This window comes from Haliotis asinina, chromosome 11, assembly GCF_037392515.1.
Source record: "Haliotis asinina isolate JCU_RB_2024 chromosome 11, JCU_Hal_asi_v2, whole genome shotgun sequence".
Lineage (NCBI taxonomy): Eukaryota > Metazoa > Mollusca > Gastropoda > Lepetellida > Haliotidae > Haliotis > Haliotis asinina.
In genome coordinates, this window is record NC_090290.1 from 12,302,063 (window position 1) to 12,365,414 (window position 63,352).

Sequence of the window (63,352 nt, forward strand, 5' to 3'; positions counted from 1 at the left end):
GCAAATCTAAACGATTCCTGTAGTCTCCTTTCTATACCCATGTTATGTTATAACATTCCCCCTGAACTGTCAATCTGCCCTGTCGTTGTTTGTAATAATTGCTTGTGATGTAATAGTGAGTGAGGTATAATTTAACGTCACATCGGCAATATTTCAGCCATATCGTGACGAGAACAAACATTATTATAAAGAATATGTATATATTATAAAACCCTCGAATTTAAAACTAGCATATGAAGCAGCACAATTTGGACAATACATAATATAAAAATAGGCTATAGATCACCAACAGTTGAAGGTAGATCACCATACAAGGGACCAAGGGGACTTACATGAATTTTGCTATTTGCATGGACCCTAGCTGGATTTACACCATCCCCTCAGCCGCTGGCGATTGAAGGCAAACGTAACCGAATTTTATAATGACAAAACTACTACGTTTAAAGTATAATTACAGTTGACTTAAAATATGTTTTATTAGATAATGTCGGGTTACAATCTTAAGAGACCCTTCTTGGTCACCCCCACTCCATCAATCTCCACAATATATGATATAGCGATCCCGAGGGTCGAATATGGTACACTTGATTTGAATACAGGTTTTGTAGTTCTTAAATATAGAACAAATAACAGGCAGGTGGGCGAATTTAGGGGCGCGCCTTGAGAGACAAGAAGTATGTTTTAACAAGCCAGAGCGTCTATTTGACCACTTCAGCGTTTATAATTAGACAACGTGATCCGAGTGGTTTAACCCTATTTATACCATGGCTAAGCATCTAAACACACCTATGCGTCAACAGCACTGGAGTGATGATCGGGTTTTAAAAACTGAAGAATTCGACGTTTAACTGTGACAACCGCGTGAGTCGTCACTGCCTCGGGCGACCGAAGTATGGGGAATATGGATCAAACACAGATTGTATAGCTAATTTCACTTCATTACTGATGGTTTTAGAGATAAGTTACGTCATAAAAACGCATTTGCTCGAGTAACAACGCCCTTCCACTCTTGACGTGTATTGCTTACGTCATCCAGGCGCCATTTTTATGCCGTGACGTAAGTTCTTGCTACGGTTAGAAGAGACTATGAATGATCATTAGTATAATAGTAGTGACGTTGTACAATAGTTGTGTATTTCAGACGTCATTTGTTATCAGTGATAACAACTCATTTCCGTTTAGACCCGGGATAAAACAACTATGAATATACAATTGTGAACAGTCTTATGTAGGTAAACCCCATAAATCACCATCAGAGGCAAAGAGTTCAAAACACCAATCGTTACATCAGACAGTATATAAGCATTCTCGAACCATACCGGCAACTGCCCTCATTCCAAAATCAGTGATCATAAAAGAAACGTGTCACTTAACAAACAGGATTCAGATGTAAGACAAATTCTGTGAAAAAGTTGTTGTCCGCAATATGTGTCGTTTTCATACACTTTGGCAGCCAGAATTACGACAACGGCAGAGGAATGACGACCATGATGCTCACATCGAAGTCTGGGGAGATAGATAGTGATCCATCACAATGCGTTCAGTGACTAGTTTTGCATATATAACATATACCTATTTTTAAATAAATTCCAATCATCAAAGGATTGTAAAGACCTAGACTGTCACAGATGATGTCTCAAACAAGCATACAAATCAGAAACTATTTACCACTGCAGTCAATACAATATTAATAATTTTGATAATCGCTAGGATGCAGTGAAGGCAGATCACAATAGTGATCATGGAGATTTAAATAATTTATGTTACCTGCATGGACCCAAGATGGATTCACACCATCCCTTCAGCCGCTGGTGTGGACCCTTGTCGAAAACAAACAAATCTGGGAACTACACTTTTGCATCCGTTCATACAGCATTGTTTAATCGCAAAAGTTCTTTTTTCTTGTCACTCAAGTTTCAAGCCAATTCGTACAATCATTTCCCAGAAATAGTTTAATGGAACTATGCTTCAGCAGCATGAAACCTATGGACAAAACCTATGTTACACGACCACCTTCAGTGGAACAATGGTGTTTGTGGAATTTGCGATTATCAAAGAGTAGCTCCTCGTCCAGAGATGAAGTAGTATAAGTCACCTAGGTCAGTGTGAAATCATGGAAAGGACAATGAGTTGACCCGGATAATGATGAAACATCTTCCGTCTCCTCAAAGACTGGTTGTTGGTGAAGAAGGATACCTTTGTGATGTAAGTAGTCCTTGTACCGGGAAGTGTCTTGCTGCGAGTCAGTGTTCTTACACAAGAGGCAAGAGAGCATTCTTGTTAAATCCACAGGGCACCTGTTCACCTCTTGCCAGTTGTATAGTATTGATGTGCCATGGTATTAGAGTGAAATGTCAGTGACCTTGTCCTTTCTGTGCTGTTTGTTTACGTTGAAACATCTGTGAAGTGGCATTCCTTCTGTTCAGGTGACTCTAGACTGGGTGTCGTGTTCAATGTACAGTATGCCTATACAAATCTCTCTCTCTCTCTCTCTCTCTCTCTCTCTTTCTTTCTCTCTCACACATACACACACACACATATCATATAGGTACAAAATAATATTTTTAATTTTGTTGGATATTTATTATATTGGATATTTATACAACGCACATATCCACACTCTGGTACATGCTCAAGGCGATGGTATTGTGTCCATCGATCACTGAATGCCACCGTGTTATTGCGGCTTCCAAATCCATACGATTTACATCTACATTTACAGATATCAGCATCGACTATATGTACACTGTACTGGCATTCAACACTTACATAATGATTAATTTTGAAATTGAATAACATTATAATTAAAATATAGGTATCGCAAAAGTCAAAACTACTCAGTGGTATCTTATGCATGTACGTAGTATCTTCAATATTGAATGAATGAGACTTTTAACATAAATTTACACTCTAAACATAGTACTGGTCATCATGTGTTGACAAGTCTTTAGCTTTACAAAAGGACAAAGGTAATATTTTAAACGCGTTTCTGGAATGACTGATGATTTCATAAATAATAATCAAGTCCGACATCAAGTGGTTCCAATGATTGACCGTCGGACTGAAATATCGGTGGGGCAATGTAAAGGTCACATACAGCACGTGCCACGTTTTCCCACTCCTTCCCCATCGCCTGATTGTGACCATGAGGACATTTAATTGCGGCATGACGTAGAACGGTACCGTTCCAGGTACTAACACGTCATTATTGATTGAACGTATAATAAATATTGTGATTAGGTCATCAGTGTTTTTAATTGAATTGATTTTGAGGGGTTCGGACATTCCGACGTTCGCAGTCTGCTCCCATGTCAAGTGAGGTGTTACACTTTTAGCAAAGAAGACTAAATACGCTGGAATTCACTCAAGCATTTGTCATTGTGGAGAATATACATTTCTACATCAAACCTTTTACACTGGTTGGACGGTTGCATTACTTCTAAACGTGTTCTTTATCTGGGTTGAACTCTGGTGTGAAAATCCGTGTGAGAGATCTGGAGAAGGATTCCGAATCGGTCTGCTTGTTGCGACAATAACAACACCATCAACATCAGGAATCTCTTCAATTTGTTGAAAACACTGACGCAAAAACATTTAAAACTGCGGAGCACTAAAAAGGCAAATCAATACAGAACACAGAAACCTAGCACCGATGTTTATTGTATACATGACTGTGGCATTTTACGGTAGTTTCAACCTATTCTACGACACCTGACGGCTCGTTGCTTTTCCGATGATTGTACTTGTCAGTCCCACAGTCGCTGCAAAACATTACTTTCTGTTCCGCCCAGCCGTATGCACTGGCCTCCTTTTCATTTTCAAAGTAAAAATCATATTTTCAGAGCGTTATGTTGGACCGCTACCAGCTCAGAACGTGCAAAGGGAGAAAGTCTGTGCTGAACGAAGGGCTAGTAAAATGGATTCCACAGAAGGGGCTTTGTGTCGAATGGTGTCATCACAGCCTTCCGGTTGACTAATATCTACCGTATGTTTGTTCCTTGGTTGGTCAAAGTTCCCGGACGGTTATTCTGACTCCACTTATACTCGGAACTTTGTGTAACAGTAACGAACACTTTGTGTAACGCAACGATGTGAGTGAGTGGGTGAGTTTAGTTTTACGCCGCACTCCGCAGTATTCCAGATATAAATCGTAAATAATCGAGCCAGGACCTGACAATCCAGTGACAACAACACAATCTGCACAATTGGAAACCGATGACATGTGTCAACCAAGTCAGCTAGTCTGACCACCCGATCCCGTTAGTCGCCTCTTACAACAAACATAGTCACATGTTATGGCAGGCATGGATTTCTGAAGGCCTATTCTATCCCGGGACCTAGGCAACGATGTACGTTGGGAGACAGAATCCTTTCTATATTCGTAGCATCACTTTCAGAGTCAAGGTTGAATTGAACATACGATTCGGATTGTATCACGTGCATTTGTTTACGAATTACCATCAGATACTCATAACAGCAGGCGAGAGTACCCCGCCTTACTGATTGCACCCCATTAATGAAAGCAATGACTAGTCAATAGTTCATCTGACAGAACAATCACGCAAATATACAACAGGAAAACAGGGCATTGAATCGGCATGATTTCGGTCAAATAGTTTCAATATATTGACTTTGGAGTGAGCATGGGGTCGGTTGGGAAAAGGCTCAGTGTACAGATGGCTGACTGACTGGTTACATTAAGCATGCAAGACTGATAAAATCAGATGTGAAAGGGACCATGGCGTGAGGTACGATCATCAGGTCCTTTCTGGAGAACGCTCTCCGTGGCCCGTCTTTAAAGTAGTTCCAGATGGGTAGGCCGTCTTTGATGTCGACAATGTCAATGTTGTAAATTTTCATGGACCATATCGGATCGGTGGCGCGTTTTCTGCTGTCTCCCTCATATTCACCTTGCTGTTACAAGTATTTAAGGCTGACATGGTCCGGTAATGATTTCTCTGTTTTACTATGACGTGTTGATGATGAATCAACAGAATTCATTTTGATGGCTTTGGCGGATCTCTTGCCCACAAGTCTGTTGACTTTTTTCTTGATGGCATCCAGCACTCTCGACAAGGGTGCAACCTATTCCGTGCCTCTGTTTTCGGGATCGATTAAATCCTGTGAGTACTGGTGTCAATAGAGGCGTTTGGTTAAAGTGTGGTTGAATCCCTCAACGATGGGATGCGACGAGTTCATCCTACGCCTCATCTCACCATGACATCATACTTGGCCAACAGCTGTGACTCCCATGAACTCCAGGATCGACTTGCAATACACCAGACCAGGTCAAGGGACTGTGTTTTTAGATCCATTCCAAAGCTTTGGCGGCTTCGTTTGAATCTTTGGTCATCAGCTGTTCGGCGTCCTGGTATTGATTGTTGACGTCAACGACAGTCAGGGTGTAATAGGTAGGTTTTGCGCCTCACCCTGTCATGTGGGAGGAACAGGAGGTCAGCCAAGCTGAGTAAACGCAGTTCAGCTTCGAGGTGTGGAATTTTATTCTCGAGACATACCCATGTGACGGGAGGTAGACTTGCCAGATGGTTTTGGGTTTTGAGCCAGGTTTGGGCTTTCTCTTTCAAAGACTCGAACAGCTTTGGCGAGGCAGACAGTTGTCGAGAACACTCAGGTTTTCTCATTATGAAGTCGCACCTCGACAAACCGTTAGGAGATCGAATTTGCCAGGCCAATTATGAGCTGTGCATTAATCTCGATCAGGTGAATTACGTAGACCAAGGTCGTCGTTCGAAATGCACCGTACACTGTTTTGTTCACCAACAATGACAAATGGACATTAGTGCCATTTCAAATCAACTGGATGATCAACATCATGCTCGGTTCTCCCTCAAGGAAAACAAGCATCACTACCTAAAGAAAATCGTAAACAAGGGGACGCTGTTCTTGGGTTAGGTCCTGACACAAAGACGCAGCATGATCATCGCACCACTAGCACGTAAAACAGCCCACAGGATATTGAAAAAAAACCCCATGAAACTAATCGCGGAGGTGCAGATGGTGTTGGAATTCGATGGGGATAGTGAAGGATTTCATGTGCCCAGGCAGGAAAATGCACTTACAAAACAATGTGTACAATGTGTACTTTAAAAATAGTATTACAAATTATTGAATCACATCAGTCAACTTTGGTCAAGCAAAGTTACCAATTACCAACAGGATTTTTTAAATTCAAATTATTGCATCAAATTGCACACCATGCTCAGTATAGAAGTCTATCATGTAAGTACTTCTCCAACACAATGACTTTTAGATGGATTGTACATAAAATGGGATGACAGACACAAGCACCAACGTTGTCATATCATCATAAGACCGGAATCGACACCCTAGCCAGCCTCGATGGTGTGCATGTTAAGAAAACAAAGTCGTCCATTCACGTCCAGATCATTTATTTTATCAGCCTCAAATACATCAGTCAGAGATTAACGGAAAGACAATAAAAATTATGTTGTAAAAGTCTATACAGGATGGAACTCCATGCCTACAGGTTATAGACAGTGTGGCGACAACATTGGAAACCATATGCGGTTTTAAATTGGGCCCTTGGGAAGGACCTGAGCTGAAACCACCATTGTCTATACTACTTGACGACTGCAAAAAACTTTCCTTATTAATATTTTGGAAAAAGGGGGGAAGATTTTGTCCTATGCTTGTGAAATTTATAGTTGAAGTTGTAATTCCACTGATGTATTTGTAGAGATTTGAGGGCAGTGGTCGTAGAATGAATGAATGAATGAATGAATGAATGAATGAATGAATGAATGAATGTCTTTATTTTCTAAAACACATGTTCGAAGATTGCTTAAATATAATATCATTCAGTTATTATTAGTGATATATGATATGTGATATTTACAGAGCACAGACAATCACGACAACCATTCTGGGTCCATTACGTTATGGCGATGGTAGGAAATCTTTATCCTAAATTTCAAATAACATAAACACTATGAATAAAATGTATGCTTGGGCGGAATGAAAGTTTTGAAAGTTACGTACCCTCCCCGGAGGACTATACGTCTACGATGAAGCCACTAAAGATCTTAGTTGCCAATTTATACCACCATTTACAAATTATATTGTTCAAAATTTATCTCATAATTATATTATATTTTTTTTCTACAAAGGGAGTATTAAATGATACTGTACACTATTAAAATGTTTTTTGCACTGAAATATTTACTATTTTGTGGTGAAAAAACACAGTACAATCAAGAAGAACATGCTTGACCATAATTCTCTCGTCACAAGGGATACAGAATGGAAGATCTTCATGTCTTGACACCTTCGCAAGATGACCTCCTCAAATCTGGACTGACAACCCAAGTAGGTGTAACCAGTGTAGGGTTTTATTTCATGTATTTCTTTTATACCAACTTGGGTGTCTCACTTCTTTTGCATAAGATCACGGATATAAGATCTAATTGCAGCTTTATAATCTGAGCATGGAATAAGAAGCTGTGTCACAGATTTGTTGAGAGCTGCCTTAGCACCAAGATCGGCCATCGAATTTTGAACGGACTATAAAGTTGGCCATAAATTCAGGCAAACGACATCGCAAAATGAAGTCATGTAATTCTCTTGAAACGCCATATTTCCAGGTTGTGTCATATTCAAGATAAAAATACGATCAAAATACACAACATGTTGTTTATTAATCAGCGTTTTTTTAACAAATGATTCCAAACGCAATAAGTGATCGACAGTACTTCTGTTTTTGACGGAAACCACATTGTACAGCGTCTGTGGAAAACGGTAAGCTTGATTCCGTCCCATATCAGCAATGATTCCTGGTCACGATACTTATTCCAGAAAAATAATTTTGATATTCTATTGGGTAGTTTCAAACTGTTCTCTGACATCTGTTCAGAGCGATATTCTGGACCGCTGCTAGCTCAGATCGTGCGAGGGGAAATAATCCGTGTGAACGAAGGGCTAGTAAAATGGATGTCCTCAGGAAAGGGTTTGCCCTGATTGGTTTTCTCGATGTCAGTGCTCCATGTACCTACCGTGGATTATAAGTACTGTTCAGTCGCTTGCAGCAAATCTAACCTTTGATAACTAACAATTTAACTGCTGAAAGATTGTTCAAACATCTAGTGAGTCTTATGACTCTCTTTACACCCAGAGAAGAAAGAGGCTTCACTGTGCCTCAAAACTTTTGAAATGCAAACAACAAAGCTTTGAACTGGTCTTTTGTTGTTGAACATGAAAAAAGATCAGCCGGTCTTGCGGTAATCCTATGTTTTCATTTTAGGTGGGTGTATTCCTACATCTGGATTTGTATATATGCTATAAACATGCGCTTCTTCCTCCACATTACCAATATTTTTGACATAGACATGTACAAATCGTAGCCACAAGGGGACCCCAGTTTCGGTTTACGCCACGTTTAGTAATAACCCAGCAATACCACGGCTGGGGACACCAAAATGGGTTTGACCCATAATACCCATGTGGGCAATTGATTTTAAGTCGACGACGCAACGCTAGGCTACCCCAACGCATCTCTGGTAATAGAAACATAGCAAATTGTGTATAGCTTGCATAAAAGTAGAAGCGGCTCATTGGCCAAGTCAGCTTTACTGACCGTCAAGTTTCATCTCGGTCCAAGCAAGTGAGTGTATGTTGAAAAATTAGCATTACACTGTGTTTGACCTTTACACCGATAGGATCGAGGGTTCGAGGGATGGTCATGGGGATTTATCAAGCCCAACAGGGGTCACCATTCAAGTGCACTGACAACATTCGTTGTTTTCACTGGAGACAACCAGCATTCTAAGAACACAAAGCTAATGACGGCTGTTAACTAAAATACACGTTGTTCATAATGCTGATCAGTCTGCTGTTACGCCTGTCCCAGGATCAATGACAAACAGCTCTTCGTCCAGCGAAACTAACATCACACTGACCAAGATACTTTATAGATTAATCTCCATTCATTTTTAAAATCCGAGATTAAATCTAAAATTAATCCATAAAATATCTTGGTCATCTATAACAAATTCTAAATGCCGCTAAAAGATAACATTACATTGTTAACGTAAAAATTACAATGAAGGTTGATTTTTCCAATAACAGGTGGCATATGATGCAGGTGTTGCAATGATAATGATGCAAAGCATTTGATCCTTGACATGTTACTTTCTAAACACACTTGTGATGTGTTCCCTCAAGGAATACTGTGTATGCATCAGGTTGTCTCGGTATTTTCCCCTGTACAGGGGATCAGAAGGACGCCACACGTCCTCGGGGAGAAGAGCCATTTGGATACTCTGAAATATAAACACAAAAGTCATATCGATTGTGCCAAGGAGTTCAATATTTCCCTCTTGTGTGGACATCTGTCTTTAAATTCATTCATTCATCTCATCCCAAATGTCTGAAAGGAAAGCCGAGTCGAATAGACTTTGCTTCAGTCTATCACCGGTTTGGTTATGAAAACACGTGAATATTTACAGGGGGTGTTCCTCTTTTGCCAGTCGGAATATGTTCATATAAGGAACGAGAGGATGAGGAGGCATGGTCGACACTCACACATAGCCTGGTGTGGGAGAGTGGGGGTGACTGAGGAGAATCCGACCATTTACAGTACAACATGCAACATGATAGGGATCTAATCTACTGACTGACTGTCCATGCACACAAGAAGAAATTACCAAAAAGACCCCCCCCCCCCCCCCCCCCCCAAAAAAAAAAAAAAAAAAAAAAAGACAAGCAAACAAACAAACAAACCCCCATCCGCTCCCCCCTCCACCACCCCCACTAAAACAAGGTAACAAAAAAAAAAACACAACAAAAAAACAAAAAACAAAAATAAAACAAACAAGAAAACCAACCAAACAAACAAAAAAACCCACACAAGAACAAAAGGACAGACAACGCGAAACAAATAAACACCCCACCCACCAGATTTAACCAGACTATCACCAGACATAACATAAACCTCACTTTTCTACAACAAGGATCATATAAATAGGCAATGAGATGATGGTGTCCAACAGTGCTATCATCAGACTTAACACTAACCTCTCTGAAAGTATGTGAAGCCAAATGCTTCTTTACAGCAAGGATCATATAAATTGGCAATGGGATGATAGACACAGAGGCGATGAACCAGCCGATGATGCTAGCGTAGCCGGGGAAGGTGTACTTGCCGTAGGTCGGCGGTTGGTAGCGAAGGAGTGTCAGAATGAAAGCAGTCTGAAACATTCATAGGTAGCTTCATTTTACAAGACTGTACCATCGATATTTTGAAGCTCTTTTGAAGACTTGCTCTATTAACAACATTCACTCAGTTACAAGGACTGCAGAAAACAACATTCAAACATTTTCAAGGAGTACTGCTGAGAACAGCACTTTAACTCTTACAAGGAGCACTGCTGAGAACAACATTTAAACTCTTACAAGGGGCACCGCTGAAAACACATTCAAACACTCCCAAAGGGCACTGCTGAGCTCGATTACAATCAAATACTTACAAGGAGGACTGCCGGTATGACGAAAGCCCAAAGGATCTTTACGACAATAGGAAGTGGCTTTCCGAGCATCATCTCAACATCCTTGCTCATCTGCTTTACACCTGCAATATCACTTCATTTAGTGCACACACACATAGGGTGTACTGCAAACCATTTAAACAATGATTAAATGATTTCTTCAGTTTCACGTGAAATTACAACTAGATATATAATGTGCTGATCTAAATACTATCCTAGCTGTTAGACGCGACGCCATTACTACCTTTACCTTAGGTAACAAAAACCAGAAAATGTACAAAATAAAATAAAATGTTGCAGATACATATCGTAAGGCTTCAAACTACTATTTGCAGTTTGTGTTAAGTGTATCAGAGATAGTAATGCCCAAGGTGTGAAGGTGATGTGATACACATCTCACCGTAGATATAGACCACCGTCACACATTCCAGTGTGCAGAACAGAAAGACTGATAAAGCACTAATATACCAGTCCAGGAGCTGGAAGATATATGGGCCTCCCTGTAACCGCAATGGAAAAACATCATTATCCTCCTCCTCCTCCTCCTCCTCCTCATCATCATCATCATCATCAACAACAACAACAACAGCAAGAACAGGCAACGGTAACGATGGTGATGATGGTGTCATTAAAATCCAAGTGAGTGAGTGAGTTAAAACGTAACGTCACACCGGTAATATCATATTGCAGCCATATAGTGACGAGAAATGCTGTAGATGCACAAACATACAAGTTATTAAAGAACCAATCATCGACGGACTGTAAAATAACTAGAGTATCACAAAAAGCGTTAAAAACAGCTAGAATGTATTTTGGAAAGCAGAAAACTATGTTGGACAATATTACGTAAACACTGGCTTTTGACCACTAACAAATGAAGGTACATCACCATGCTAGGGTCCATGGTGACTTACAGTGCTTCTTCTACCTCCATGGTCCCTAGCTGGATTAACATCCAAGCATCTTTTTAGTAAGAAATATTATTTCAACCAGCCAACCAACCAGTCCTTTGATGGCATGATAAAATTTTTATAAAAATTGCATACAGTTTGTTTCACATGGAACCTCAGCCAAGGACCAAACGTAAATCCTACCTGAGTGCAGAGTAAGATTCCCGCAAGAAAGAATATCACACATACACCAGCGGTTACAAGCCAGCGCCTTCGAGACAGGGCTCTCGGGTATTTGTCTATAAGGGCTGTTGTTACGACCTCCACGTTCATAAACTGAAAGCAAAGAATCTACATTGATATTCCTCCTATCTGTTGTGATGAGTGAGGGAGTACGGTTTTACGATGTACTGGCAAAATCTCGGCCGGGACTCCCGAAATGGGCTAAACACCCTTTGGGTAATGGAACACCTCTTAAGCACCATGAACGAAGGACTTAACGACTAGGCTACCCAACCGCTACCTCTGTGATGAGGAAATGGTGCAAGACAAACTATAATGACACCATTACACTGTCTGCAAATGTGTCATCTCCCTCCTATCTCGGCCAAATTATTATATCTTAATAATATAATACAATAGTAATAATAAGCTTAACGTTCGTGGCCGTCCTTTAGGATGGCTATTGTAGTCTTGTTTACTCCATTTCTTCTTTGAATGTGTGTGATGCTCTCCTCGCATGGTACATATGAAGTGGACATTTTCATCTTGGAACACTTTCCTTTTTGCAGCTATTAGTAAGACTTAATGTACGTAACTACTTGACTAGTATTTGCATGTATTCATGTCGTGGCAACAGTGCCAACACCGATCATCATCACGGTGTGCTCCTTTAAACAAATGCTTATGAAGGGCAAAGGACTATGCCTTTAACAGTGGTTTCTTATCATTTTGGAAATTAGGTCTTTCCTTGAATAAGCGTTTTACATGCAGAACCTTCCCGTCTTGTTTCATACTCACGTAATGTACTCATCTGTAAATGGCAAACTGAAGATGCCCACCTGTGAATCCAGGCCCACGGCCAAAAGCATCAGGAAGAACATGAAGGACCACAACTGAGGCACTGGAAGTTGCGCTAGAGCTTCTGGGTAAGCCACAAAACCTAGCCCTGGACCTTCATCGCAATAGAATAACGTAACTGTATTTAACATTTCATCTCTTATTGTCCGTCTGGCTATTTTTCTCGTTGAATGAGTACATAGAGAATGTTACAGCGTTTCATCAGTTTAGCACGTCTGTATATATAGTATAAGTATGGGACATCAGAAGCTGATAACGGCATTTCATTCCATGAAAACATGTCCAGTTGTACAAGAACAAAATCAAGCATAATGACAATAAACTTTTAAAATTACAAATGCAATGTCATCACTATTTTCACCATTTCCATGTTTCTCGTCACTGTTTTCTAAACCATATGACCGAACTTAAGTATTTAAATGGTTCACACATGGAGGTGGTTACAGCTTGGCATTTAAAGTTGTAGTGAAGCAGTTGAAGCGGGTGTTATTCATGGACATCAGGATGACGCACCTTTTACATCCACTAGACGTTGCTCTCACTTTAAACCTGAGTAGATGAAAACTACACCCAAAATACACAGAGCACCGTACTCACCGCTGGAGACTACATTCGAAATATGGACGCCAGTCTTCTCTGACATAACTCCAAGGATGCCAAAGGTCACCATCCCGGCAAATATGCTTGTAGCTTCAGATATCGTGCTCACTATGACGGCGTCCCTATCAGAAACAGACACAACCGATCTTGTGAGCAATAATCTGGCGGAAGCTAGTTCAAGTTTCCCAGGGATTTATTATTTGTCCTTTACTTTCGCCGCTTTATACTCGAATACACATATCTTCCTGATAAACGCAAGGGGCAAATTCAAAGTAAACTTTGACAAATGCTCACGACAAGGACCTTTACGTGATCCAATGATATGGTCACGTGACACATGCCTCAGTATCATGATTGGAATATCAATCCGCCTGTCTCTTTGTTTTAAGTATGAGTTACGAAAAAAGGTGCATCTGAAAAAACACCGAACATTACTTACCGAGAGATATGTGTCTACTAAACTGGACTGAACCCGCATTAGTTTCATCACGTAGGTTTGACATGTTACACTGAGGAGGAACATGTCCTTATCAATAAAATGGCTTGTACACTCAACCCATCACAGCCAGGGGCCACTGATGGTAGATACGCAATTCCTTGCAATAAGGAAAGACCTGTTGTCAAAACAGTCGGAATCGTAAACTTGTCTGTCAGTTTGGAAGAGAAACAAACACCTTACTCCAACAGGCAAAAAACATTATATATATAACACATGAGGGGCTTTGGAATTCACGATACATGTGTGCATTTCCTCTTAACGTAAACTAAATCGAAGGTTTGAGTATGAGAAGAAATATTAGACAAGCAATCCGGTGATTATCATGAACATCGATCAACGCAGGTCAACGAGTCGTAGTCACCTGTTACGACAAGCATGAATTGCTGAGGACCAATTCTGATCAGGATCCGGATCTTAATTCTGTCTTACAATCTCTCAAGATGTGAATCGGCGTGTAATGATGAAATAAAAACGTGTTTAAAAAAAGGAATAAAAAACCGTCTAATCCGGATCAGCATGGGCACTGTATGCCGAACGGGTATAGAGGCAATAGACGAAGGATCAGACTGAGGAGACACCTAATGTCTCCGCGACCATTACTTACTTGTGACACGGCTCGTGGAACTTGTTATAACTGGAAGCGGTGCCAATAGTTCCCCAGCCTAGTCCCAGAGAATACATCACTTGCAGAAACGCCTCAAGCCACACCTTGTCATAATTATTATAATCATTACACCGACCTCTTGGTCATAATTAAATGCTCACTATACAGTTTTTGAGTTACTCATTTGTCGCCCCTATGCCAATCCGTGTACAAACATTTATGTTCGTGTGAATTATACGTTTAAGGAACGCTTTACTATCGGTCAAATGTGACTTGACCAAATGCATGGGGATAACAGGAAAACCTACTCCTGGCTTTGTTTTACACAACCATGCTATAAAGCTTTACACCCCTGAGGACTCAATAACACGATTCTTCATTTGGATTCTACCTCCAGACTCTACCCTTGGGATTCCTCCACAGAATTCTTCCCCTAGGTTTCTACCTCCAGACTCTACCCTTGGGATTCCTCCACAGAATTCTTCCCCTAGGTTTCTACCTCCAGACTCAACCCCTGGGATTCCTCCACAGAATTCTTCCCCTAGGTTTCTACCTCCAGACTCTACCCTTGGGATTCCTCCACAGAATTCTTCCCCTTGGATTCTACCTCCAGACTCTACCCTTGGGATTCATCCACAGAATTCTTCCCCTAGGTTTCTACCTCCAGACTCTACCCTTGGGATTCCTCCACAGAATTCTTCCCCTAGGTTTCTACCTCCAGACTCTACCCTTGGGATTCATCCACAGAATTCTTCCCCTAGGTTTCTACCTCCAGACTCTACCCTTGGGATTCCTCCACAGAATTCTTCCCCTAGGTTTCTACCTCCAGACTCTACCCTTGGGATTCATCCACAGAATTCTTCCCCTTGGATTCTACCTCCAGACTCTACCCTTGGGATTCCTCCACAGAATTCTTCCCCTTGGATTCTACCTCCAGACTCTACCCTTGGGATTCATCCACAGAATTCTTCCCCTAGGTTTCTACCTCCAGACTCTACCCTTGGGATTCATCCACAGAATTCTTCCCCTAGGTTTCTACCTCCAGAATCTACCCTTGGGATTCATCCACAGAATTCTTCCCCTAGGTTTCTACCTCCAGACTCTACCCTTGGGATTCATCCACAGAATTCTTCCCCTAGGTTTCTACCTCCAGACTCTACCCTTGGGATTCATCCACAGAATTCTTCCCCTAGGTTTCTACCTCCAGACTCTACCCTTGGGATTCATCCACAGAATTCTTCCCCTAGGTTTCAACCTCCAGACTCTACCCTTGGGATTCATCCACAGAATTCTTCCCCTTGGATTCTACCTCCAGATTCTACCCTTGGGATTCATCCACAGAATTCTTCCCCTAGGTTTCTACCTCCAGACTCTACCCTTGGGATTCATCCACAGAATTCTTCCCCTAGGTTTCTACCTCCAGACTCTACCCTTGGGATTCATCCACAGAATTCTTCCCCTAGGTTTCTACCTCCAGACTCTACCCTTGGGATTCATCCACAGAATTCTTCCCCTAGGATTCTACCTCCAGACTCTACCCTTGGGATTCATCCACAGAATTCTTCCCCTAGGTTTCTACCTCCAGACTCTACCCTTGGGATTCCTCCACAGAATTCTTCCCCTAGGTTTCTACCTCCAGACTCTACCCTTGGGATTCATCCACAGAATTCTTCCCCTTGGATTCTACCTCCAGACTCTACCCTTGGGATTCATCCACAGAATTCTTCCCCTGGGATTCTACCTCCAGATTCCAACCTTGGGATTCATCCACAGAATTCTTCCCCTAGGTTTCTACCTCCAGACTCTACCCTTGGGATTCATCCACAGAATTCTTCCCCTAGGTTTCTACCTCCAGACTCTACCCTTGGGATTCATCCACAGAATCCTTCCCCTAGGTTTCTACCTCCAGACTCTACCCTTGGGATTCATCCACAGAATTCTTCCCCTTGGATTCTACCTCCAGACTCTACCCTTGGGATTCATCCACAGAATTCTTCCCCTAGGTTTCTACCTCCAGACTCTACCCTTGGGATTCATCCACAGAATTCTTCCCCTAGGTTTCTACCTCCAGACTCTACCCTTGGGATTCATCCACAGAATTCTTCCCCTAGGTTTCTACCTCCAGACTCTACCCTTGGGATTCATCCACAGAATTCTTCCCCTAGGTTTCTACCTCCAGACTCTACCCTTGGGATTCATCCACAGAATTCTTCCCCTAGGTTTCTACCTCCAGACTCTACCCTTGGGATTCATCCACAGAATTCTTCCCCTAGGTTTCTACCTCCAGACTCTACCCTTGGGATTCATCCACAGAATTCTTCCCCTAGGTTTCCACCTCCAGACTCTACCCTTGGGATTCCTCCACAGAATTCTTCCCCTAGGTTTCTACCTCCAGACTCTACCCTTGGGATTCCTCCACAGAATCCTTCCCCTAGGTTTCTACCTCCAGACTCTACCCTTGGGATTCATCCACAGAATTCTTCCCCTTGGATTCTACCTCCAGACTCTACCCTTGGGATTCCTCCACAGAATTCTTCCCCTAGGTTTCTACCTCCAGACTCTACCCTTGGGATTCATCCACAGAATTCTTCCCCTAGGTTTCTACCTCCAGACTCTACCCTTGGGATTCATCCACAGAATTCTTCCCCTAGGTTTCTACCTCCAGACTCTACCCTTGGGATTCCTCCACAGAATTCTTCCCCTAGGTTTCTACCTCCAGACTCTACCCTTGGGATTCATCCACAGAATTCTTCCCCTTGGATTCTACCTCCAGACTCTACCCTTGGGATTCATCCACAGAATTCTTCCCCTGGGATTCTACCTCCAGATTCTACCCTTGGGATTCATCCACAGAATTCTTCCCCTAGGTTTCTACCTCCAGACTCTACCCTTGGGATTCATCCACAGAATTCTTCCCCTAGGTTTCTACCTCCAGACTCTACCCTTGGGATTCATCCACAGAATCCTTCCCCTAGGTTTCTACCTCCAGACTCTACCCTTGGGATTCATCCACAGAGTTCTTCCCCTAGGTTTCTACCTCCAGACTCTACCCTTGGGATTCATCCACAGAATTCTTCCCCTGGGATTCTACCTCCAGATTCTAACCTTGGGATTCATCCACAGAATTCTTCCCCTAGGTTTCTACCTCCAGACTCTACCCTTGGGATTCATCCACAGAGTTCTTCCCCTAGGTTTCTACCTCCAGACTCTACCCTTGGGATTCATCCACAGAATCCTTCCCCTAGGTTTCTACCTCCAGACTCTACCCTTGGGATTCATCCACAGAGTTCTTCCCCTAGGTTTCTACCTCCAGACTCTACCCTTGGGATTCATCCACAGAATTCTTCCCCTGGGATTCTACCTCCAGATTCTAACCTTGGGATTCATCCACAGAATTCTTCCCCTAGGTTTCTACCTCCAGACTCTACCCTTGGGATTCATCCACAGAGTTCTTCCCCTAGGTTTCTACCTCCAGACTCTACCCTTGGGATTCCTCCACAGAATTCTTCCCCTAGGTTTCTACCTCCAGACTCTACCCTTGGGATTCATCCACAGAATTCTTCCCCTAGGTTTCTACCTCCAGACTCTACCCTTGGGATTCATCCACAGAATTCTTCCCCTAGGTTTCTACCTCCAGACTCTACCCTTGGGATTCATCCACAGAATTCTTCCCCTAGGTTTCTACCTCCAGACTCTACCCTTGGGATTCATCCACAGAATCCTTCCCCTAGGTTTCTACCTCCAGACTCTACCCTTGGGATTCATCCACAGAATTCTTCCCCTTGGATTCTACCTCCAGACTCTACCCTTGGGATTCATCCACAGAATTCTTCCCCTGGGATTCTACCTCCAGATTCTAACCTTGGGATTCATCCACAGAATTCTTCCCCTAGGTTTCTACCTCCAGACTCTACCCTTGGGATTCCTCCACAGAATTCTTCCCCTAGGTTTCTACCTCCAGACTCTACCCTTGGGATTCCTCCACAGAATCCTTCCCCTAGGTTTCTACCTCCAGACTCTACCCTTGGGATTCATCCACAGAATTCTTCCCCTTGGATTCTACCTCCAGACTCTACCCTTGGGATTCATCCACAGAATTCTTCCCCTAGGTTTCTACCTCCAGACTCTACCCTTGGGATTCATCCACAGAATTCTTCCCCTAGGTTTCTACCTCCAGACTCTACCCTTGGGATTCATCCACAGAATTCTTCCCCTAGGTTTCTACCTCCAGACTCTACCCTTGGGATTCATCCACAGAATTCTTCCCCTAGGTTTCTACCTCCAGACTCTACCCTTGGGATTCATCCACAGAATTCTTCCCCTTGGATTCTACCTCCAGACTCTACCCTTGGGATTCATCCACAGAATTCTTCCCCTTGGATTCTACCTCCAGACTCTACCCTTGGGATTCCTCCACAGAATTCTTCCCCTAGGTTTCTACCTCCAGACTCTACCCTTGGGATTCATCCACAGAATTCTTCCCCTTGGATTCTACCTCCAGACTCTACCCTTGGGATTCATCCACAGAATTCTTCCCCTGGGATTCTACCTCCAGATTCCAACCTTGGGATTCCTCCACAGAATTCTTCCCCTAGGTTTCTACCTCCAGCCTCTACCCTTGGGATTCATCCACAGAATTCTTCCCCTAGGTTTTTTCCTCCAGACTCTACCCTTGGGATTCCTCCACAGAATCCTTCCCCTAGGTTTCTACCTCCAGACTCTACCCTTGGGATTCATCCACAGAATTCTTCCCCTTGGATTCTACCTCCAGACTCTACCCTTGGGATTCCTCCACAGAATTCTTCCCCTAGGTTTCTACCTCCAGACTCTACCCTTGGGATTCATCCACAGAATTCTTCCCCTAGGTTTCTACCACAAGGCTCTTCAACTGGGATTCAACCAAAAGGTTCTTCCACCAGGAGGGGAAAACCTTACCCCTGGGATTCTACATTAAGCCCCACCCTGCCAGAGCGACCTACACCCTGGATGCCAAGAATGCTACCCCTGTAACCCACCTTCACGTCCTGTAGTCTCCAGAAGTCCGGCGTGACGTAGTACAGCAGGCCGGATCCTGCTCCCGGTTGAATCAGTGTGCTGATGAAGATGATGATCAAGAGTATGTACGGCAATATCGCCGTCACGTACACTGCCTGAAAAACAAGCATTCGTTAACCATCTCGACGTTTAGTATATAAACTGATGCACACTGATGTATTTTCAGCGGCCATAAAATTCCCGAGTCCCGTGCTCGGATTTGAACCACGGACCTTGTGATCCGAAGTCTGAATTTGTACATGGGTTAACCTTATCAGCACGTTATCAACTAGGCATTTCCCTCTTCGGTTCATTAATATCATGACGATTCGTGTTTACCTTGCCGACTGATTTGATCCCGCGAATCATGCACAAAAATATGATGACGTATGATGCGAACAGACACGCCACGATGTGCCATTGGACAGAGCCCACCTCCTCCAAGCCTCGTGATATACTCAGAACATTGTACCTGAAACAACGATGGAAACATATGGACTATGCAAGCGAACAGGTGCAGTGGTATCACTGTTTTACTGAAACTGGTTGGCATGTTTGTTTGGTAGGTTGGTTTAACCCACCACTCAGTAATATTCCAGCAATATCGCGGAGGTTTGTACATAATCGATTCTAGGCCAGACAATCCATTCATCATTTAGGATACGACGAACTGACCACCCGATCAAGTCTTGTACAAGAAGCATGGTTTGCTGAAGACCCATTTCAACCCAGATCGTCACATTTTTGTATGTTTGGTCTTCAGCTAGATACTTCAGAGGCATTTTAAACGTGTGCTGAATTCTTTTGCATTAGAGGTTGTGAGTTCCTTACAAGCTATTAGACGTTGGCATCGGTGTACATGGTGTCGTGATAATATTTATCATTCAGAACGACACGGTATTGTTACTGAACGCTTCAACTATCACGTATTGAAATCAGAGAGGCCACTTATTTTGCATCGCTAGTATACACAGTCATTGCATTGTGGTTTAAATATTTATTTAATAAGGAATGATCTTACTGCCAAAACTCCTCGGCCGCTGTGTGGGCTAGAGTGACATTTTCCCAGCGCTTTGTGATACCAGCAGTTATATTATCATCCGGAGTTGTTCCGTTGTGGCTGCTGTAGGTGACGTTCCTTACGTCTTCCACACACAGGTCGGTGTTCCAGCTGTTGCCGCAGGTTGTCCAGGGCAGGACACTGTAGCAGGACTTGACCATGTAGTAGATGGGCCAGGCCAGGAGGATGTTATAGTACGGGATGCAGGCGACGTACATCACCAAGGCACCAACACCAACTCCTGTTTCCATGACAAATGTTTCCATGACTTTTCATTTCCATGACGTATTTGTTCATGGAGGCAATATAAACAAAATCTTCAGCCGGTATTCGTACATGGTTCAGTAAGTATTTACGCCGCTTTAAAGAAAACAAGGCGCAATAACAGGAAGGAAGACACCAAAATTGGTGTCACACATTGTACTCATGTAGGGAATCGAATCTAGTATTTTTCTGCGTGACGAGCGATCGCTTTAACCACTCGGCTTTCCCATCGCTCTGATAATTATTAGGTTAAACTTTAAAATGTGAACGAAACTGAATATTCAGACTTGCAAATTATGCATTGAAGAACACACTTTGCAGGCAATGGATTTTATTTAGTCATTGATGCTCACTCCGTTCATTTTATTTATTTATTTATTTATTTATTTATTTGTCCATCCGTTTCATTCATTCATTCATTTATTTAGCACCCGTATGTCTGCGGTATTCCTTGGCCTTGACGTTTTATGTTATGAGCAAATATTGTATCTTTAATTCTGCTATTTTAGCGATATTCTTTGCAAAGTGAAGGAAATTCGAGGAATGTACGTGGTTAAACGCAACCACGAAAATACCTAATTGTATTGCATAAATGTTCAAAATGAAGCGGTACAAACATTAATTAATTCATTCATTCAGATTCATTCAGGAGTGCCACTTTGTAGCATTATTCCAGCAATATTTCAGGAGACTTCAATCAGAACCTCGACGCGGTGTGTATGGAACGTGACATCACTGACGTGAAAGACGCTCTGCACTGCAATCAGCACTGTCTTGCACAAAATGACTGACTTCGATGATTTGGAATGAATGATCTGTGCCGGCACATCATACCAACCTTTGAACATAGGGCAGAAACTCCACACACGAGGAGTCGCCCTTCCGGAAAACTGAGACAGTGAGGCTTCCAGGAAAAACACAGGGAATCCAATGATTAGGATGCAGAGCAAGAATGGCAGCAGGAAGGCCCCTGAGGATTAAACAAACTAAACTTTGGTATCACGACACAATCGATGTGTACGAACGCAATTTGCAACATTTAAATTCAGTTTCAATCACTTTTTGTTTTGTAATGTACACATATTTTTCAAAATAAAGTATACATCGTATACAATAAGTTACATTATGATATGGACAGACTATGGACAGAGGGAGTGTATATAATTTTTTTTAAAGATTTATACTTCAGCTGTTTAACATTGTGAGAACATGGGTGTTCGGTCTGACGAACGGAAGCTCGAAACAGCCGTCTCCCACAAACGCTCACAAGCATGTTCATAATAAGTGTGTTTGTGAGTTTGTAAACCGTGCTATCAAGAACATCACACCCATACCAGACCATACAAGATCCACATACTGTACTTAATCACTGAAGAAAGAGATTATTTCATGATACCTCCTCCATTTCTATTACAGACGTACGGGAACCTCCACAAATTCCCGAATCCAACACAGTAGCCAACGAGGGAGAGGATGTATTCAATACGTGAATTCCATTTGGCTCTCAGCACTTCAGGTACTTTGTAGAGCACCTCTTCATATTTGTCCGAATCCATCTGTTCTTTGGTTACGTCTTCCATTGGAAATCCATGACTTGTCTCCTTCGATGTCATACTTGTCACTGTTCGTGAATGAAAAGGATTCTATCATAAACGCACAGTCAAGAACAATGACCATTTCAGTTAAGAGCAGCGATGACCAAACATTAACTAAACATGTTTTAATTCTGGATTGAGACCCGTGAAGGTCGCGGGGTAGAATAGGCCTTCAGCAGCCCATGTTTGCTGTGAAAGGCGACTATGCTTGTCGTTAGAGGCGACTTACAGGACCGGGTGGTCAGGTTTGATGACATAGTTTGATGACATGGCCCAGACTGGATTATTTACAGACCGCCGCTATATAGCTGGAATATTGCTGAGTGCGGCGTAAAACTAAACTCACTCACTAACTGGATCGAGCAGATTGTACGTGACTGGTACGTGTTTTAGTCACTTCTTATGCATGTTTCAGTTATTCATAAACGACTATATGGTTATGACATAGTCGGCATCCTAAAATCACCTTTGACCTGATATTTAGATTGCTTTGATTTGCTGCTTAAATGCTTTTGTCATATGTGACACTGAGTGAGTGAGTTAAGATTTTATGTCACATCGGCAATATTTGAGCCATATAGTGACGACACATGTTGTAGACACACAATAAACATAAGCAGTAAAGGAACCAGTCAACGACGGACTGTAAAGTAACTAGAGTATCACAAAAAGAGTTAAAACTAGCTAGTGTATATTTTAAAAAGGAGAAACCTTTTGACAATACCATGTAAAAATGGGCTATTGATCGCCAATAAATGAAGGTAGATCACCATACTAGTTATGAGGAGTTACAGTGCCTCTGCTACATGCAAGATCAGCCACAAATTAAAATGACAAAACTACTACAGCTAAAAAAGTGGACGATTAAGTTGGACTTCAAATGTTTTGGTACCCTCCCAGGTGGACAATATTTTTACGGGACTTCAACCTCGCTTGAGGGTCCCGCCACTAACAATCTAAGTGATTTATTCAACCTTTCAATCATAACTTATTCATTTATTTACAAACCGGTCAACAAATTCTTATAAAAAGGCAACAATTAAATGAGAACCTATATTGCTAAAAAGATCCTTCATAGTTCTTGAATGTGACATTGTGTAATCTCAAATCTATTTGGCAGTTGCAAAGCAACGCTCGTGAAGAAACCTTGGAAGAAATATAGGAACACTTGAAACAACAGTTGGAACTGAGTGACCCAACAACTAGTTATTGTGATGGATCTGGGCATAGCCAGTGCATGTCATACCACCAACCAGGTCATTTCAAGCCTTATCTAAACGGGGTAGACCTCACCAAAACAAAATGTTGAAGCAAAGGGAGTGAGTGAGTGAGCTAATATTTAATGTCACATCTGCAATATTTCAGCCATATCGTGACGGGAACATAACACTGAAATGGAATACATGAGTACTATAACAAATCTTTCGACAAAGAACAGTAAAACAAGTAGAATATCACAGAAAGGAATGTAAAACTAGTAACTATACCTAAAACCATTGATCTACACAGTACAATACAATATACAACTGGGCACTAGATTGCTAACAACTGAAGGTAGATCACCATACCAGGGACCATGGGGATTTACCGTACTTTTGCTACCTAAATGGACCCTGGCCGGATTTACACCATCCCCTCAGCCGTCAGCAATTTGTGAAATCTAGCCGTACAATAAAATGACACTTATTCTAAGATTTAAAACCTGGAAATTTAGAATTTACTTTGAATGTTTGTGGACTTACGTACCCTCTCAGGAGGACAATACTTTTACGGTACTTCAACCTCCTTCGAGGTACAGCTACAAACAAGCACAGTTACAAATTTAAACTTATAAAATATAATAAAATATTTTACAGTTCAGTTAATAAATCTAATTCTTTTAAAAATGCAATGATTAAATGAGAACTTGTGTTATTAAAAAGATCCTTCATAGTTTGGGAATTAAAATACTGATCCTTTTTGATGGAATACTCAACACAGTCAAGCAGGATATGCTTGACTATGATTCTTTCATCACAAGGGATACGAAACGGAGGATCCTCACCTTTAAGCAAATATTTATGTGTATATCTTGTGTGGCCAATACTACATCGTCGTAAAATAACCTCTTCAAATCTGGACTGACAGCCCAAGTAGGTGTTACCAATATACGGTTTTATTTCATGTAATTTATTTATACCTACTTGGGTGTCCCACTTCTTCTGCATCAGATCATGGATGTAAGTTCTAACGCTCGCTTTGTAATCAGTGTATGGAATAGGAAGTGGTGTCACAGATGTGTTGAGTGCCGCTTTAGCAGCAAGATCGGCCATTGCATTATCGGAAATGCCAACGTGGCTTGGTAACCAACAGAAGACGATGTCGTACTGGCCAGTAGCAAGACTATTATACAATTCAATAATTTCAATTAAAAGTGGATGTTTACAAGAACTATTTTTAATAGCCTGCAGGCAAAAAAGAGAGTCTGAATAGATTATGTACTGTTTACATTTAGGGAGTCTTTGTATGTATTTAAGAGGCGTTAGTATGGCGTTAGCTTCACCTGTAAAAATAGAACTATTATCTGGAAATCTAGGAGATATTGTTCTGGATCCAATGACAGTGGCAGAAGCCACTGCGCCACCATCCTTGGACCCATCTGTAAATACGGATTTATAATTGCTATATTTATGTTTCAATTGATTATAGTCTTGTTAATACTGTAATTCATTCGTTTCTGACTTTTTAAATGTAGTTAATGTTAGGTCCACATGGGGCCTAACCAACTGCCAAGCAGAAGAAAGAAGATGGGAGGGAGCTATGTTTTCCAGCTCAATGCCGGCAGCAGAAAGAAAGGGTTTAATTTTATGTCCTCGAGGCGGCACAAGGGAAGACTTTTTGTTGTATAAATCCTCATAAAGGGAATTGAACACACAGTTATATGCAGGGTTAGATTCATTAGAGTATAATTTAGTAATGTACTGTAAAGCTAACTTTATAGGGCGCTGCTCAAGAGATGGTTCATCATCCTCAACGTAGAGACTATCAACAGGTGAAGTTCTGAAGGAACCAAGACAAAGTCTTAGACCTTGGTGATTGAAAGAATCAAATAGTTTCAGGTTGCGTTTGCAGGCTCCACCATATACGATGGAGCCATAATCACGTTTTGAGCGGATGAGTGATCTATATAAGTAAAGGAGGGTAGTCTGATCCCCTCCCCACTTTGAATTGGAAACAACCTTTAATAAATCGAGTGCCTTCAAGCATTTGGCTTTTAGGAATTTAATATGGGGCAAAAAGGTCAAATGTAAATCGAAAATAAGCCCCAAGAACTTAGCCTCCTCGACAACTTTGATAGGGGTGCCACTTAGAAATAGTTCTGGGTCTTTATGAGGTTTATATTTACGGCAGAAGTGTATAAAATTGGTTTTTGATTTAGAATATTTGAAGCCATTTTCAAGACACCATTTATCTATTTTGTTCAAACACAGCTGTAGTTGCCGTTCAATAGTATGCAGAGTTTTCCCACGACAAGAAATATTAAAATCATCCACAAATAAAGATCCATCAACCGAATCGTTTAAAACTTTTGATAAACTATTTATCTTTATATTAAAATGTGTGACTGACAAAATACTGCCTTGTGGAACACCCTGATCCTGATTGTAATGATCAGACTGGGTAGAACCCACGCGAAATTGAAATTGTCTGTTATCTAAAAATATGGCTATGAATTCAGGCAAACGACCTCGCAAACCGAAATCATGTAGATCTCTTAAAATGCCATATTTCCAGGTTGTGTCATATGCCTTCTCGAGATAAAAAAGATAGCCACAACGTGTTGTTTATTAATCAGCGCGTTTTTCACAAATGATTTCAAACGCACTAAGTGATCGACTGTACTTCTGTTTTTACGGAAACCACATTGTATATGTGTTATGAGGTTATCTGTTTCCACGTACCAAACTAGTCGATTATTTATCATGCGTTCCACGGTCTTACAAACACAGCTAGATAATGAAATCGAACGATAACTGGACGGATCCGTATGATCACGTCCAGGTTTAGGTATTGGTACTACTATGGCATCACGCCATGAAGAAGGAAATGTCCCGTAAGTCCAAATATCATCAAAAATTGATAAGAGCGTCTCTAAACAGGATTCTGGTAAGTGCTTCAGGAATTCATAATGTATGTTATCAGCTCCTGTAGCAGTGTCATGAGCTTGATCAAGAGCAGTATTCAGTTCATGAATAGAAAACGTTTCATTATAATCTTCCCTATTATCAGAATTGAAGTTAATAGTTTTCTTTTCTTGTTGTTTTTGATATTGCTTAAATTTAGGTATATAATTAGAAGTGGAAGAACGTTTAGCGAGAGTTTTGCCCAGTCTATTCGCAATATCTGATTTATCAGTAAGTAATTGATCTCCATGTTTAAGATGATGGACTGTAGATTTATTGGCAAAGGATTCGGTTGGATTGCTGTAGTACCCTTATCTTTAATTTTCTTGACCATGTTCCATACCTTGGACATGGGTGTCCGAGAATATATTTTGGATACATAATTTTGCCAAGATTGGCGTTTGTTATGTTTAAAAGTACACCGTGCTTTAGCATTTAAAATTTTAAATTTATTTAAATTATGCAACATTGGATGGCGACAGAAATAATGTTCTGCTTTTTGCCTTGCCTTCCTAGCTTGTTTGCATTCATCGCTGAACCATGGTTTTCGAATATGTGGAACTGAAGAGGAATTTGGAATACACTGATCAGCTATGGAATTCAGTTTATCAGAAAAAAACATTTAATAGCATCAGGAACGTCAATAAAACGTTCGGGTTTAAGTTTTTTCAGCACACAGTGTTTCATATAAAGCCCAGTTAGCCTTTATAAAATTCCGCCTTGATGATGGAGGAACATCAGATGGAGTTACAGCTTTTAATATAGTAGGAAAATGGTCACTTCCACAGAGGTCATCGTGGACTGACCATTCGAATTCATTAAGTAGTTCTGAATTTGTGAGTGACAAGTCGAGAGCAGAATAAGTCCCTGTACCAGGGTATAAATATGTGTTGGAACCATCATTATAAATACAGATATCATTGTCAGAACAAAAGTCCTCCAACAATTTACCTTTAGTGTTTGTAGTTACACTACCCCAGAGTGGGTTGTGCCCATTTAAATCTCCCATTATAATACAGGGCTTCGGGAGTTGGTCATATAGAGCTTGAAGATCAGTTTTGGCAGACGTCGAAGACGGCGAAATATAAAGAGAGCATAGTGTAAACGCTACACGTAAAGTAATTCTCACTGCAACAGCCTGCATATTAGTATTAAGTGAAACAGGGCTTTGAATAACATTTTGTCTGACAAGAATGGATGATCCGCCGGTGGCTCTATCACCCGGAGGTGAAAAACAATGATATGCATTAAACTGACGAAGGTCAAATGTATCTGTTTGTTTTAAATATATCTCTTGGAAAGATATAGCTGAAAGTGTAAAATCTTGGACTAATAGCTGTAATTCATGTAAATTAGCCCTCAAACCTTTGCAGTTCCACTGTGCAATATTATTGGAATAAACTATCTTTTGGGGGGACTTATTGGGGACCTATCCCGCACTCTTTTGGAGGGCGACAAGCTATGTGCCCTAGAATGGACGTTTTCAGAAACGTCCATGTCTTCAAGAGACCCGTATTTATTGAATAATTGAATTTTGTTTTGTGACCCTTTAGGAGCTCTGCCACTTTGTGGTTTTGAAGCATCAGGCTTTGGCTTCGGTTTACTTTTCACCGTTTGTTGACTATCAGTTGTCGATTGAGACTTTGAGTGTGACTGAGATGATGATTTGTGATCCGAAGAAGACTTTGAGGTACTAGGAAGTGATTCCTCAGTCTGTGATGATATAGCAGGGTGCAAAAGCTGTGGAGAATTACAATTTACCAAAGTCAAGGTAGTTTGGCAGCCTGTGGTTGATGTTGTTTTAGAGCTAGACCCCGATGATGTTTTTGCTACTGTAGCATAACTTTCTGAAAGTTCAGATCTCTTTACCAGTTTTTTTGGTCTGGGAAAAAGAGATAGTTTGTGTAAATTTTATTTTATTGATCTCCATTTGCTCTTTCCAAATAGGACACTGTTTAGAAAATGAGAAATGGTCGCCTGAGCAACTGGTGCATTTTTTATAATCACTGTCACAATCTGCTGTAGTGTGTTTCTTCACACCACAGTGAGCACACACAACAGACCTTTGCTTGAGTTCAAGGTTTTGTGTGCAGAGACCGTGAACGGAATGCCCACGCAAGATTTGATGTTCAGCAAATTAGTTGCTTGCTGCTTTTTCCCCGCACTCTACCAGCAGGCCACCTGAACGTAAGCGTCTTATGTTCTTCACATCCCCATCAATACTTTGAATACTCTTGGATACAGCAAATGGGGTTCAACTTCAACGGTGTCTTGTCAGGAGTCTCAATCACAGTGAAACGCGGTCAATACTCAATCGATGCAGACGGTCTATGGTCAGTATCAACAGGGTCAATATCAAGTGGACGTTTTGTTGTTTTTTTGTTTGGTTTTCATAAGCCATGGTTAGTGTAAATGGTTCATCATCCGAGCTCCCCACCCACCACGGAGTATCACAAGGACAATGCTAAAGTAAGCGGCCTCCAGTTTACAGCACCAAGGATACTCGGATGATATACTTCAGCAGAAGTAAAACATTAATAATTCCACCAGATTAGCCCATGAGCCACCACCTTCTGGGCATACGACTCTAGGCAAAAACATGAATTGTTAAAATTTGAAATTCAGAAGATCCAAAAATCGGCCAAGACCTAATAATATACATATTACGATTCTCAAAATTTTGTGCAACACTACATACAGTAATGCTCAGGGCTTGGCGTGACCAGCCATTTGGTTGAACCGGGCCCATTCAACATCCAGTCTAGGTGAAGTCAGTGCCGAATTGGTGTGTTGAGCAATAGGAACATTGGTCCTGCTCCCTCAACCACCAGGATCCCCTCCTCCACCGACACAGGGCAAACAGGTTGGTGGACCAAATATCCCCACGGGTCCACTACGGGGGTGTCGGCGAGCTCTTGGCGTTACCTAACACCCACCACGAGGAGGTGGATTGCCACGGGTGCCTTAAAGCAAAGGGCTTTTCGAAGGTGGAAATACATAAGCCAACAGTAAGTCTAAATTCATGTACCATGACACTAATCATCACTGTATAGCCTCACTCTATAGAAAATTCCGGAACTGAAGTCGCCATTACATATTGACTGGTTTAGCAGAAACTGATATCTACGGAAACGTGTTAGGGCGTGTTAGGTGAAATTTGTTTTTAATCTCATTATTTCCTACGTGGGACGTAATATCTCCTACGCAGGAGATACTAAATCCTTCGTAAGACGTAGTATCTCCTACCTAAGACACCCCATCTCCTACGTAAGTCTCAGTACTTACTATCTCCTACGTAGAAGGTATCAAGTCCTACGTATACGTAGGAGATACTAAGTCCCGCGTAGAAGATAGTATGTCCTAGCTAGCAGATAGTGACAACAAAAAGATTTTTCACCGTGGCCCTACTACGCTTCCGTAGATACAACTTCAACCAGTATTACCCTAAAGTTGACGGATGGATGGACTGACCCATATTTTTTGTGTGGTAACAGACACGAAGAGATAGGGAAAGCTTACATCTCTTCAGGACAAGGCTTTCATCAAGAAGCAGTCATTCAGCCGTCAAGCGGCACAATTATTAAAGGCAAGCGAAGACAGTATCAGCTAAACTTTAACAACGTCCTTGATTCCTTGATTTTATCACATTTGAGCCAGAGGAACCGGACACTTGATCCACAACCAGGTGTGATTTTTAGCAGCTGCATGGCTAGAATATACAACACAGACATGCTCCAATAATTGTAGTGACGATACAAAACGAACATCAAAATGGAGAGTAAATTCTGTGTCTACGTTAACTACATTTATGACGAGCTCGGTTAAAAAATGGTGGACGGAAAATATCGGGGGCACTTGCTGTGTTCTTGGTGTCAAAATGAATAAAACGAACTAGAATTAGTGGTCTCTTGGGGTTCATTTCAACCGCACTTTACTGTTCGTCATAGATACTTGGTTGTAGACAGTTTTCGAGAAACCAGCTTTGGCCTGATGTTGCAACATGGACAAATCGACATGGCAGAAGGAGGGCTCAATTTTTTCAAAGATCTTAACTTACTTGCACCTGGTGCAACCTAAATGAAAACAGTTGCACAAGCCAAATTTCAGACGCAATATAGTGTGGGGTTTCGGTGCACATAAAACATATTTATGTTATGACCTAGTGACGCATTTGTGCTCATGAAACCATGGTAACACGGAGACCCAGATGATCCCTGTTACAAGAGCTGTCATAGACTAGATGCTTCTATAAATAGTAATGTTTCAGTGCAATATCTATTCGAATTTTAGACGGAAAATGAAACTGGCATACTTATGCGTAAAATGTTAGATTTACCAGGTGCAAGTGTGACAAACAACTAGGTTGCAGTTTGTAATACGGGGTTGCCCTAGTCCATGTAACAAAGCACTAATTCGAGACCGTGTGGGCACAAAATTGCTGCAAACACCTATCTTTTGTCTATCTTTACAATGCAGTATTGGATTTTCTACAATGCCAGAGTCATTATGAATTAAGTTTTAGTCGATGGTATTTTGCAATTACAGGGACAATTCAAGTTCTTTATACCACTATATTCTTACACTGCAGTTGAGATTGAACCGTATTCTTTACACTGCAGTTAAGAAAAAAAACACCATTCTTGACAGTACAGTTAAGAAGTCACAATTCTTTTCACTACATTTGAGAAGGAACTGTATTCTTTACACTTCAGTTGAGAAGGAACACTCCGTCAGGGGAAATATCGTATGCATAAGAATACAGTTAAGAAGGTGTCATATGCCTCACATTTCAGATGTGAACAAACGGATCCTCAAAACCCACGTTCCATTTCGTGCAAAGGTTAGAAACGCCGTGAAAAGACGTGAATGGACCACTTATAAATGCCATCAGGCGTTCGGGGAAAGGATATATACGCCCTGCCCTATCGGTAACACCCGTCATTCAAACAGTTTCCCTAAGACGTATATATTAACAGTTCTAAAGCCATGGCACGGCGGTCTGTTATAACCCAGACAATCAAGTTGTCTACTCTCTGTACTGCAGCTGATGCAACTGGCACACACAACAGCCAGAAGATGGCGTTAATGTTGCCAGGTTAGGGTTAGGATTAGGGTTAGGGTTAGGCGTCCGTTGGCTTATCGGGGGCTTCATTAATGTACATATGAGATAGACAGATGATTAACATATAATTGAGACTGGTAGATGATTAACACATAATTGAGATAGATAGATGACTAACATGTAATTGAGAACATGTAACTGATTATAACATAGATTATTAACTTGCCTTTATAGGAATACTGTACAACAGGGGAAACATCAGCCTACAAGGTATAACACTGCCCCTCACTGCCTCCGCACGGACATGGCACAACATGGGAAACATTAGTGCACAACGTATAACACTGCAACTCACTGCCTCCGCAGGGACATGGCACAACATGGGAAACATTAGTGCACAACGTATAACACTGCAACTCACTGCCTCCGCAGAAACAATGTAAAACATGTTAAACATTGGTGCACAATGTATAACAATGGCCCTCAGTGCCTCTACAGGTACATTGTACAACGGGGGAAACATTAGTGCGAAACACTAGTGCACAAGGTATAACACTGCTCCTTACTGACTCTGCAGGAACATAGTACAACAGGGGAAACATTGGTGCAGACGGTATAACACTGCCCATCACTGCCTCCGCAGGAACACTACAACTCGGGAAACATAAGTGCACGAGGTTTAACACTGCCCCTCATAGCATCTATAGGAACATTGTACAATAGGGGAAACATTAGTGTACAGGGTATAACATTGACCCACATTGCCTCTACAGGAACACTGTACAACAAGGGAAACATTAGTGCGAAAAATTAGTGCACAGCGTATAACATTGTCTCATAACATTTTGGAAACCATTACCTCTTATTTGGACCTCAAACAACTGAGTTGTCGTTGAACACCTGCTGCTCATCGCCACAACACCAAACAATCTGAACATACATTATTAAGAGAAATTTAAGTTTACTCACCAGGTGTTTCAAGCTGCTAGGTAATCCAGGAAGTGGTTGTATTACTATTGTAGGTCTTGGACTCGCAGATTCTTATATGGTGATATATTTCACTTGTACCTACAATTACGTGATTTTGCGCTGACAACAGATTTTAAATATAGCACACAGTATTCTAAAACTGAAAACGGAACGAAAGCGATACATAAAAAGTACGTCCTGATATAAACGACTTAAATCTGGTAATGTACAAGGCCTTTCTGCTGCCTATATTCAATTAACCTCCGAATTCCGTATGTGATTGCCCTATTCATGAAAAAGGAATCTAACCAACCATGTGTGTCGGGCAGAGGTCAGACCAAACGCTACATTACCCACGCCTGAATATTTTTTCAGTAATCAGTGGATTGTGACGACTGACAAGACACTTGCCCCTGCTGTATTTTATTTATTGAGGAAGGAGTATTATCGCACACGATAACAATGTTATCGCAATAAAGAATAATTTAACTGAGATTTTGCTGTATGACAGGGGAGCGCAACAGTGCAGTGATAAAACGTCTGCCTATCACGCTGAAGGTGGAGGCACCTAGGCTCCAGTGTCGAGGTGGGTACAGGACACTTAAATCAACATTTTCTCAGTTCACCCAGCTGTGAAATGGGTACCCGTGAGGATGTTGTAACAATGTGAGTGCTTAGTTCAATGCACAGCATGGCTGTATTATTACCGGGGATTAGAACAGGTATCGTAAAGTATGATAGTGTCCTATGACCAGGGATAGTAATGTACGAAGCACCGTGAGCAGGCAACTATTACCATAACTATATTTATAGTTGTGATTGTGTTGAGTGAGTGAGTGAGTTAGTGAGTGAGTTGAGTTTTACGTCGCACTCAGCAATGTTCCAGCTATATGGTGGCGGTCTGCAAATAGTCTGGACCAGACAATCCAGTTACCAACAACATGAGCATCGATCTGCGCAATTGGGACCGGATGACATGTGTCAACCAACTCTGACACCCGATTCCGTTAGTCGCCTCTTACGACAAGCATAGTCGCCTTTTATGTCAAGCGTGGGTTGCTGAAGGCCTATTCTACCCGGGACCTTCACGGGTCGTGATTGTGTTGATGTATTTGGGGGCAGTGGTGTGGGGGTTCTGTCATTGGTGTATATAAGGCATGGTCTTAAGTGCAACCGAGAACCTTAAACTACTTTTCGGGAGAATTGTGTTTATATAAGGAGGTAGGTGCGGGTCTGTCATCTCACATTACTTCAAGCCAGATATTCAGTTAAGATCTTCATTTCACCTTACTATAGTCTGTTTGGAGTGGAAACGTACTAAAGAATTTCCCTTTATAACAAAAAAGTAGTAGTATAGGGAATGATAGTTCTGGACCACTTTCAAGAAATGTCTCTACAAAGCCTTATTTACTAAATAAGGCTTTGGTTGGGCCATTAGCTCTTGCTACTATTACCCCTACTACAAAAAAGTTGGCGGTAATTACTGTGCCTTGGTAGGAGGTAATACTGTGCCGTACGGTACGATCAATAATTCTTCTCTTACAAAACCCCTACCCGGCCCATCCCTCAAGTAGTATAAGTTAGGTTCGTCGGCTTTCATATCCACTTTATCTATGTTGTAAGTTTTGATTGACCATATAGGATCGGTGGCTCGCTTACGGCTATCGCCCCTATGTTATGTTTATATCGAGGAAACAGTTTAACGTGAACCGCCTATGATCTCTTTGGTGTTCGTAATAAAGGCTTGTTGGGCTTTTTGTATCCCCTGTTCTATGTACTTTTTTTTCTCATCCTCGCTGATAGCAGACTTACGAGACTTGGACCGAATATCTTGTTTCATTCCGTTATATTTTGTGAGTTCAGATAGGATTGAACGAAACTCCTCTTCTGAGATCTTACTGTCAGAGAGTGCCGTGGAAATTCGCTCACTCACTGTGTTCAGCTTTGATTCAGCCAGAACCCTGATCTCGTCGTGTTTCAATGCCTTACGATTAAGTCTGCGTGATACTAACTTAAGAGCCAACCCTACCAACCCTGTCACCCCAGCCGTTATTTCAATACCTAGCACTATAGGTGCAGCCACGATGGTGGTTAACAACCCAACGCCTGCCGCCCCTAGTCCCATGCTGGTTGCCATAAGGGTAGTGTCAGCCCCGTTCACGATATTGAAAGCTCTATTATACTTTTTACATAGTGCTTTCCGCGTGTCACGGTCTTGTTCTAGTTGACGTTTCACATCACATAACTGCCTCAAGCGGAACCCATCTACGGTTTCCAGCGTCTTCGCTACTTCCTCTACGACTGGGTACAGACCCATCCTATAATATATATTTTGAAAGATATTTTAATTGGGTTTCAGTTAATAGTCCATAAGTGAATTTGAATTCTACAAGTTCTAGACCACTCTTCAGGGTAATAGGTGAGAGGTTAATAGACTTTCCTGTTGTAATAAAAACCCCACTGAGGCTTATTAAGCGGTTGTTTATATGACCCGGGGTATCCCGTTGTATAACAATACGACAATATTGGTATAGGTGTTCGTCATACCAGTGTATTGTCAACCCGGGTACAATTTGGTGTACTCTTGAGGTGTTTTCATTGCTTGAATAAAAGAAGACTTCTATGATGAGTGTGGAAGGGGAGAATATATCAAGAATATTTATATTACTCAAACGATTGCTAAATGTTAATTTATTTTCCCATACAGAATTTAACCCATTTTTTTTGTCACCAATAGTTACCATGGGTAATCTACTCTCCGGAATGAAATCCCCGACCCAGCTACCGTTGTTACTAATCTTAGAGATCACCTCATCTGCGTCCATTGTGATATAAGGTGAGGCGAGTGTTAAGTTGATCTCCCATTTGGGCTCTTTAAAATTTGATAACGACACCCGTCTGTACACGTTGTCTTTGAAGTGCAGGATGTATAATTCATCTTCCTCACCAGGCTGATCGAATCCCTCCGTATCTCCTAAGTCGTTAAGCGTAGTGTTGGGATGATGACTAGTCATTATTATACTATTATGATATAATTTCCAACTGGTTTTCTGATAATAATTCAGGGGTTAACTTCATACCCATGAAGTGTATATTGTCAGGCAGGAAGATATTGATTAGTGATATCTTATTTTCCACGATCACATTGACCCCTTGCAGACTGGTCTTGGAGTCGACACCCACCCGCACGTAAACGTTGCAAACTTGAAACTGGTGTCGTTTCCCCCACCCGAGTTTGATCCCCTTCACGATCTCGACATCATTCACCGATGGTTCCCCTAGGTAGACTTTGATGAACAGTGTTGAGTTTGCCGGTAGATCCTCTAGTATCTTGACCACGCCTTCGAATTCAGACACCAACTGCAATTTCACGTTTTGCATGGCCGGTTTACTCGATAGCATGTGGGCTGCTATAGTGTTGACTGGGCTGACGACTATACTACGTCTCTGAGTTGGGACGTAAGCCACGAGCAGGGTTCCATTGTTCACGACTTTGTTTAGGTGGTTGTCTTTGTTATCCGTGAACACGTAAGGGGAGACGAGTTTAATATTGAGAAACCATTTGTTATTGGGTAACAACACCCACTTGTCATCTTCGGTGAAGACGAGCATATATGGTTTGTTTTTGACGACGGTAGTGCTCTCAACATCGTCTAAGTCGAACAGTTTACCTTCGAACGATGGGTATATTACCCAATTATTATCACCGGTGTTGACAAGGGAGTACTTAGTGTTTACTGTTGCTCTTGTGGTATCTATCATATCACTTAGGGTTCCACCGGAGGGGATTTCAACGCGTTTGTAAATGTTGTTTTTCAGTTGCAAGGCATACGATTTACCATCTACTCCGGGAGCGTCGAAACCGCGTGTGTCTCCGAGGTCGGAGATCCCGATATTGACGCATTTTTTCACTCCGGGCCCTTGTGCGCTGGTCATGTTACGTGAAGCGTTAAGCTGAGGTATCCTATATTTACAGGATTATGATTTATATCTAACACCGATATTGTCAGCTCAGGTATGTTGCCCTGGGTTAATCTCTTATACTGCCGTGGTGAAAATGACTCGGTTCTACCGTCGTTGAATTTCTCAGTTTTCACCGGCACTGCTCTCAATATAGTGGAAGGGTGACCTCCTTGAATGTTATATGTTGTGCTCACCTGACCGAGATGAATGTACAGCTCTCGGTACGGTACTAGGTCGGGTAACTTCGTGCCTGTGACGGTTGTTGTTGGTTTTATCTCGTCAGGAGACATACCGAGTATCCTCGCTAATGGTCGGCCGAGTCTCAAGGAGGTTCTTCCGTTGTTGATTAACACCACTGTACCGTTTGAGTCGTTCATTTTGAGTTCGGCTCCCAGGGGTTTGAAGACCTCGTCGTTTAGAGAGCACACACTGTAGTAGCCGTCAGTTATCTGGCTGCGAGTTCCACTGACGAACAGCTTATTGTTGCTGATATTAATGTTAGTCCATTGCGGTAGGTAGGTGATATCGCAGAGTGCGACTTCGAGTTGACCTGACGTGTTATCGATCGCGTGCGTCAGCTGAACGGCCTCACCGCTCGTTATTCCTGGAAGTGTTATGTACATATTATAATATATGAATTATATATTATAATATGGATTTAGCACACTTGAAAATCGTGGTGAATGCAGATGGTACGGGGTTTAAAACAACCTTTATTAATATCTTTGAAAACTATGTCGTGTCCGTTAATAACGCGCAGGCGGTGGTAAACTGGAATCAAAACCCAATGCAGTTTTGGCAGAACCAACTCAACTTTGCTGTGTGGTGTGCGACGACAGGGTCGGGTGTGACACCAGACTACGGTATAGACGAACTGAGTAAGGCGGTTGTTTTGTTTCATATTTATTATCAAACGAGACGAATATTGAAGGAAATAAGTGCTCCTCTTCCCCAAGATAAAGCGTGGAGTATGACGAATAACCCCTATGATAGACGCGCTTATGAACGTATTTGTGGGGAGTTTGAGATTCCAACGAATAAAGACTTTCGCCTTCCTGGTGTGAACCATGGTCTCGGTATAGTTCTCGTGTACTTCTACAGGTCCGGAACATATTATGCCGGTTCTAAAGATGGTTCATACAACCCAAACCGTCATACATTTACAGGCCCCACAACGAATGAAAAGATCCATGTCAGCTGTATAAAGCAAACCAGTCCTGATGCAGCCACAGCCTGGACTAAAATGATCTCAAAAACATCGAAAGGATTCACTCGTGCTGGTACAATACGCTTGAACGACTCGATTCGAACGTACGTGTGGGCGCTGTTGGGTGCGCAGTCGATGACGCGTTCCAACATCCTCGGTAAGGGAACTGCTTACGACGCTCAGACACAATTCGTTTCCAACGTTGAGGATGCTATCAATTCTCCAGTTGATCTCCCGAGGGCCATCGACCGTTACCAAAACGTGTTAGAATACGCCAGATCGAAAGTCAATTACGTATTCGGCGTGGGGTTGTACATGGCTCCGAGTGATATGCAACTGAGAATAAAAAAAGTGGTGGGTTATAACAACGAAATAGTCATAGCCACGAAGGATCAAAAGTTGGGTATCAACCCCGATATTAACACCCCCTATATCCCACACATCCCACCACGTGAAAAGGGTATAGTGGCGCCACCCCCGGAGCCTAAAGTTCATGTGTCCCCCACACACCCTCATGTGCATGTGGGGGTACCCCCCTATCAGCAGCATATTGATAATAAAACAGCCCTAGTGGTTGGTGGGGTAACTTTGGGACTTATTTGGTTAAAGATTTCTTAGCCGCTACGTACACCAGACCAGCCACGGCGACGATGGCTGCCCACAGGTTTTGACTGAGCCACATGGCAGTTTTAGACAGAGCGCTCAACAACCACGAGACGATGCTACCCAGGATGCCGGGAAGGGCTTCGGCGGCTTTACCAGCCAGTTTAGCTAGGCCTTCCCCGAGTTTTTTTATCCAGTCTTTAACACCACCACCACCGCCTGGGGTAACTCCCCCACCGGCAGGCCCCACAGGGGTTCCTCCCACCAGTGACACCACCAGGGTTGATATAATTAAACCCAATGCAGTCAGAATACTGGCGATGGTGATCCCTTGCTCCCGGAATAATATCCGAATCCTGTCTGCTAACGTTGTGTCTCGGTAGAGGACTTGATTGATAGTTTCCCGTATACGGTTGACCTGGGATCGAAGCTTTTCTTTGAAGGAGGATGCTGTCTCCAGCCAGGTCTGCTTTTCATCTTCCAAATTACGTATTCGTTCCTCGATGGTGGCTTTCATAGACTCGTCCTCAGTTTCACCGAGTTTTTTCTTTTCATAGGCGATGTGGTCGTCTATCTCACTCATTTTGGCTGTGCTTTTCGCGAGATGTCCGCGAATGGTTTGCATCGTCAGATCCAACCCCCGCAGTTCCCGAACGGTAAATTCGAGCCCCGGGAATGGTTTGTTCTCGTAGTCGGCCAACACCTTTTTAATATCATAAGTCATATTTTGATCTGATGTGGCGTCCCTGATGCCTTCCAGACCTTGAACTAACTTCGGAGGATACTGCTTGTGGACCAACTGACTTCCATGTTTACCGGCTAATGTTGATAAAGCAAGCGGTTCTCTAGTGCGTTTATTCATGAGATCGATCTCCGGGCGAGACTTCAAACGCAGCGTGCCATTGCTGAGGGTAAAATCGGAATAGTTCCTTCCCAACGGCTTGAGTTTGGATTTATTTTCAACTGCGTTGTAATAATCATCGACGGCGTCCTTAAGGAGCTCGTCACCTTGCGAGAATGAGGTCTCCTGGTCATCATTGAATGCCTGGGCACTATCGTCCCACATATCATCCATAGGTATGTCTTCATCCATTAGTATTAAAAATATATTTCATTTATATAACAATGTACGGCAGAAAATTAGATCCTTTCAGAAGATTGAGAGAGCCATTAGGCGCCAGAGCCGTGCGCCAGTCGGTTACTATCACCAACAATCCCAGCAAGATAGACCAGAACCAAACTCTGCTGGTTAGATTTCCAAACCTTGGTGAGAATGACCTCATTGTACCAGGCACTGTTCGACTGGCGTTCAATATCACGTTGACCTCTGACAACGACAAACGCAAGCTAGTGCGGAACGTGGGTCGAGCTATCATCAAGAAAACGACCGTCAAGATCAGCGGTAACGAGGTGCTGAGCATCGACGACAGCGACGTGTTTCACTGCTACAAGGATCTCTGGAAAAGCGAGGGAGAACGAGTCAATGATGTGTACCAGGGTATCAGCAAATCAACCCGGGCTCGCATAGGATACGTCTTCACGACAGACCAGCAAGACAAGCTATCGGACGGTGAAAAGGCCATCGCTCTAGCATACGGGAATCGATTCTGCGTGCCGCTCGACTTCGAGTTGCTCACGGGACACGCGCCGTTTTACCAGGCCGCGCTGGGTGATAGGCTCGAATACGAGCTCACGTTTAACGACTATAGCAAAGTAGTGCGTACGCCGAACGGTGATGAGGCCAGTTATGCCATAGACAACATCTCTCTTGAGTTCGACATGGTCACTAGCCCGGAGCTGGCCAGGCAGGTTCGAAGCCAGTACTCTGGGAAGATGGCTATCCTGTACGATCGCGTACTGAGACATAGATCAGTCGTGCGAGATAAGAGCGACACTGTGTGGAATATCAACCTGAACGTGCCGGCGCGATCGATGAAAGGTATCCTGGTCGTCCCCGTGGAGGATTACGAGCCATTCCGGAGGGACAGCGAGAAGTTTTTCAACCCCGAGATTGAAAAGGTGGAAGTGACCATCGAGGGCGTGCCCAACCAGCTGTTCAGTCATGGTATGAGACCACACCAGCAGTGGGATGAGATAAAAAAGCTACCAGTGGGGGATTATATAACAAAGGACCTGGACCTCGGCTCCGTGCAGATCGGTGAATACCTGACCACCAAGTACGCCCTATGGTTGGACATGCGATCCACGGATGATGACAAACTGCACGGCAGCGGGCGTCGTATAGATAACGGCAGCGAAGGGATAACCATCCAGATTACTAAGAAGGCTCAAACCGCTGGTAAGTTGAAATTATATCTGTACGTTATTATGGACGCGCAACTTAATATAGACAATGGGAGATTCGTGCAAGCCATCTACTGATGGGGGAGACCCCCTGGGGTTACCCACTGACCCACACTGCGCTATCATATGCGGGCAGACTGGCTGTGGTAAGACCGTTTTCGTGTTGGATATGTTGGAGGGTTACTACAAGGATGTGTTCGATAACATCGTTATCATGTGCCCTACTCTGAGCATGAATAAAACGTACGCGCGACCTTGGGTGATGACGGACCCGGACGTACACAAAATCGACCCTGGAACACGCCTGCAGGACTGGTTGAAAGCTCTTCACGAGAAATTTAAAGGGGAACCGACGCTGTTTATACTGGACGACTGCAGCGCTAATCGCGAGATAACAAAAAAGAGAGACATGCTATCGTACCTGGCCTTCTCCGGCCGGCATGCAAATCACAGCGTCTGGGTGCTAACGCAGAAGTTCAACTCGGTGTTGAAAGACCTCAGGGAGCAGACGCGATGGGTGGCCTTATTTCACTGCAAGGACAGGGATTCGTTCGAGGAGTGTTTGAGAGAGAACGATGTGATGAGTAAATTAGAACGGGAACGGGTGAAGAAACAGCTCGCTGAAACTAAACACGCTAAGCTCGTTCTAAAAACCGACCAACCAGTAGCATATATAGTATGCTAAAGCTAAGCTAAAGCTAAGCAAAGCTAAGCAAAGCTAAGCAAAGCTAAGCAAAGCTAAGCAAAAGCTAAGCAAAGCTATGATATTTGAAGTATTTGTCGTGTGCAACTTAACCTTCATTTCTCTGTGTTTTGCCTGTATCGGGTATTATATAGTTAAAACTAAATCTTACTTGTTATATTATAAGATGGAGTGTGAGGAATTGCTCGAACAATTGTCGTTGGAGGGTTCCCCCACGCCGCCCGCAGGCCCCACTGATGACAAGCGAGAGAAACTGGTGGCGTTGGCTGTTGGCGGCAAAGCCAAACATTACTTTGGAGACTACACTCCGGATAAAATTAACAAAATGTCAGCCGAAGAAATCGATAAGCTGTACGCTAGATACGAGTCCCGGCTCGGAGCAGAAATGACAAAAACAATAGGATCGGCTATGACCCAGATATACACAGGTATTGTGTCATACTTCTTTCCCATTCCACCAGAGCGCCGACTTTACCTGTGGGAGGACCTCGAGAAAGACCCTTTTATTGAACACGCCGTGAGCTCTATCAGCTGCGGGCTGTACCACAAATATGGTATGTTGTTGGCTCCAGTGACGGCGGCGATTATCACGGCAAAACATTGTCAATTTGAGAGAAAGAATAATAATAATAGTATAGATGGATGCTGCACAGGAAACCCCAGTGGAGGAGACCCCAGTGGTGGTACCCCCCACACCCCCAACAGTGGAGACCACTTCAACAATAACCAGGCAGAAGAATCCTAAGAGAGTAGCTGCCGGTAAAAAACGGTGGTGTAACCAACATAAAGTGACCAACCCAACCCGACTGTTGTTGGCTGTAGGCGTAACTGCTGCCGTGGTTATAACATGGTTATACGTGGGGGTACCCTCCCACAGTGAGCCACCACCCACCCACAACAGTGGGGGTATGGGGGTATCCCCCATGGTAGACCCGCATATCATGTTATAATTTAAAATATTTTTATATATACATAATGTCTGAGGGGAAAACGTTCGTCAACGACGCATACCACGCCACAGTGGTAGCCAGTCTAGCTGTAGGGTACGCTCGGTTGACTAAAATGGTGCTTAAACAACCAACTATCAAGCTAGATTTCAACCTGCAGGATATGGGTATGCTCATAATGAACCTTGGTATGGCGATGGCCACAAAAGACATCCTAGTAAAACAAGGAATAATACCTGATAATATAATGAAATAAATATAGGGATGGCCACGATAGCTATGATGGTCGGTGGGGCGTTAGTGAATGCCCTGGCATTTTCCGGGAGTAATTACCTCTTCTCGAAACTACGAGATGATCACGCGGCTGAAATACAGGAAGAAAGGAAGCGGCACGATCTCGCTACTGAGAAATTACAAAGGGCACAGGCCGAGTACGCTAAAAAACGCCTCCAGAGGATCGATTTTATTAACGAACAACTACAGCGTGAAAACCATGCCGTTCAAACATTCAACGATGTCGATGAAGCAATGAAAGAATACTATCTAATAACTGGTAAACAATTGGAACCGCTCAATAAACCCACACTCGCTCAGTACTACACACCATCCAAGGGACAAATGAATCGTGAACTGGGCTTCATAGTTTTAGGTATAGCAGCTACTGCGTTGGTTGCGAAGCAATTAAACTAAAACACCTATATAAGTAAACATGAGACCCGCTCCATACCGATGCGAATACATACTTATGGGGAAGACCGAGGCCTGTGGTAGGAAATGCAGGAATCAGGGGTTCTGTTGTTTCCATATGGGAAGTCCTAACTACACGTGTTCTGTGTGTGGTATCGGGGTTAAAGGACACTACTGTCTATGTAAAGCTCACGGAGCGAACGTAGTCAGACATCAACTCATCAGACGAGAATAAAAAAGGCTACATAAAAGAACGTAGGCGACTGCTCAAGATAGCCACTTAAGAGTTACCTCCCCTTACTGTGAACCAATTAGACATTGGTTCTCTTAGGTGTAAACACGATGTCTACTGTAAGCGAGCTCAAGAGGGTCGCAAAACAGAGAGGTGTTATCGGGTATTCTAGAATGCGGAAGTCAGCATTGTTGAGATTACTAGGTTTAGAAGCCCCTCCTACGGTAAAACAATTAAAAGCTCAAGCAAAACAGCTTGGACACACGGGTTATTCAAACCTGGGGAGAGCCGGGTTAACCGCATTGTTATCACATGCCCCCGTAGCACGTCCCACTGTAAAACAACTGAAAGCCGAGGCACACGATTTGGGTTTAGGCGGGTATTCCCGTATGAGAAAACCACAGCTTTTAGAATTATTACGGCAGAATAGAGCTATTGACCTACAGTTCGTGAGCACTGAGCGCGCTGTAGGTAACTATTTGAGAGGTTGGCGCATGCACGTTGATAGAAACATAGACATTACAGATATCAAGCCTCTGATAGCTGATAAGGTCAACCAGGAACTAAATAACCTAGGAAGTATCAAGTTTCAGATCACAGTGAAAATGTCACTCGATAAGCAGGTTGGGAGTACCACTGAGTATGTTCAGCCTTACTTCCGAGGTCAACAAGAGGTCGCCACACATACAGAGACCATTGACGCATCAATCGATACCAGTTTTCAGCAGATACGAGAATACCTAGAACGCTACACACACTTGGGGTCCGGGTGGGCTGTAGATAAAATCGATAATGTCTATCTAGACATAGCTAACTACGTGCCGTTCAGAGGCGGGTCATACCTAGCCTTGCCTCCCTACTATAGGAACAAACATGCCATAGTAAACGTTAAGAATAGAGGAAACGATTGCCTGAGGTTAGCTATCAGGTCAGCCTTATTTCCAGCTGGCACTCATTCAGATAGGCTTTCTAGCTATCCTCAAGACGATGGGCTCAACTGGGATGGTATAGATGAACCCACCCCCATATCCCAGATCACTAAAGTAGAAAAACAGAATAATCTGGCTATAAATGTCTTTGGGCACGAAGGTAACACAACAATAGTACACAGGGTCAGCCCGGTGAAGGATCGCCAAGTTATCAATATATTCATGATCCAGCGAGGTGAAAAGTATCACTACACGTGGATAAAACATCTCAGCCGGTTGTTGCACGACCAGTCGAAACACGTTGGGGAAAAACACTTTTGTGTACGATGCCTACACGGTTTCAGTCGAGCTGATTTATTAGAATCCCACCGGGATGATTGTCAAGGTGTGGGGCAGACGGCCATACGAGTAGACATGCCTAAGGAAGGTGAAAATATCCTAAAATTCAGTAACCACAAGAACCAAATGTCTGTACCTTATATTATATACGCCGACTTCGAAGCCTTAGTTGTGGGGGAATCCACCAGTGGTGCCGCCGGTACCTTTACCCACAAGACACAAGAGCATAAAGCCTGTTCGTTTGGATACATTGTCGTCCGTTGTGACGGGGAAACGAAAGCTCCGGTAGTGTATAGGGGCCCTGACGCGGCTGAAAGGTTTCTAAAGTGTTTGCAGGAGGAAGAAAAAATTATTAGGAATACATTGTATAGAATCGCTCCCATGCGTATGACCCGAGCCGACAGGTTAGCTCACGCTAGTAGCACTAACTGTCACGTGTGCGACTCACCACTTAACGGTGATTCGGTGAGAGATCACTGTCACATAACTGGTAAGTATAGAGGCGCCGCTCACAACGCGTGCAACCTCAAGCTTAAAATCAATCCTAAGACAATAAACATCCCCGTTGTCTTTCACAACTTGAGAGGGTACGACTCACACTTGATCATGCAGGCCATCGCGAAAATCGATGGTAATATAACGTGCATCCCCAACAACATGGAGAGATACATCTCCTTCAGCTTAAACGGACTTAGGTTCATTGACTCGTTTCAGTTCCTCCTGTCGTCACTCGACAGTCTGGTCAAGGCCAACAATACCTTCCCTATCACCGATCGATACACAGACGCCGAGACTAGACCCCTGCTTATGAGGAAGGGTGTGTACCCCTATGAGTACATGGATAGTTGGGCCAAGTTCACCGAGGCCAGACTACCCCCTATTGACTGCTTTTATAGCAAGCTGAATGAGGCGTCCGTCTCACGAGATGATTACTCGCACGCGACTAACGTATGGAATAAACTGGGTTGTAAGAACCTGGGTGATTATCACGACCTGTACTTGAGGACAGATGTACTGCTGTTAGCCGACGTGTTTGAAACGTTCAGGCGGACCTGTTTAAAGCAGTATAAACTCGACCCCGCATGGTATTACACCAGCCCAGGTCTGTCGTGGGACGCCTTGCTTAAAAAGACCGGAGTTAATTTAGAATTGCTCACAGATTACGACATGCACCTATTCATTGAGAAAGGTTTGCGAGGTGGGATTTCCATGGCATCCAAACGATACGCGAAAGCAAATAATCAATACGTGAAAGGTTACGATCCTAACAAACCAACCAATCACATTCTCTACCTCGACGCAAACAACCTGTACGGCTGGGCCATGAGCCAGTATCTACCTACAGGGGGATTCGAATGGGTACCCCACGTTGATGTTATGGAGGTTGCACCAGATTCGAACAAAGGGTATATCCTCGAAGTTGACTTAGAGTATCCCAAGGAATTACACACATCTCACAACAGCTATCCCCTTGCACTCGAACGTATGAGGGTTAATACAGACTGGATGTCTGAGTACCAACATAACTTGTTAGGTGGGCGTGTGACAGACGTTGAAAAACTCGTGCCTAACTTAATGAATAAGACCAAGTACATCGTTCACTATCGCAACCTACAGCTGTACCTGTCGTTGGGTATGAGGCTGACCAAAATACACAGGGTACTCATGTTCGACCAGAGCCCATGGATGGAGCCCTACATCAGAATGAACACAGACCTACGAAAAAAAGCCACCAGTGATTTTGAGAAAAATCTCTACAAGCTCATGAATAACTCGGTGTTTGGTAAGACTATGGAGAACCTGAGGAAACGCGTAACCGTGAAGCTGGTTAGATCTAGTGAGGAAGACAAGCTCAGGAAATTGATAGCCAGTCCGGCATTCAACCGTAATAAAATATTTACAGACAACCTGGTTGCCATACACATGAAGAAAAGCCACATAAAATTCAACCGGCCTGTTTACGTGGGGATGAGCATCCTCGATTTATCCAAACACCTGATGTACGACTTTTACTACAACGAGCTCAAGAAACAGTACGGCGACAGGTGTGAAGTGCTGTACACTGACACGGATTCCCTGCTGATGGAGATTCGAACCGAGGACGTGTACGAGGACATGAAAAAACACCTCGATTTATACGACACCAGCGACTACCCTAAGACCCATACCCTACACAGCACGGTAAATAAAAAGGTCCTAGGTAAGATGAAGGACGAGTGTGCTGGCACGCCCATAGCCGAGTACATAGGTTTGAGACCTAAGATGTACTCCATACTGAAAGCCGACAATAGTGAGATCCGGAAGGCTAAGGGGGTTAAGAAGTATGTGGTGAAACAACACATCAAACACGCCAGATTCAAGGAAGCCCTGTTCAAGACCCGTACCTTTAGACATAAAATGAACACACTTAGAAGTGATGGGCATAAGATATACGGACTGACTATAAACAAGACGTCCCTATCGCCTATGGACACGAAACGTTGGATAGCTATTGATGGTATAAACACATACGCGTATGGACATGAAAAAATTTGAGGCTATTTACTACAGCCCGCGTGGGTACTGGAAAGGAGCTAGCGCAGTAGATAAGCTAGCTAAACTAGCGCGAGTACCCCCGGAGGAAGCCAAAGCGTGGCTTGAAAAACAAGCCCTGTGGCAGATCTATTTGCCGGCACCACGCTACGTGCCTAGAAGGAGGTTCGGTATTAACATACCTAATAGCATTCACCAGGCAGACCTACTGTTCCTACCCCACGATAAGAGGTACAAGTATGCCTTAACCGTAGTGGATGTAGCCAGTCGTTACAAGGAAGCCGAACCCTTGACCGCGAAAGATTCGGCCCAGGTAGCCAGAGGATTTGAACGCATATACAAACGCAGCCCACTGACGTGGCCAACAGAGCTGCAAGTTGACCCCGGACGGGAGTTCATGGGTGCCGTGTCACAACTGCTAGCCAAACACGATACAAAGGTCAGGCGTGGCACGGCCGGAGCCCATCGCAGCCAAGCCATAGTTGAGAGATTTAATAGAACTTTGGCTGAGCGCTTGTTCGGCTATCAGTATGCTAGGGAGATGGCCACCCCTGGAAAACGATCGACTGAATGGGTCACGAGGTTACCCAAGGTGGTGTCGGCAATCAACCATGAAGTCACCCGTCTCACCGGTAAGAAACCGGCAGACGCTATCAAACTAAAATCAATAGTTGCAGAGTCGGCCGCTCCATTGCGTGGGAAGGAGAAACAGATACCAGATAGGGCCCTAGTGAGGTATCTATACCAGCCGGGGGAACACGAGGGCGATAGCCGTAAGCGAGCCACCGATCCTATATGGTCAATCAAAACTTACAACATAGATAAAGTGGATATGAAAGCCGACGAACCTAACTTATACTACTTGAGGGATGGGCCGGGTAGGGGTTTTGTAAGAGAAGAATTATTGATCGTACCGTACGGCACAGTATTACCTCCTACCAAGGCACAGTAATTACCGCCAACTTTTTTGTAGTAGGGGTAATAGTAGCAAGAGCTAATGGCCCAACCAAAGCCTTATTTAGTAAATAAGGCTTTGTAGAGACATTTCTTGAAAGTGGTCCAGAACTATCATTCCCTATACTACTAAAGTGAAATTTAGATTGCAAATCCCTATAATTTTACCTTGCCAACTAAACATTTAAATCTCAGAATTTTACTCAACTGAGGATAAAGTTGCTTAACAACCCATCACAGATCCAGATTCAGATTGGTTTGTATTACAAGGGGGTAAGAGAAGTAGTTGGAACAGTTAAACAAAAGCACGTCCGGTACGCGATGAGCATTAACTTAGACCATTTCGACTTGTTTTCGGTGTTTCATTTGATGTGCATACCCCCTAGTAATACAAACCAACAATAGCGATTTCAATTTGTGTTCGTTTGTTAAACGAGCTTACACAACAGATTTGGCTTGCTAGGCCTTTGTTTGGGATAAAGTTGTGAATGTATTACCTACCAAATGTTAGGAACAGTCGTTGAAGAAGGTGAGAGCGTGTTTAAGGTGCTCGATGACACTGCACTGTTAACATTCGAAAGACTGTATATGTTTAGGGCTAGTCGGACAGTAGACAGACCACTCGAAAAATCACTGGAAACAGCTGTGCCGTTCACCACGTTCCAAACGTTATGTGACATTCTGCTCAAAGCTTCCCGGAGACTGTTTGACATCCCAAATAAAACATGTGGATTTGAAACATGAAATGTGCTCGTTACATATGTCACAACCTGTCCGTCGTTCACTTTATGAACTCGTTAAAATACATCACGGGGCGTGGCAAGCAAGTTTCGTCGTGTAAGCCCACTAGGTTGCAAAGCTATTTATTGAGATAATTTTTGAGGGCTTGCCAGATCTTGCCAGCAATAATCACGTGTAAGCCAGGGCTTTTCTGTAATGGAAGCTAAACCCATGTATGGTTCTTAGACGATGGTGGCTAGAAAGGCAAGGTGATTCTTTTGGAAAGTATACGATGACAGTATTGTCACGCGGAGGTAGTCTGACAAAAATCAACAGTAACATATCACGTTCAGCTCAGCTTGGCCAAGATTATAGCGTCTTCAAAGTGAGTTTGAAATGCATTATCAATAACATAGAGAGTGAGTGAGTTTAGTTTTACGCCGCACTCAGCACTATTCCAGCTATATGGCGGCGGTCTGTAAATAATCGAGTCTGGACCAGACAATCCAGAGACCAACAACATGAGCATCGATCTGCGCAATTGGGACAATTGTGTCAGCGAGCCTGACCACCCGATCCCGTTAGTCGCTTCTTACCAAAAGCATAGTCGCCTCTTTTGGCATGCATGTGTTGTTGAAGGCCTATTCTACCCCGGGACCTTCACGGGTCAATATTATAGAGGATACTAAACGGTATCCTACGTAATACCATACATATAAAACGAGGGAATGGTTTGGTATCTACAAACATTTGGTCTTAAACATTACACAAGACATATTCTAGTATTCTATACATTACTCACCTAGCATTAGCAAAATAATAACAAGCCAAATACTCTTTCCCTGTAGTGGTGTGGACAAGTAGATGAAATGTGCATTTAATGACAAAAGCATGAAACTTTAAACAATAACAGCCTGATGCATAATGAACATTTTCAAATATGGAGGCACTCGAAAGTATTTCATTTTCGCATGTTTGTTAGCACTCTGAAATATTCCTGCTCCATCCTGACCTATGGAAGCGGACTGTCACCAATTGCTTCTGGACCTGACAATGAAGTGATCGACAGTATGAGCATCGATCTAGGCATTTTGGATACAACAAAGTCAGCGAGACTGACACCCAATCCTGTCGTCGACCCCGAATCTGCGTGAGAATCTACAATTTGATATCAGCCTCCCACACACCCTTGTGTTACACACAACATAAGCCTTCACACAACATACCCATGGCAAGGTTACAATAGAATGTTTCGGTTAACATAAGGAAATCTGCCGTATTCGATGTAACACCCATTCTCAATTAATGGGCGGATTTGCCCATATCAAAAGCATAATATTGTCCCAGTGACAAAATGTGTACCTTTTTCTTATTTTAATATCAAGTATTCTAGAGTATTTTACTGTAATATCTTAATACAATTTGTGTATATATTTATATTGTCCACTTGTATTGTAACATATGTTTCAAGCTTGGCTGGTTATTATTCATGTAACAACAGCTTGTAATTAATATAGCTCACCTAGTCAACCGCCAATTCATTTAATTAGTATCGTTTCATAGTTCTCCATGCCATCGTTCAACAAAAGCATGTAGTTAGGTTTAATTGTTAAGTTAAAAGTCTAAATTATAAATAACTTAATTGAGTCTGCTGACGTAGTTTCCTTAGCTGCGAAGACCTATAAAAGTCGGGTCTGTGTGCAACCTATGTCACACTCCCAGAATAAACTGTGGAAACTACATCAGCGACTCCTCATCTTTAACTATTATTTTATTATGTTTTAAGGTTCTTATTGGTGAGAAAGAGCACTTTCTCAATATACAAGAGTTGTCAAGAAATCTTGTTTTAAATGTATTATTTTGTGCCTCAAAGTAATGCTTCGAGGTTCCAAAAATGTAGCTAAATAATCTATGTTACGGTGAAAGCGATACTGCAATACACGGATTAGTATTAATTAGAAGGCATTAACGATATAAATTCGTATTCCTTGTCGAATTAGAGTATATTCTGTTCAAAGAAACCCAAATAAGTGTTAAGTGACTATCAAAAATGAGTTGCAGTCAAAATCTTCGAAGGGCACTGATATTTTCAGCCAAACACCATGTCTGTGTAATTTCAGACTACATCGTTTTTTTTGTGTTCACTAAATACAAATGTTTGGAGACAAAACATGTTTAGATGTCGAAGCTTAAGCTATAATCCATGCAGTTATTTCATTATGAAACTTTCACATGCGTTCGTTTCTTGAATGAATACCATGAACACATAAACATTCAATCTAACGTACTTTATGTCACAATTCTGAAATAATGAATTCTAAAACAAACGTTACCATTTCAGTTCAACAGACCAAACACATCAAGATGTGGTAAATGCAACATCAATCGTTTCAAGCAACTTTGATAATATTTTCAAATCAGTGAATTCATTATGTAATTTCTCACACCCATGTTTGACACTACATAATCCTACCAAGACGCTCATTCGTACTTGACATTTTAAAGTATGACTATGGCTTTATGGATTGTTACACTCCATAGCATCGGTAAAGTTTGACTCGGAAACAAGCCAGAACTCTTTTAATTAATTGAAATATTTAACTACAAACAAACCTTACACTCTCTGCTTTTCAACAACATCCAATTTCAGCATTCTTTGAAGTTTGACTTCAGGTTCATCTACCTTGCACAAGACATCAGAATCCATCATTTTGTGCAGGCCACTGAAAAACCTCCTTTTTCCTCGCCAAAAAGGGGCGGTAGGGTGTATCAGTGTAAAAGCATTTGCGTGTCACGCCGAAGGTCTGGGTTCTATCCTTTACATTAGCATAGTGTGTGAAACTCATTTCTGGTCTGCCCACCCATGTTATTGCTAAAATATTCCAAAAAGCGGGGTAAAGCCCAACTCACTCACTTCCTCACATATCCTAAAAAGGATGTTTTCACTTCATTATCCTATCCATCTGCTTGAAACACATTTGAAATGTACGTTACCATCAGACGTATTCTCATCCTTGACCCCAAATGCTCTCTAATTATCTGAGGCACGTCAACAACACGGTACCATATGCAAGTATCAGTGACCATGGTAAGCGATTTCCAACATTCAAGTAGACTAGAAAAGAATATTTTTCGCCAAAATTGTTTTCATTTGAATTTAAGACGTAAATTGATAAATGCATTGGTCGATGTGCTTAATCCAATCGGCATACTAGTTAAACGTCAACAGCATTTCATAATATTAAAGATTATGAAAAGGATATTTTCTTTAAATGTCGAATTACTAGATGCTCTGGTGAAATATAAGGTACCAAGTGCAATGTACATTTCTGGATCAGTTTACATTATAGTTCGTCAACCACAGTTCACAGAGAGGTAATCTGACCAAGCTACAGAAGCAATGTGACCCTAGCGGAATGAATTATATGAACGAAAGGGTTTCTGTATTTCCCTTACATTCCGTTAGACACAAAAAAAAACATATTGGTATGAAGGTTTCACACATTATTTGATCATATTTTGAGCAATACTGAACGTTTAGAGTTCTGCTGCCTAAGAACACAGTGGCACTTGGTGGGTCAAAATAGAGACGTATGCAAAAATCGTATTGAGCTGGACAACGTTGGAATACAAAATCAGAATGTACTGGCATTGTACGTTTCAGTAAAGTACATTTCTTTCTGTATACAATTTCCCCATATCTGTTCCAATTCGTTATGGATTCAACACAAAATGTTGATATCGTGATGAGACCATTAATGTTATAATCATCAGGCAAGTTAAATGTGGACCTATCTTGTTTACTTTGACATTATAATAGTCACGTACATTACATGTACATCCGCATTTGACAGGCCTAGTTCAAACAGGAACAGAGCAGAAACATTAAACCTGTCAGGATCCGTCAGACCTACTTTCGCAGCTCTTTCACATGGTTACCTCAAAACCGATGTATTATACTCGCATATAAATTAAACAGTGCCCCAAAAGTATTACAAACGAAAGAAAGCAGACATAATCTTTTGCAAATTACAAACTGGCGACAGATAGTTTAAATTTGACAGTAGGGTTATTTAACTATCTGCTTAGTTTCTTTGCCAGGCAAATGAAACGTTTATCATAGCAAAATACTACGGTTTTCCCTCGTGTTATTCGTTATGAAAAATATCATACTGATTGTCCTTTAAAAAGTTTACAGTATATGCGGCGACAATCACGTACGTTTCAAAATTAACAATCGTATTCTTTCTAACAAATGAGACCGACGCGTGCTGTTTATATCTTCAGTATGGGTGGTGACTGCAAAAGGATCCACTAAAACGGGAAAACTGCAGTAGGATCCACTGAAACGGTAAAAACTGCAGAAGGATCCACTAAAACGGGAAAAAACTGCAGTAGGATCCACTAAAACGGAACAACTGCAGTGGGATCCACTAAAACGGTAAAAAACAGGAAACCACAGAGCAGGGACACAGATACGCCCTTTTATTGAGAATAAGTGGTAAGGTGATGTGTATTGCTGTGGAGTGAATTAAGAATGTCAGCGAGGGTTACCACTAATCACCTCTTAGGACAAATATGGATTCCAGAAGGCCAATTCATACTCGCATCTTCACGGGGATTTGCAGAAGGTAAATACTACTTTGCCTTTTCTCGCTATTGCTTTAGCTTTGGAAAGGCCAGAATCACTCTATTGTGATACTGCCTAGGTATACATTACACGCAAATTTTACCCAAAATAATAACTACCCACATGTTCTGGTTAATGTCTTGTGACGCCAGTGCATTTACGTTTTAAGGTTTTAGTGTGGACCGTTTGCACTTGCCCATGTTGTTACACTCCTGTCTGCAGCCATATGATCACCAGCTGATAGGACGTTGATGCGTGGTATTGTTCGTAATATTATATTTATATGGCAATGTTTTGTAGCATGAACAAGATGAAGTATTATGTGAATATCGGTTTGCTGATGATTGTAAACAACAAGTCAAGACATATTCATCAAATGTTTTGACAGTACCAGGTTTAAACTTTGAACAGTGACAGGTCCGCCAATATGTACAGCAACAGCTCACTCTTCTGATAATGGTGTAACGTACACTTAAATATGTGCCAACGTATCACGTTTGTACCTGTGCGAAAGCATCCATTTTCTGTCAGGAATGGTGTCTGGTTTTCAGACAAAATTCTCCTCGCAACTGACGCGTACATTACGGTTTCCTTTGACTCAATCAGTGTTAAAATAAGTGACACATAGTTCTGTTCTGTCCACAAACATTCCCTTGTAAACTGTGTTTTACCTTTAAGTCCCATTTTGCGCTACAATTTCCTGTTTTTAAGGCAGTATTGTTCAGAAGTACCTATCAGATGTACCTATCTTTTGTCATGGAGCTCCATACTCAAAGAACAGTCTGTTAGGATGTTTTAAATTAATCTAAGTTAACTATTGCTTCTTTTTTCATGTACCTGTAAATCTTTAATTGTGATTCCCTGTCGATATCACTGAAAACTTTAACATAATTTATACAGCCATTTGTATTAAAAACGATGTCATGATATTCAGTGATGATCATCACTGGGCCTAGGGCGTATTAATGTATTAGAGTGACTTGGACCTAGGCAGTATCACAGGTCATTATCAAGTTTTACAACTAAAATGGATAGAATTATCATTAAAACGACCGCACGTTATCAGATATGAGCGGTCCACTGTAAGTCCATTGTAACTTGATAACGCCCGCAAAATGCTTAACGGGCCATTATCAAGCCCGTTGTTAGGTGACGTCATAAGTAGCTCAGCTGTTGAAGGTCAATCACCTATGGCTCGAATGAACTTGGGTTCATTATTGACCATATATCTGGCTCACATTCGTCACATGTGCTTGTGCCATTATGCACTTTCCTGCCTGTGCCAACCATAACAATTGTACCATACATGACAACATACAGCAATGAAAATATCGACTTAAAGTCTAACGTTGTTGATGACTGAAAACAATGGCGGCTGGTAGTATGAGTAAAGGTCAAGGTCGAATGCCGTCACTCTCAATAGTGACGTCATATGTGTTGTTCTATGACGTGTCTATATTTGCAAAATGTGTCAGTGACCTCCGTCGTTTTGTTGTTGGAAGTAAATGCTTCTAAACCGATGCCGCTGTTTTTATTCTTATTGTATTAAAAATGCTATCATTTTAGCTATAATAATGGTAACCTCCTTCGTCGGGCAGTTAATGAAAGACCTCGGGCTTCTGCAAATGATAATGCCCTGAAAAATAGCGTTACCCTGATAACAGTGACTCGCTCATTTCTGATAACGTGCGGTCGTTTCAATGATAATTCTATCCATTTTTAGCTTTAATGTAGAGTGACTAGCACCCCTATACATTAACACACGCTGACCACACCCATATACATTAACATACACTGATCATACCCCTATATATCTACATACACTGTCCACATCCCTATACATCTACATACACTGACCACACCCCTATACATGAACATACACTGACAACATCCCTTTACATTATCATACACTGACAGGACAGATACATCTGTATTTTACTGACCATACTTTATATATGGACATGCACAGTCAGCATATAACAGACCCACTCTCTGGGTCGATTTAGTATAGAATCACTCACGAGCACTCGCAGTCTGTGTTGAGATAAAGCGTTTTCAAATTCCGATTGAGCAAGATTACATTGAAGGGTCATTCAAGATATCCTGTGCAGTTGTGAAACCATTTGCTTAAACTATTTTCTGTTAAAGTAGTACATGATAATGAATAACCAACCAGAATCTGTGGGAATCTGTTTTCAAAATGACGGGTGATGGGGCGGTGTAAAACTAAACTCTCTCACCTTTTCCGAAACACCAATGGCTAATTGAGAAGAGAAGCAAAGTCTACCGCCAGTTGCTTATAACAATCATCTTTGCAGCGTGGAACCCGGATGATGCAAATAAGCCCTGCCACTGTTATATACCATCCAGCTGACGGTCATGGCTTTGAGTTTCTGATGTGACATGACTGTCAAAATCCAGATCTGTCTGATTGAGTGAGTTAAATTTTAGCTCCACATCGGCAATATTTCAGTCGTTGTTCGTGATGAGAACAATTGATTGTATACGATATATTTTTACATGTGGTATAAACGACGATAAAATAGTTATTGGGGGTGAGGTCGTGAGTAATGATTGCATCGACCTTTGGTGATGAGGTTATTGGGACATACTGGAATATAAAGGGTATTTACCGTGAATCACCCCAATCATCGCGTTCCCAGACATCTGCAGTCTACCAGTCAAGGTAATTTCATGAAATACGTGTTCAATGGCAAGCTGATTCCATGCCGATTTGGTTCACGCCATGTAGAAATGTAATCTAAATGCATGAGTATGCGCTGCATATGACAGTTCGCTTAATTTGTAAAGCACGTCTTCATAAACAGGACACACGCGTGACAGTTGATGAATGCAATGTCACAGACTGTCCTGGGAGGCGAGATGATGCTGTGCTCAGTCCAGGAGGACTAGCCCAGGATGGTAGATGACTTTGTCCGTTTGCTGGGGAATGGTTAAGAGTGAGTGAGTGAGTTAACGTGTAATATTTAACGTGACCTCGGCAATATAGCAGCCATACCATGACGAGAACAGTTAACACTGAAAAGGATAACATGTATCTTATAAAATCCTGTCGATGAAGTACAGAAAAACAGCTGGAATATCACAATTTGAATTAAAACTTGTGTGGAAGGTTAAAACTAATATCGCTAAATGGACAATACAATATAAAAGCATGCCACAGATCGCTAACAACTGAAGGTAAATTACCACACTAGGGACAGACTCGCGAAGATGTGATGGCGAATACACATGAACTATACGCTGGTTATAATGCCACTGTTTGTCCAAGAGAAGCTATGGCATTATATCCAGGGTATCACTATTACCAGGCAGGACAGTTAGAGGCCCTTTGCAATCAAGAAGGTGACTGAGCTGATGTCTCCTGTAATGAACCTTGAACGATTTCATCGCCTAGGGATTGCGAGCGCCTTGTTGTAGGTGAAGGGAAGTACGTTCGAAAGCAACATGTTCTTCATTTGTCCATACCAAATAAGCATTTCAAATATTTGCATGAAGAAGGAGCTCGAGGTGTTGGTTAACAAACCATCATGTCAATGTTGGTGCAAGAGGGTATGCATATTGTTTTGCCATTTCACTGGTGTGATTTAGCTGTGAATGGACTAAAACCAAGGCCTTATCAAATCCTCTGAACTGATCTGTCACGATAACCTGTCGTTAAACCTCATAACGAAGAAATCCATCCTAAACAAGGAGTGAGCCCAGCGGACAAGCCCATTACCAAAATAGGTGCGTGTATCGAGATACAATAATTGTATGAGTTCAAGAAATGGGGTGGTTGAATATGATACGTCACGAAGTGATGGGTGAGTGAATTTATATTTAACGTCACATCTGCAATATGTCAACATGTTTGATATTAAAATGAAATATGTATACATTGTAAAAGCCAGTCATCAGAGGACAGTACAACAACTAGAATATCACAGTTACAGTTAAGACTAAACTGGAAAGTTAAAACTAGTAGCAGTAGTTGGACAAAACAATATAAAATACGGGCTGTACATCACCAACGACTGAAGGTAGACCACCATACAATGGGCCATGGGGACTTGCAGTGCAGAAGTGATGGGGCTAGTAAGGTGTAAATAAATTCGATCGCCCAGGGAAAGCCTTGGTTCGATTCCAAACAATGTACAGACCCGCATTCTGCAACGACTTTGCCATTGCCAAAAGCTCGGTAACACCATACTCATTCGTCATGTCACACTTTGATTTACCTTTTTTATGAAAAATCGGATCAAACAAGTCCACATACAGTCTCTTTCCATTTAAAGCTTTGTCACTTGCAAATGGTAGATTAAATCCTGTTCTTGTCGATTGAAACGACCCCAATGACCATTCAGAAACGTCTACTTTCAAAACTGAACGTCTATCCAGATACAAGTGAAATCTACGCCTGTCCGAGCCTTCTGCTACTCCAAACCTATCCAAACACAAGTGACATCAACGCCTGTCCGAGCCTTCTGCTACACAAAACTCAAACTGTCTCTCTGTCTCTGTGTGATTTTGTTTGATTTATGGAAATAAAAATCCTGATTTCTGAGTGGGGTTGAGGGGGACATTTTGGCCGACCATGCCTTGAAAGCAAAAACGGATCCTCTGGTTTTAAGAAACAAGAATGTGAAAAAACATTGGACGTAACCTAAAGCTGAGAAAAAAAAATGATGACAATTGTCGGATTGAGCAGTTAGAAATCGATGTTGAAACATTTGTTTAAATTTTGAAAACACCTGAAGATCAGTCGTCCATGCTGTCGCAAATAATACTAAGGGGCAAAACTCTTCAAGGTAAATGAAGGTTCATCGGAGCGTATACCCTGCAGATTTTGAGGACGGCACTGCTGCTGTTTGAAATCCTGGGGCAGGTATTGTATCCTATGCAAAAAGATGGGTGACAGTATTACGAATTATATACTATAGATCTGAAAAGTGATTACCCCGATTACAGTGTCAGTGACACACATTTCCACAGGTAAGAATGATCTACTTACCCGTATATGTAACTGCGCCACCCGTGTACAACGCTGAAGTCACCACTCAGATGAGTAACAGTTTCATGAATTATGAGAATGGGTGGCGTTCTATCAGGAGAATAAGCGATATGTAGGTGTCACTGGCGTGAAATGGACAGCTTGAGGTGTCGATCAAAGAATAATCGGTAGCCGTGGGAGAGTCAGACTATAAAACACTTCCGTCCTGCAACAGACACGTTTAGGTGCAGTTCAGTGTCGAAAAGCAAGTCATGAACACAGCTACGATATACTGTGCTCTGATTACATGAAACGGTCCAATGCTCACGCAGATAATATAATATTCACGCTTGCTCTCGAATTGTTTTGATGCTGTTCGCCAAGTCCAGACTGAACGTGTAAGCAGGCCTGTCGTCACAAGCTGACTGTCTTACTGTCATACATCATTCACATGATATTCCAAAAATATAACGTGCATATGGCTAGATAAAACGACTGGGGCTTAGGCTGTAGAACTGCCTAGTGACACTGGACAAAGCTGTAGAGTGACCTGGGCCCTGGATGTATCATTGCAGAGTGACTTGACAGCCTTGACAGTATCACCGTAGAGTGAGTTAGGCCCTGGATGTATCACTGTAGAGTGACTTGGACGTTAGATGTATCATTGACAGCCTTGACAGTATCACTGTAGAGTGAGTGGGGCCTAGGATGTATCATTGCAGAGTGACTTGACAGCCTTGACAGCATCACTGTAGAGTGACTTGGACGTTGGATGTATCATTGCAGAGTGACTTGACAGCCTTGACAGTATCACTGTAGAGTGACTTGGACGTTGGATGTATCATTGCAGAGTGACTTGACAGCCTCGACAGTATCACCGTAGAGTGAGTTGGGCCTAGGATGTATCATTGCAGAGTGACCTGGGCCCTGGATGTATCATTGCAGAGTGACTTGACAGCCTCGACAGTATCACCGTAGAGTGAGTTGGGCCTAGGATGTATCATTGCAGAGTGACTTCGACCTTGACAGTATCACCGTAGAGTGAGTTGGGCCTTGACAGTATCACCGTAGAGTGAGTTGGGCCTTGACAGTATCACCGTAGAGTGAGTTGGGACAACGCTAGATCACTCGGGGATGACATAGGCCGACGTTATGTCATTTCCTAGTGTACGTTAGACGGGAAAACGATGACTTTAACGCCTTCAGAAACGTTATATGTAGCGGGGCAGAATCGGTCTCATAAATTTCATAAACTGCTTTGAAAATACATCACATCACTTGGTTACTGCTGTATCCTCTACTGTTTAGTTTCCGTCTACGGTTCTTTTAAACGTTCGTGTGACCTTCGACCCGTGAAGGTCCCGGGATAAAATAGGCCTTTAGCAACCCATGCTTGCCATGAAAGGCGACTATGCTTGTCGTAAGAAGCGACTAACGGGATCGGGAGGTCAGACTCGCTGACTTGGTTGACACATGTCATCGGTTCCCAAATGCGCTGATCGATGCTCTTGTTGTTGATCACTGTATTGTGTGGTCCAGACTCAATTATTTACAGACCTCCGCCATACAGCTGGAATATTCCTGAGTGCGGCGTAAAACTGTGTACACTCACTCACTCACTCATGTGACCGTCTTACTCTAAGATGACACCTTATTGCCGACTCACAGTGCTATCTGTAGACAGAAGGTTTTGGTGACCTGAACACATAAGCATACGCAAAATACAGGCATTTCTCCTCGCGATGGAAGCCGGGGTTAATTACATTAAGTTTAACTCATTCATGAGTGAAATATACAATCAGGGTATACACACAAGAAGAAAAGCCAGGTATTTCACACTCGTGGTGGAAATTAATTACATTAATCTAACCCATTCATATGGGTAATATACATTCTAGAAATATATTACGCTTGAATGTCCCTTTTGAAACTGACATCATTTACATGCAGCGTGCATCGTGAACATTGTATTGAGACGGAGAATAATAAATAAGCTAAAACACACCAGTTTGATGGGTGAGCTGGCTGAAGCGCCACTTTAGTGATCCAGCGAGGTTGCGGTGTGATCCAGCCCACCTGTGACCGAGTGCAAAAACCTTGGAGTGAGCTTTGTGTGCAGACTCTTTATGTCTCACTCATTATGGCTAGTTTGGCGTATTCCACGTGGTACGATAACAAATCGTATTTGAAGCGTTATGCAATTGTAACTATTCAGTGATCATCACGTGATACCCAGCTCCTTTTAACAAATAACACTGTTTGTATAACTGTATTTCATTTCTCACAAATACAGGTCAATATAAACTGTCCACACCCGTGGAGTTTTCCGATTTCTAATCCACCTGTCATATAATGTAAACCTCCGGTACAAGCCTACACTGAGGGGTCATCATACAAAATTGCCTGTCCATCACTTCCAAAACCATCTATCTAAAACTGCTTCTATAAGAGAAGAACGTGATTACATTGTATTAATAACGAACCAGGTTATTCTTGTTGAGGGAGCGATCTATAGCCTGTTTTATATTGTATTGTCCACATAGTGATATTAGTTTTAACTTTCCTCGCTAGTTTTAATTATAATTGTGATATTCTAGTTGTTCTACTGTCCTTCGTCGACATGTTTTAGGGTAGACATATATTTCATTTCAGTATTAAATGTTCTCGTCACGATGTGACTGAGATATTGCCCATGTGGCGTTGAATATTAACGCACTCACTCACTCACTTGTTGAGGGACTGGTTTCCTATAAAGGGCGGTCGAATTGGTTTGTGGATAAAGCATTCGTTCGTCACGCTGAATACCCGGGTTCGATTCCACACATGGCTGCAGTGTGTGACGTCCATTCATAGTGATTGCTGGAATTGCTCACTCACCAAAAAATTACTTAATAAAGTTTTAATAGCGTGAAGGAACAAAAGAGAGTCAGAACATATTATATATTGTTTATATTTAGTGTGTTTATCTTGATTTTGGGTAGCTCAGGTTATTGTGACATTCAGGTGTGCTGCGTTCGTATTGGCCGTCTCCGGAGAATTCATGACCAGTTCTTTGACTCCCTATTCATTCCAGGAATCGCCTTCCCAGACAGTCCATCAGTCACACTGGCTTAGGTAACAGTTTCCATTGGCAAACTGATTGGAAATGTTGAAATGCAACACCACACAGAATAACCGTATAACCAATATTTACTAACGGTAGGAAATATACGTTTTATCCTGCGGCGTGAGTGAGTTAAGCAATATGTCAGCCATATCGTGACGAGAAGATTTAATTGTTACACATAGTAATATATTGTAAATGATAAAATCCTGTCATTGAAGGACAGTCAAACCGACTAGAATATCACAATATCAAGAACTAGCGTTATATATCTCTATAATAGGACTTCAAATTTGGGCACTACAATATAAAAAAGCTACTCGTGTAAATAGTTGGTAATGGGTAGATTGAGTATTACAAGACTGACGCTACTTTATCATGTATTTTAATGGCTCCATAATATAACTGTCACATGGGGTTCGATAGCGCGGCCGATACCGCCATAATGTACTAAACATAAATAGAAACACATTAAGAAGTGATTATTATTAACGTGACTGTCTTTCTTAACACGCAGAGGGTCAAATATCGGGCTTGTGAGGATGAGCGATATGTATGTTGGGAGTGTGTGCGTACGTGCGTACGTTCGTGCGTGCGTGCGTGCGTGTGAGAGGAGGGGGGTGCTGTTACGATACTGATAAGCTTTTCTGATCAATAGATACTATCGTTTATTCTTTTTGTAATAGAAATTACATTACAGTTTAAATAATTGGCTTTAGGTATAATTCTTATCTTTGACTAATTCTAGGTCCCTGTTTATAGTGCTTGTATGACTTATTCGACAATTCATAATTGCACCAATTTCATTATCTATGCTTACAATGATTGCTTCGATTGACTGGTGATTGATGATTACAATCACAGGACCAACAGCCGAATAGTACACCACTGAAAAAAGTGTAAACACTATAGGAAATACATGCTATGGCCGGATTTACGTATGTTTTCAGATATTTCCGAAATTTCGGGCATATATTTCATACTGATTCGTCAATTTAGACAGGAAAAATTCAAGACGAATTTCACAACGGCACGACGGTTCAGAGATCATTTATTTGCACTTAAGAGGCCACAGGCCTATAGTACATAATATATACTGACTTATTATTAGGCAGTAGAGAGGACATTTGTCCTGTGTTAAATGTATGGTACAGAAACATTGCCAACTTGTTCAGGTGTTCCTTGTTAGAATAGGTTAATAGCGAGAAAAATAATGAATATTGTGGTGTACAAAGTAATATTTCTGAATATACTTATTTCTCAAAGGGTGGTAGGCTGGACAGACACAAAGGAAATGATATTCATCTTCAGTTTGATTCGAATCACACATTTTACATATTCTATCATCTTCTTTTATTCCATTTTATCTGCCTGTTTCTATAAACAAATCATGGGAGGAGCAACGAAAGTTTGTAAGCGTGATTCTGGGGTAGGTATTTCCGAACATTCAAAGGTGATAAATAAGTTTTATTGTATATTGCTCGTTGAAATATTCTGTAATAGAAACATATATTTGACAAAGATAATTGGTCACGCCAAGTCTGGAGATATCTATCTTGTAACCTATGTTTAATGGATATGAGGAAATTTGGATGCGAGTCTATGCACTGTTCTAGCCATATATTAAAGAAACCAAACCGGTAGAAAATAGTAAATGTTTAACATCAGTAATCCAGTTACGTTTTACATTTCTACCGTACACAATCATCTTATTGTAACATGTCTTGGGTAACCTGCAAGATGTCATATTTAAGACATTAAGCCAATATTTTATTTTTGATTTAGATGCGTAGACATGTACCTTTTCTGTTGGATCAAATGTTTGGTCCCCAAACCTCAGAACCATATAGAAGTATGGGGCTAATTTTACCATAAAAGTTCTAAAAATTGATTTATGGGACAAGTCGCCTAAAATTTAACTATATCTAATAATACCAATTAGTATTTTCATTGCTTGCATTGGTGCATTACTGACATAGAAGCACCACGATGGGCGGTTTGTAAAATAAACTCCTAGCTAGGTATTTGTAGTTTATTCTATTATTTCACCTTTATAATACCATTTCTCTTTTGAAGCAAGTTTATGTTCATTCTTAAAAACGATTATTTTAGTTTTGTCTCTATTCACGGTTAGTTTCCATTCATTATAGTATTTTTCTAATTCAT

At 42.0% G+C, this 63,352-nt stretch overlaps 1 protein-coding gene across 1 annotated transcript; it reads right to left on the reverse strand.

Annotated features, from left to right (window-relative positions):
* Positions 1 to 6,428: 6,428 nt before the first annotated feature.
* On the reverse strand, positions 6,429 to 58,181 carry LOC137255930 (sodium- and chloride-dependent glycine transporter 2-like). Its single transcript, XM_067793530.1, has 14 exons — positions 58,105 to 58,181; positions 21,948 to 22,172; positions 21,390 to 21,521; positions 20,249 to 20,528; positions 19,567 to 19,699; positions 19,209 to 19,343; positions 14,194 to 14,297; positions 13,088 to 13,212; positions 12,472 to 12,584; positions 11,615 to 11,746; positions 10,921 to 11,020; positions 10,503 to 10,603; positions 10,051 to 10,224; positions 6,429 to 9,296 (listed from the first exon to the last, which is right to left on the reverse strand). The coding sequence occupies exons 2-14, from the start codon at positions 22,162 to 22,164 to the stop codon at positions 9,162 to 9,164; spliced, it is 1,881 nt and encodes a 626-aa protein (XP_067649631.1). The 5' UTR covers positions 22,165 to 22,172; positions 58,105 to 58,181; the 3' UTR covers positions 6,429 to 9,161.
* Between the last annotated feature and the right edge of the window lie 5,171 nt (positions 58,182 to 63,352).

Coding starts and splice junctions, on each gene's coding strand:
- LOC137255930 (XM_067793530.1), bottom strand. CDS start 22,164: ATGACATCGAAGGAGACAAGTCATGGATTTCCAATGGAAGACGTAACC. Junction 14,298..19,208: donor GGAGACTACAGGACGTGAAG/GTGGGTTACAGG, acceptor AATTATGACAAG/GTGTGGCTTGAGGCGTTTCT. Junction 9,297..10,050: donor CTTCACATACTTTCAGAGAG/GTTAGTGTTAAG, acceptor TTTATATTTCAG/AGTATCCAAATGGCTCTTCT.